This window comes from Saccopteryx bilineata, chromosome 4 (assembly GCF_036850765.1).
Source record: "Saccopteryx bilineata isolate mSacBil1 chromosome 4, mSacBil1_pri_phased_curated, whole genome shotgun sequence".
NCBI classification, from domain to species: domain Eukaryota; kingdom Metazoa; phylum Chordata; class Mammalia; order Chiroptera; family Emballonuridae; genus Saccopteryx; species Saccopteryx bilineata.
In genome coordinates, this window is record NC_089493.1 from 129246917 (window position 1) to 129303343 (window position 56427).

The following is a 56427-nucleotide window of genomic DNA, read 5'->3' on the forward strand; positions in this document are numbered from 1 at the left end:
TGCTGTTTTAACTTTCCAGGCTAAATGATAACACTCCCCATGCCCGGTATTATTTTGAGCTTTTTCTGCCTGTACACCTGCTTCCTCCGCTTGAGATGACCTCACCCTTCTATTTGCCCCTGCCCTGTTTAGGCCTTATTTACCTTCATAAAAATCCCAGGGCCTGAAGTTTAACCTAATTGCTAGTTAGAATCTGAATTCTACAAGGAAGTCATTATGTATTAATTCATAAGACGAATCCTCAGAAGCATTTTCATGCAGCAAACGTTTACTGACTACCTGCTGTGTACCAGGTTTTCATACCTGCTGTGAACCCCAGATGAAAACAGGGTCCCCACTCACAATCTAGTCCATCAGAAGAGCGAGGAAGAGGATAAATGACCTACAAAGTAAGACAGACACCAGCACAGTGCTCCAGCAATGTCATTGCTACTGTTTGCAAGGAACTTTGGGAAATGCTCTTTTTTTTTTTTTTTTTTCCAGAGACAGAGAGAGAGTCAGAGAGAGGGATAGATAGAGACAGACAGACAGGAACGGAGAGAAATGAGAAGCATCAATCATCAGTTTTTCGTTGGGACATCTTAGTTGTTCATTGATTGTTTTCTCATATGTGCCTTGACCTTGGGCCTTCAGCAAACCAAGTAACCCCTTGCTCAAGCCAGTGACCTTAGGCCCAACCTGGTGAGCTTTTGCTCAAACTATCAATAGATGAGCCTGCACTCAAGCTGGTGACCTCGGGGTCTTGAACCTGGGTCTTTCGCATCCCAGTCCGACACTCTATCCACTGCGCCACTGCCTGGTCAGGCGGGAAATGTTCTTTTTATGGGTATTTTTTTTGTCCTACCCATAGCACTGTTATTCTATAGTTGGCAAAGGAGTTCCTGTGGCTTAGCTTATCCCTGACTCAAAGCGCACATCCTGGGGTGAGTTTGTGGAGTGAAACTGAGAGGAGCAGTTAAAAGTCCTGATGATCTGAGAGCTGGAGAATCTAGAGGTAGGAACAGTCACCACCATCCTCACAGAGAATCTAGAGGAAGGGACAGTCACCACCACCCTCACAGAGAATGTAGAGGAAGAAGCATTCACCAGGACCCTTGCAGAGAAGCTAGAGGAAGGAGCAGTCACCACCACCCTCATAGAGAATCTGGAAGAAAGGGCCTGACCTGTGGTGGCGCAGTGGATAAAGCGTCGACCTGGAAACGCTGAGGTCGCCGGTTCGAAACCCTGGGCTTGCCTGGTCAAGGCACATATGGGAGTTGATGCTTCCAGCTCCTCCCCCCTTCTCTCTATCTCTCTCTCCTCTCTCTCCTCCCTCTCTCTCTCTCTCTCTCTCTCTTTCCTCTCTAAAAATGAATAAATAAAAAAAAATAATTTAAAAAAATAAAAAAATAAAAAGAAAGCATTCACCATGACCCTCACATGCTCAAGTCAAAGTAGTAACAAGTTTGCTACATGAACTTGGACTGCTGGTGGTTCCAGAGTCCAAGTTCTAGCCAGCACCAGGACTACAACAATGGCATGTTGTTAATGGAAATGAAAACTATATTCTTCACGACCTCGGGTGTATGAGTGACAAGAACCTTCTCATGGGAAAAGGTTGGACAAAAGCCATTCTGCAGACAGCCCTCTTTATAGAAGACTCCAGAGCCACTTGTGATGAAAGTGAGATTTTCAGCTGATGGAAATTTTTGGTTGGATGCAACCATTCTGCCTCATAACAGTAGCTAACATCCCTATTTGATCCTTACAACAAGGGAGCCTTACAAAATGGTTATGCTCATTTTGTAAGTAGGGAAACTGAGGCTAAGTGAGGTATGACTTGCCCAGGATTTGAGTATTTGTGCTCATCATTAATACTAAGCAGTGTGATTTGCGGCCTTCTAGGCTCATGACAGGAATGCATTTCCACTTGAAAATTGGGAATGGCTTGTTACTTGTTTTGGCCAGTGAAGTGTGAAAAGTGGTATGTATTATCTCTGAGCAAACACATTTCATTTTCGTTACGGACACTATCATACTCTTGCCTGCATTGTAATCAGTGATCACGAAGGTGAAAGCATGTGTCTAAATGAAACTATGTCAGCCTAGGCCTTTGAGTTAACATGATAAGCCCAGGCCTCTGCCAACTCACACAGACCTAGTCATGTCTGTTGTGTTAAGCTACTGATGAAGGTGTTTTCTCCTGCTGGATCATCTGGACTATTCTGGTTAGGAGAGAGAGGAAATTTAAGTTCATCCCACCACCTCTACCACTGCCATCTACTAAGTGGTGTGGTCTTGGGAAAATGACCCAATCTTTCTGGGTCCTATTTTTCTGTCAAATGGGACTGATGATATTATTACATTGTAAGATTATAAAAGAGATAAGTGAGTACATTTATGTACACTGTTAAAACCAGTTATGTTTCTGGTGTATGGTAAACATCCAAATGTTGAAGATAGGAAAATAAATACAGTACTATTGGAGTTGCTGCTGCTACAATGTGACTCCAACTCTGTGTTCTCCATAACTATGCTATGCTTCTTACAAAAAGTGATTTGGGAAGACAAATTTTGAGTACAGTATTACCAGCTAACTCTTATAACCTGCAATTATGAAGAATCCTTTTGCCCTGGAGAAAACGTAACCAAATCTTACATGACAGTAACAATACTTTTTTTTTTTTTTTTTCATTTTTTAGAAAGGAGAGAGAGAGAGAGAGAAGGGGGGAGGAGCAGGAAGCATCAACTCCCATATGTGCCTTGACCAGGCAAGCCCAGGGTTTTGAACCGGCGACCTCAGCATTTCTAGGTCGACGCTTTATCCACTGCGCCACCACAGGTCAGGCCAGTAACAATACTTTTATTGAGAAAATACATGATAACTAAAATCTTTCAATAATGCAATAACTCATTTGAATAAATTTAGGAATTTGGCTTTTATTTCCCCTACCTTTTTTTTTTAATTTTATTTTTTTTATTTTATTTATTCATTTTAGAAAAGAGAGAGAGAGAGAGATAGAGAGAGAAGGGGGGGGGGGAGCAGGAAGCATCAACTCCCATATGTGCCTTGACCAGGCAAGCCCAGGGTTTCCCCTACCTTTTTTTGAGAGAGAGGAAGGGAAGGGGAAAGGAGAGAAAGAGAGGGAAGCATCAACTCATTGTTTCATTTAGTTGTGCACCCACTGATTTATCATACATACTCTGACCAGGGCATGAACCAGTGATCTCTGGGTCAAGCTAGCGACCCTGGGATCAAACTGGTGACCCTGGGATTAAACTGGCAACCCCAGGATTGAACCAGCGACCTCAGCACTGTGAGATAATGCTGTATACACTGCACCACTGGCCAGGGTCTTCCCCCACCCCCACTTTATGAAGATTTACATACACTTAAAAATCTCTGTGCGGTTAAATGCAGCTGAACAGAATGACTGAATTCCTTGCTATGTCTCCCAAGACCCCTAGGGGTCCTCAGTGCTCAGGCTGAGATACTCCTGGCCTTGAGGGACTGCTTGGAGATCAACTTTCTAGTCTTTCCAGTACTGACAGCACCTCCTGGTGGCAAGACCTATATTAAGGCACTCCAAACTGAACTGTTTCCTGCACAGAGTCCCAGTCAAGATGAACACAAAGAGGCCCACACCTAGATACATCTTAGTTAAAATGTCAAATATTAATGGCAGAGAATCTTAAAAGTCTCAAAAGAAAAGCAATTAGTTACCTATAAAGGAGCCTGCATAAGGCTGTGAGCTGATTTCTCAACAGAAACACTTCAGGCTAGAAGGGATTGGCATGAAATATTCTAAGTTATGAAAAGCAGGGATCTACAACCAAGACTACTCTATCTAGCAAGGCTATCATTTAAAATTGAAGGTGAAATAAAGATCTTCCCAGAACAAAGGGGAAAAAAGCGCTAAAGGCGGAGTTTATTGCCACCAAACCAGTATTGTAAGAAAACTTTAAAAAGAGGAAAGGAAAAAAGAAATCAATAGAGAAGGGAACATAGGTATAAAGAATAAAATGGCCACAAATAAGTCATATTAATAATAACCTTAAATATAAACAAATTAAATGATCCATTCAAAAGAAATGCGGTGGTTGAATGAGTAAGAAAACATGACATTTATATGCTGTCTACAAGGGACCCACTTTAGAACAAAAGATACAAACAAAGTGAAGGGATGGAAAAAAATATTTCATGCAAATGGAAAGGAAAAAGAAGCTGGATAGCAATACTTATATCTGACAAAACAGAGTTCAAAACAAAGGCTATAATAAGAGAAAAAGAAGGATATTAAATTATACTAAAGGGATCAATCTAAAAAGAGGATATAATCCCTGTAAACATATATGACCCAAGATAGGATCACCTAAATATATATAAAGAAAATCTTGGTGGACATTAAGGGAGAAATAACAATAATCCAGAGTAAGGGATTTTATCACCCCACTGAAATAAATGACTAGATCTTCCAGACAGAAAATCAACAAAGCAACAGCGACCTTAAACGACACACTGGATTAGATGGATTAAATTCCTATTTACAGAACACTTCATCCCAAAGCAGCAGAATATACATTCTACTCAGGTGCACACAGAAACTTCTCAAGGATAGACCACATGTTAGGACACAAAGTAAGTCTCAACAAATTCAAGAATATTGAAATCAGATCAAGTATCTTCTCTGACCACATGGTATAAAACTAGAAACCAACTACAATAAAAAAAATAAAACCTGAAATACATTCAAACACATGGAGGCTACATAGCATGCTATTAAACAATGAATGGGTTAACAATGAGATCAAGGAAGAACTCAAAAACTACCTGGCAGCAAATGAAAATGGACACATAACAACCCAAAATCTATGGGATGCAGTGAAAGCAATTCTGAGAGGGAAGTTCACAGCATTACAAGCCTACCTCAAGAAACAAGAAAAATCTCAAATCATCTAACACTGCACCTAAAAAGCAAAATAAGCCTAGCCTGTGGTGGCGCAGTGGATAGAGCGTTGACCTGAAACCCTGAAGTTGCCGTTTCAAAACCCTGGGCTTGCCCGGTCAAGGCACATAAGACAAGCAAGCAATGAAGCATAGTTGCAGCTAAAGTGAAGCAACTATGATTTGGTACTTCTCATTCCTCCCCTTCTCTCTCCTGTCTCTGTGAAATCAATAAATAAAATCTTTAAAAAACAAAACAAAACAAAACAAAAAAATCCCAGAAGAACTAGAAGGAAGGAAATAATACATATTAGAACAAAAATAAATAATATAGAGATTTTAAAAAACCCACAAAAACACAAAATATCAATGAAACCAAGACCTAGTTCTTTGAAGAGATACACACAAACTTTTAACCAGACTCATGAGAGAGAGAGAGAGAGAGAGAGATCGAGATCCTACATAAATAAAATCAGAAATGAAACAGGAGAAGTAACAACTGATATTGTAGAAATACAAAGATCTATAAGAAAATTCTATGAACAACAAATTGGACAGCCTGGGAAAAATGGATAAATTCCTAGAAACATACAATCTTTAAACACTGAATCTGGAAGAATCAGAAAACCTGAAAAGACTGATTACAACAAACAAAATTGAAGTACAGGTAGTTATAAAAAAAGTCCAAGCAAACAAAAGTCCTGGACTGTATGGCTTCACAGTTGAATTTTACCATTCAAAGAACTAACTCCTATCCTTCTTAAACTATTCCAAAAAAATGCAAGAGGAGGAAAGACTTCCAAGCTCATTTTACAAGGGCAGCATTGTCCTGGCTGATTAGCTCAGTCAGTTAAGAGCGCATAGACCTGGAACAACAATGTTGCAGGTTCAATCCCCAATCAGGGCACACAGGGGAAGCAACCAATGAATGCATGACTGAGTAGAACAACAAATAAATGTTTCCCTTCCCCTTCCCCTCTCTCTCTTTCTTTCTCTGTCTCTCTACAACTTAATCAATCAATTAAATAAAAGCACTGGCCAAATGGTAGAGCTTGTCCCAGAGCACAGAGGTTGCCAATTCGATTTTCTGGTCAGGACACATACAGGAGCAGCTTAATGTTCCTGTATCTCCTTGCCTCTCTCTCAAAATAAATAAATAAATAAATAAATAAAATAAAAACAAGTCCAGGATTATCCTAATTTCTTTTTTCAATTTTTTAGTGAGAGGAGGGGAGGCAGAGAGACAGACTCTCGCATACACCCCGACCAGGATCCATCCAGCAAGTCCGCTAGGGGATGATGCTCTGCCCATCTGGGGCCATAGCTCCTTTGCTTAACAACCAAGCCATTTTTTAGCGCCTGACATGGAGGCTACGGAGCCATCCTCAGTGCCAGAGGACAACTTGCTTGCTTGAACCAATCAAGCCATGGCTGTGAAAGGGGTAGAGAGACACAGAGGGAGAGAAAGAGAGAGAGAAGGAGGAGGGCCAGGGGTGGAGAAGCAGATGGTCGTTTCTCCTGTGTACTGTGACTGGGAATCAAACCTGGGACATCCAGACACTGGGCCAGTGCTCTACCACTGAGCCAACCAGTCAGGGCTGGATTATCAGAATTTCAAAACCAGATAAAGACATTACAAAGAAAGAAAATTGTAGGCCAATATCCCTGATGAACATAGATGCTAAGATCCTCAACAAAATCTTAGCAAACTAAATCCAGCAATACATTAAGAAGATCATATACCATGACCACATGAGATTTATTCTGGGAATGCAAGATTGGTACAATATTTAGAAATCAATAAATGTAATATATTACATAAACAAAACAAAAGATAAAAATCATATGACCATATCAATAGAGTCAGAAAAAGCATTTGATAAATCCAGCACCTGTTTGTGATAAAATCTCTCAGCAAAGTGGGAATAAAGGGATCATACCTGAGCATAATATAGACCATATATGACAAACCTACAGCCAACATCATATTTCATGGGCAAAAACTAAAAGCATTTCCCTTAAAATCAGGAACAAGACAGGGATGTCTGCTTTCACCACCCATATTCAACATAGTACTGGAAGTCCTAGTCCACAGCAATCAGACAAGAAAAAGAAATAAAGGCATCTAAATTGGAAAGGAGGAAGTAAAACTATTATTATTTGCAGATGACAAAATATTGTATATAGAAAATCCTAAAGACTTCACACACTTAAAACTACTAGATCTACTAAACAAATTCATCAAACTAGCAGGATACGAAGTTAACATTCAGAAATCAGTGGTATTTTTATACACCACTAATGAACTCTCAGAAAGAAACTAAAAAATAATTATAATTCCATTCATTATTGCAACAAAAAATAATAATAAAGTACAAAGGAATAAATTTAACCAAGGAGGTAAAAGACCTGTCAGAAATTTATAGGACATTGAATAAAGAAATCGAGGCAGATACAAATAAGTAACTTATACCATGTTCATGGTTTGAAAGAATTAACATCATTAAAATGTCCATACTCCCCAAAGCAATCTATAGATTTAATGCAATTCCTATTAAAATACCAATGGCATATTTGTAGGTCTAGGAAAAATATTCCAAATATATATATATGCAACCAAAAAAGACCCCAAATAGCCTGAGCAATCTTGAGAAAGGAGAACAAGATTAAAGGTATTACAATACCTGGTATCAGACTATACTACCAACCCTTTATAATCAAAACAGCCTGGTACTAGCATAAAACAGGCAGAACAAAATACACACAGTGTGAATGTAATCAGATGGAAAGATATTTTATGAAAATGGAAACAATAACAACAAAAAAGCTGGGGTAGCAATACTTCCACCAGAGAAAATAGACTTTAAAACAAAGGCTATAACAAGAGACCAAAAAGACCCTCACTTCTGGGTATTTATTCAAAGAAACCCAAAACACTAAATCAAAAACACATGCATATATGTGTTCATTGCAGCATCATTTACATAACTAGGACATGAAAGCAATCTAAGTTCCCATCAATAGATGAAGGGATAAAGAAGTGGTACATATACAGAATAGAATATGACTCAGCCATAAAAAGGAATGAAATCTTGCCATATACAAACACATGGATGAACCTAGAGGGTATTGTGCTGAGTGAAATAAGTCAGACATAGACGAATGCCAGATGATTTCACTTATATTTGGAATCTAAAAAACAAAATAAACAAACAAGCAGAACACAGACTCATGGATACAGAGAACATATTGATGGTTGCCAGCTGGAAGGGAGCTTGAGGAGATGGGTGAAAAAGATAAAGGGATTAAACTTGTAGTTGCAGAATAGTCATGGGGATGTAAAGTACAGAATAGGGAACAGTCAATAATATGCTAATATCTGTGTGGGGTCAGATGGGTACTAGATTTATCAGGGTGATCACTTTGTAAATCACATAAATATCTAATCCCTGGGTTGTACACTTGAAACTAATATACTATTTTAAATTGACTTGTAAGTCAAATTGAAAAATAAAAAATTCATCTAATTTAAAAAGAAAATATTTTACTTTCCATCTACCATCTCCTATCCTATCAATTCTGTGAGCTAGGACTTCATTTGCTCTAATCCTTTAACCTTATTGAGACCTCTAATCCATTAATCCCAGCAGTTCTAAGTGTCCATTCTTCATTTCCTTCTGGCCCAGCACTGATCATTGGTATACTCATTTTCTTACCCACCTCAATCTCCAACATACTTTCCTGGGAAAACCACAACCTGGCTAAACACTACTGTCTGAGATGAGATTTTGTTCTTGCACCTGAGCAGCTGAATGTTGCCTGGAAAAATAAATAAATAATATATATATCTCACTGCCTGACCTGTGGTGGTGCAGTGGATAAAGCGTCGACCTGGAATGCTGAGGTCGCTGGTTCAAAACCCTGGGCTTGCCTGGTCAAGGCACATTTGGGAATTGATACTTTCTGCTCCTCCTCCCCCTTCTCTCTCTCTTTCTCTCTCTCTCACTCTCCTCTCTAAAAATTAATTTAAAAAAGTAAAAAAATAAAAAAATAAAAAAAATCACATGAACAGGCTGAATGACTACATCTTAAATCTCTAGTCTCAGACCTACAATGGGTACTAAGCACCACCCAGCAATTCTACTCTTCCATATGCAATAAGCAGGTAATCATGAATTTGCAACTACAGTGGTCACATGCAAAAAAAACAAAAAAACTGCCTGACATGTGATGGCGCAGTGGATAAAGCGTTGACCAGGAAATGCTGAGGTCGCCGGTTCGAAACCCTGGGCTTGCCTGGTCAAGGCACATATGGGAGTTGATGCTTCCTGCTCCTCCCCCTTCTCTCTCTGTTTCTCTCTCTCTCTCCTCTCTAAAAATGAATAAATAAAATTTAAAAAAACAAACAAAACAAAACCAAAAAACTCACACTCATTTCTTTTATTCCCCCTAAACCAAATTTAAGCCATTCTGAGTATTGTTGGAATCCATGGGAGTCCAAAAGACCAGAGTCACAGGCTTTATTGAAAGGAAGAAAGGAACCCTGCCAGGCACTTCTCCCAGGGAGAAGAGCACCAGTTACAGACTAGGGGCAAGTTATATAGTGTTTGGGAGAGCCTGAGGGGATACTGAGGCAAAAGTCCTGGTATGTCCGGAATGCTCCTCCTTGGGGGGCTTTGAGCATGTGGGTGTTGAATCAAAAATCCTGGTATGGTCTGACCTGTGGTGGCGCTGTGGATAAAGCGTCGACCTGGAAATGCTGAGGTCGCCGGTTCGAAACTCTGGGCTTGCCTGGTCAAGGCACATATGGGAGTTGATGCTTCCAGCTCCTCCCCCCCATTCTCTCTCTCTCCCTCTGTCTCTCCCTCTCCTCTCTAAAATGAATAATAAAAAAAAAAATTAAAAAAAAAAAATCCTGGTATGTCCCGAGCCCCTCCTTGGGGCGGCTTGTCAGCTTTTGGAATTCCTCTGTCTCAGGGTCAATAGTCCAGTAAGGGTGAGGTCTGACAGATAAGCGGAACATCAAGAGGGCAGTTTGGAATTTACGTATCTATCATTTCTCGACTCTGTGGTTACATATAAAAGAAAGGCAGTTATTAATTTTATAATATATGGTGAGGGGTGATGAGGAGAAAGAGGAGAAAAAATTGGAAAATTATTGCTTCTTCTGGAGAGAACTCAAGAAGGGAATCTTGCCAAGCCAAGTTCCTATCCAGTTAAGGAGGTCGTCAATTTCCATGCTGTGAGGTCTGAACCAGGTGATGTCTCTGAAAACCTGAGTGAGGAAGTAAAAAAAATTTTGCGGGGTAATAATTATCAGTTGCTTGCTGTGAGTGCCAAGTGGACAGAGTGACATGGTGATGCATGGTCTCCTGGATGAGCCTCATAAGACATGCTGGTCTGGTTCCTCTCAAATGAGAGGACATGTGGAGATTTTAAGATACAGGAAACCTGTTGGTGTAAGTTTTTTTTAGAAGGATTGAATATGTGTGGTAAAGAGAAAGAGGGTTTGGAGAACATTCAGGAGGGAACTTCTCGGGCTGAGGGGCAGCTTCTTCCTGCTGTCATCCCTACCTATTTGATATTTCCCTCATGAAGTTCTCCTTGGGGTACTGGGGAATAGGAGTGTAGGAGCATTTGATTGTAGGTAATCCTAGAGATTTCTCTCATCCCAGCCTGTAGGAACTTAATAAAGAAAGAGGCAAGTATTTGGAGATTAGGAATGCAGAGATAAGGAGGGTTGAATAGGGGGTGTGTGTGTGAAAGTTCTTCCATGGTAAAGTCAGAGATATTTTTTCCTGGCAGCCCTGGAGAGAGTAGTTAGCTTGAGCTAAAATAAATGTTTCATGCCTGTTTGTAGGCTCTTCTTCAGCCAAGAAGATCTTGTCCTCTTACTATGTGAAGGGTAAAAAGACTGAAAAGCATTAAGAGGTGAATGCTATTCATTCTCCTAGTTCTTCAGGGATACGGGAGAGCTTTAGGGTTAGGGGACCTGTAAGAGTTGAAAGATAGGATTTAGGAGGTTTGCTGATATAGGGTTTCAGATTTTTCTGTTTCGCGAGGGCAGGTTTCAGGGTTGGTGTGTAGGGTTAGGTAGATTTTCCAGTTTTCTGATTGGCGAAGGTCTGCATGCGGTTCTGTAAGAAACTAGTGAACAAACGTAAGAGGCAGGGTCTAAAAGTTAGAAAAATAAATAGGAGAGTGAGTGGAGCAATGAAATGTAATAGTCAAGACGCCCAGTTTGTGTAAAACCACTGATTCCATGTTTACGAATTCACTGGGCTTGAGAGAGAGAGAGAGAGAGAGAGAGAGAATAGGAATAAGACAGGGTAGTGTGGCTAGTCCCCCGTCCCTAGATCTACTTTTGTAGAGAGTACTAAAGCAATAAGAGGAGAGATTACCTGTATAGCTCATTTGGTCCTTACATTGATGGTGTATTAGGAACTGGAAGAGGCTCATGGGGTGGGATTAGGTTGATATGTAGGGTGAGATAGATTAGGGTACAGGTTTTTGTCTAATTAGTATGGAGACACAGATAGGTGTTGGTCCCACACGAGTAGAAAGTTCCTGATTTGGTGAGGTAGGTTGAAAGGTGCAGTGGGAATGAGTTGTCAGGATCATGGTGTGTGGACTTGTCCATGTGAAAGTCAGTCCTTGGATGATGTAATGCTGGAAGTGCCTCTTGGACAGTGTTTGAACAGTTTACTGAGTAAACTATAAAACCTGCAAGTACTTAGGGAAAGGGTGCTACATTTCTACACTTTGTAGTTAGAGTTTAAGTCCTAGTGACCACTGCTTCTAGCTGGAATTACCAGCAGGTCCCAGCCTATAATAGGCATGGGGCATTGAGATAAGAGGGACAAAGGAGATACTAAACATTAAATAAAGCAATAAAATCAGACTGTCAATACACACAGTAGAGATCTTTGAGGGATAAATAAAACTTAATGGCCCTTGTGTTTACAAGAAATGAGATCAGTTTATCTACTTGGAAGAAATACCTTAGGCTCGTGAACGATGTCCTTGGGCCTTCAGTGGCAATTCCCAGCACGCTGGGCAAGGTCAGGTCACAGGTAGCTGGAGCAGGGCTAGAAGAGACTGAACCCTCCCTCCATGGAGAAAGGGGCAGCTTACCTTCTCGTGTCCCTATTTCCATGGCACAGGTGTGTCAACCGGTGGGGCCAGGAAGCCTGGCAGGCTTCATTCAGTTCAATGACCTTTCTTTCCACTCTGGAGCAGGGCACTGATGGAATGCTATGAAACCCCTTAGGGTGCTGGAGCCAAAAGTTGGTATTTCCTGACTTCTTTTGGGCCTTATTTGCCTTTTCTGTTACTTCTTTGGTCATTATAGACCTTAAAAGCCATGCTCAGAAGATCTCACTGAGGGGCTTGACTAAGAGCAAAATTGGGAATTCAGTGTTTAAAGAAGCCTATTAGACTGAGGAAAGAAAATATTTGATCTGTTGTGGTAGGTGGTTGGAGACTGTGGAGGGTCTGAGTTTGATCTAGGGTGAGACTTCAGGTGGTGGGGGTTAAAGTAATGCCTAGATAGACTAGGGACTGAGAATAAAGTTGAGCCTTAGCAGAGAAGACAGGATAACACTTCATAGCGAGGAAGTTAAGAAGGGTGGTGGTGTGTCTCCTTGAGGCAGGCAGGGAGAGGCTGCAGAGGAGTAGGTTATCTACATATTGTAAGAGAGTAGTAGTTTTGAGATTGCATGCTGCTAAATCCTGAGCTAGTGCCTGCCGAAACAGGTGTGGGCTGTTTTTGATCCCCTGGGGTAAAATAGTCCATGTAAGTTGCTGGGCTGCATTAGTGTCTGGGTAAAGGCAAACAGAAAGCAAGAGTCAGGGTGTAGAGCAAGGGTCCCCAAACTTTTTACACAGGGGGTCAGTTCACTGTCCCTCAGACTGTTGGAGGGCTGGACTATAAAAAAACTATGAGCAAACCCCTATGCACACTGCACATATCTTAAAGTAAAAAAACAAAACGGAAACAAATACAATATTTAAAATAAAGAACAAGTAAATTTAAATCAACAAACTGACCAGTATTTCAATGGGAACTATGCTCCTCTCACTGACCACCAATGAAAGAGGTGTCCCTTCCAGAAGTGTGGCGGGGGCCAGATAAATGGCCTCAGGGGGCCGCATATGGCCCGCGGGCCGTAGTTTGGGGACCCCTGGTGTAGAGGAATGGTAAAAAAGGCATTCTTGAGGTCTAGGACCATGAAGTCAGTGGTGTTTGAGAAAATGTGTGACAGTAACTTATAGAGATTAGGGACTACTGGATGGAGGTGAACTACTGCCTCATTGATTAGGTATAAGGCTTGTACGAGGTGATAAGCTCCTGAAGGTTTTCGAACAGGAAAGATGGGGGTATTGCAGGGAGATTCCATGGGGATGAGTAAACCTGGTTTATGAGGTGGGTAGTTACTGGTTTAAAGCCTTAGAAACAGACACAGTTACACATTAAACAAAGACTTCACATATTATGAATAAAGGAATTTAAATGAGAGTGCTTTTTTTTTTTTTTTTAAATATTTTTTATTTATTCATTTTAAAGAGGAGAGAGACAGACAGACAGAAAGGAGGAGCAGGAAGCATCAACTCCCACATGTGGCCTGACCAGGCAAGCCCAGGGTTTTGAACCGGTGACCTCAGTGTTTCCAGGTCGACACTTTATCCACTGTTCCACCACAGGTCAGGCGAGAGTGCTTTACTTGTTTCAATTCACTAGAAATATTTTCTGACAAACAATGAGACAAGACAGATTACTTACTCACATAGCCTAATATACAATTCTGTTTTTTAAGTTTTTTCGAGATGGCAGGGAGTTGCCAGCAAAGAGGGAAGGAAGAGAGAAAGCAGATGGATGGACAGTGTGAGCAGCTGGATGGAAAGAAGGAGGGTCAGAATCTACAGGAGGAGAGAAGGAGGTTAAAGTATTGGTGTGGCGCCACATGGTCAGAGGAGTCAAAGGGATTTAGAGCTCTGAGGAGAGAGGAGAGGGCAAGGAGGAAAGAGGCACAGTCACAGTTTGTAAGGAAGGAGGAGGGGTCGGAGAGGAGACAGAACTGCAGTTTGTAAGGAGGGAAGAGAGGTCAGAGATGAGACAGGCACCGCAGCCAGAGCTACAGCTTCTAAGGAGGGGGGAGGTGACGAAGAACACAGTGGAGAAGGGAGAGGCCCCTGGCCAGCAGGGGAGGAGAAAGAGAGGCTGGTGAAATGAGAAAACAGGATTTAGTGAAGGGAAGAGGCTTTCTGGAGGGAAGAGACTCCAGCAAAAAAGATTTGCTGAGAGACTAGAGAGGGATCCCGGGGGTCAGGCAGGAGAAGGAGAGAGTTTGGGAGTCCGCGGAGAAGGAAAGATTAGGAGCAGAGGTTTTAGGTGAGGTTTCTTTGGCTAAAAACGGCCTGCATGTGGAACAGAAGGTACAGAAATTAAGGACAGGAGAGAAGGGAGAAGAAAGCCTGCACATAAGGAATTTCTGATGCCCTCCTCGTCCGGTGGCAGAAATTGTCAAGATGTCTTAGGATATTGTAATTGAATGTCCCGTTTTCAGGCCAATGGGAGTCATTGTCTAGTGCAGGGGTCCCCAAACTTTTTACACAGGGGGCCAGTTCACTGGCCCTCAGACCGTTGGAGGGCCGGACTAAAAAAACTATGAAAATCTCTATGCACACCACACACATCTTATTTTAAAGTAAAAAAAAAAACAGGAACAAATAAAATATTTAAAATAAAGAACAAGTAAATTTTAATCAACAAACTTACCAACATTTCAATGGGAACTATGGGCTTACTTTTGGCTAATCAGATAGTCAATGTCTGGTTCCATATTTGTCACTGCTAGCCGCAACAAATGATGCAAGTGTTCATCAGTTAGTCTAGATCGGGTTGGACATTTTAAGTTTTTCATCCTAGAAAATGTCTGTTCGCAGACATAAGTGCTGCCAAAAATTGTTGACATTTTAAGAGCATGGTTCCTGCCTGACCTGTGGTGGCGCAGTGGATAAAGCGTCGACCTGGAAATGCTGAGGTCGCCGGTTCGAAACCCTGGGCTTGCCTGGTCACGGCACATATGGGAGTTGATGCTTCTAGCTCCTCCCCGCTTCTCTCTCTCTGTCTCTCTCTCCTCTCCCTCTCTCTCCTTTCTATAAATGAATAAATAAAATAATAAAATAAGTTAAAAAATATTAGGACATTTAAAAAAAAAAAAGACTGTGATTTAAAAAAAAAGAAAAAAGAGCATGGTTCCTGATATTAGGATATGTCTCTGATGAAAGAGAGGCATAGAAATTAGGCAAGTTGGCCTGACCTGTGGTGGCGCAGTGGGATAAAGCGTCGACCTGGAACACTGAGGTCGCCGGTTTGAAACCTTGGGCTTGCCCGGTCAAGGCACATATGGGAGTCGAAGCTTCCTGCTCCTCCCCCTTCTCTCTCTCTCTGTGTCTCTCTCTCACTCCTCTCTCTCTAAAAAAATCAATAAATAAAATATTAAAAAAAAAAGAATTTAGAAAAAAAAAAGAAATTAGGCAAGTTGTTTGACTTGAATGCATCTTTCAGAGAGTCACAATTCTGCAGTTCAGCCAGTTCCATTTGGTAAATTGAATCCACATTTTCAATGTCAATAGAAAATGGGTTACGGAAAAGCTGAATGTCCTGTTCATGGAGATGAAGCTCTTTAAATCTAAATTGGAACTCCTTTTGCAACTTTTCCAGTGAATCCACACATACTTCTTTTGGGAATGCAATCAAGGGTTTTTCCACTAACAGATTTTGAGTTAAGGGGAGATGGCAGAATTTTTCCTCCTTCACTTGTTTAATAAGGAGGCCTAATTTTACTTCAAATGCTTTTACATGTGATTGCATATCACAGATGAGCTTCCCTTTTCCTTGAAGTTGCACATTGAAACTGTTGAGTAGCTCTGTTACATCTGTCAGAAAGGCGAGGTGCCATTTCTATTCTGCATCATTGAGCTCTGGTACTTCTTTGTTTTTTGAAAGCATAAAAGCTGTAATCTGTGGGCCCTGGCCGGTTGGCTCAGCGGTAGAGCATCGGCCTAGCGTGCGGAGGACCCGGGTTCGATTCCCGGCTAGGGCACACAGGAGAAGCGCCCATTTGCTTCTCCACCCCTCCGCCGCGCCTTCCTCTCTGTCTCTCTCTTCCCCTCCTGCAGCCAAGGCTCCATTGGAGCAAAGATGGCCCGGGCGCTGGGGATGGCTCTGTGGCCTCTGTCTCAGGCGCTAGAGTAGCTCTGGTTGCAACATGGCGATGCCCAGGATGGGCAGAGCATCGCCCCCTGGTGGGCAGAGCGTCGCCCCATGGTGGGCGTGCCGGGTGGATCCCGGTTGGGCGCATGCGGGAGTCTGTCTGACTGTCTCTCCCTGTTTCCAGCTTCAGAAAAATGAAAAAAAAAAAAAGCTGTAATCTGTGAAAGTAAGTCATAGAAATGTCTCAAAACTCTTCCTCGACTCAGCCAACGGACTTTGGTGTAGTACAGAACATCTTTATAGGCCACATTTAGCTCAGACAGAAATTCCTGAAATTGCCTGTGGTTTAGTGCATTAGTTCTAATGAAGTTAACACAACGTACCACAATTTTCATAACAGAGTCCCACTTCAGTGATTTACTACATAACGCTTGTTGGTGGATGAGGCAGTGTATGGCTATTGGATGAGAATGGTTAAGTTTGTCCATCTCTAGGTTAATGCAAGCAATTACTCCTTTCTTAGGCCCCACCATACTAGGTGCACCATCAGTTGTCACACTGGATAGTTTAGCCCAGTCCAGCTCCAAATCCTTCACAGTTTGGGAAACGTTTTCATAGATATCCTCTCCCGTAGTTGTTCCTTTGATGCTTTGCAGTGCAGCAAGCTCTTCTGTGACTTCGAAATTGTCATTCATCCCATGAATAAAAATTAGAAGATGTGCAGAATCACGAACATCATTGCTCTCGTCAAGTGCCAAGGAAAAATAAGAAAGTTTTCTCGCAGAGTTTTGCAAATGCTGATGCAAATTGTCCCTCATTTCTTCAATCCTTCGTGTTATTGTAGATCCTAAAAGACTAACTGTACTAAATAAGTCTGCCTTTTCTGGACACATCTCTTTGGCAACAGAAAGAAGGCACTCTTTAACAAATTCTCCCTCCACGGATGGTCTGCCAGCGCATGCTATTAGCTTGGCAACTTGAAAACTTGCTCGCAGTGATGAAATATTTAGCCTCTTCTGCTTCACAAAAGTATTTTGCTGAGTTGACAATGAATTTTTCAGTTTTTCAGTTTTTTGTTTTTGTTTTTGTTTTTTTTTTTTAATTTTATTTATTCATTTTAGAAAGGAGAGAGAGAAGGAGAGAGAGAGAGAGAGACGGGGGGAGGAGCAGGAAGCATCAACTCCCATATGTGCCTTGACCAGGCAAACCCAGGGTTTCGAACTGGCGACCTCAGCATTTCCAGGTCAACGCTTTATCCACTGCGCCACCACAGGTCAGGCCGAATTTTTCAGTTTTAATATTTTATCTTTTCTCACATCTCCAACCAAACAATCATATTTATCTTTATGTTGAGTTTGATAGTGTCGACGCAAATTATACTCTTTGAACACTGTCGGGAGCCGATCAACAACTGCTGGCTGACAAGGTCACAGCAGGAGAAGACCCACAACTGCTGGCTGACAAGGTCACAGCAGGAGAAGATAAAAAACTGCTGATTGACAAAGTCACAGCAGAGAATACCAATGGCTGCGGGTTGACAAAGTCACCGCAAAGGAAAGGCACGATACTTCCCCCTTTGACTTTTTGAATTAATCTGGCCTTATATCCCCCCTTTTTCTGGGTGTGTGCTATTATTTGTGGCACAGGGATAATAGTACTGTGCTTTCCCTGTAGATTTGTAGTAATTTCTTTGGAAATAAGACAGAAGGTGTAAGTTCCACAGAAAAGCCTGTAAGCCCCTTGAACTGGGCTCATAAATATAAGAGGCTGGCTATGATATCCCTGGTAAAGGGTTAAGTTTGTAGGAGAATTTCTTCTTAATCATGTTAGAAAGAATAAAGTTAGAACTTAACTAGTGTATGAATATAGTAAATAAATAAAGTTTAAATAGACAATAGAATCTTAGAAAAGGAGTAATGGAATGGCTCGTTGCGTGGCCTGGAATGGAAACTCAGCTAGCAAGAAAAGAATGTTTTGCTAAGAGAATTGTTTTATGACTGAAGGCAGTTGCTGGGCTTTCTCAGTGAGACATTCTCATGAGATTTATATACTTTCCAGGGTTTTTCGTTCAGATAATAAAGAGAAATATGGGGGAATCCATAGAAGCAATAGCAATTAATGCCTTCTGATATTATGTTGCTACTAAGCTATCTTGCAGGTGCACTCTATATATCTTTAAGCAAAAGTTACTCTTGATGTTATGACAATTTCTTAATAAGCAAGTCTTTTGAAGTCTTGTGAGAAAAATTAGGACACTGCATGAATTCAAGGCCATTTGCCTGAGCAAGCGGTGGTCCTTTGCTAGTCCTTAATGATTTCATCTGTTAATCTCTCTCTGCCCCTTGACTCACAACAACAGTAAAGTTGAGTTATTACTTAATACTAAACCTTTAAAAGCTTTTACCAATGTTGTTATCGCTATTCAAGTTATTTTTTAATTGTACTTTGAATGATTTGCCACCTGATTTGTAGTTTATAGATATAAATTAACTGTTATCTGGAAACATGTAAACATAGTGAAACAGAAGCAATGATTAATACCATGTAATTGTAACTTGGTGTGTGTGTATAAAAAAGGAGCTGTACTAGCATTTGGCAGAGATGCCTGGCAGTAAATGCTAACAAGAGAATAAAGAGAAAGAAAAGAATTCAGCTCTCTCACTCAATTTTCGCCGACGCCGTCTCCTCCTGTGGGACCCCTGGATCCCCCCCGGGGCTGGACCCCGGCAGAACACAGACACTATATTCTGACATATCAAACACACAGCTCTTTCCTTGTACTGCATGAAAAAGTAATCTTAAGTCCACTGTTCTTTGAATATACACTCTGAGTCAATTTTTCTCTTTCTTGACATCATTATTTTCTAGGGATTCCAAATTGATAATAGTTAAATATCAATATATATATGCTCTCTGCCCCTCCATATAGGTCCCATGCTCTCTGCCCTTCATGTAGGTCCAGGCCTCTGCCTCCCATGTAGGTCCAGGTTTCTGCTCACAATGTAGGTCCATGCCCTCTGCCCCTCATGTAGATCCAGGTCTCTACCTCCCATGTAGGTCCATGCCCTCTGCCCCTCATGTAGGTCCATGCCCTCTGCCCCCTATTTAGGTCCATGCCCTCTGTCCCCATATAGGTCCAGGTCTCTTCCCCCCCATGTAGGTCCAGGTCTCTGCCCCCCATGTAGATCCAGGTCTCTGCCTCCTATGTAGGTCCAGGTCTCTGCCTCCCATGTAGGTTCAGGTCTCTGCCCACAATGTAGGTCCATTTTTAAAATCCAATTAAAAAATAAATAAAAAATATACTTACCTAGTGCTGCAGCCGCTGCCGCGCTGTGGACCCGGCACCTCGGTCTTCAGTCTGTCAGGCCTAGATACGCACGTCGCGTGCTACAACGTCGCGACGTGATCATCTAGGTAGGACAGTGAGCACCGAGCGCAATACAGGAAAGACAGTTCCTGTATAGCGGCGGGCGCATTATTTCAATTGTAAGCGCCAGAGCGCTTACAATTGAAATGAATCAGGGAACCAGTTGAATCCCCATAAGTGCGACGGGGGCCGGGTAAAAGGCCATCGTGGGCCGCATACGGCCCGCGGGCCATAGTTTGGGGACCCCTGGTCTAGTGACTAGTCTGTACTGAGGCCATGCCGTGTTAGAGAAGAAGATTAATTTCTTCAGTTTGAGGTCTGAGAGACCGAGTTTGGTGAAGATTTTTATGAGACATCCTAGAGGTGTCTGGTCGGAAGGCTTAGACTCTGAAGAGCTCATAGTGAAGACAGGTGAGCAAGAGGGGGCGTCCCCGCCTTTTGTCACTGTCCCAAGAGGAGAGAATCTCCGTGTGGGGGAGTCCTCCCTGATAGAGGTCGTCACCACCTGTCAGGGAGCTCCGAGGACGAGAAGTCCGAGAGAGTGGAGAGGTTTGGCTAGGCGCCTAGTCTTCCGTGCAGTCCACTGAGACTGAAAGTCAAACCCCTCAAAAAGTGAGGCGTGTCAGAGAAAACCGTCCGACCAGAAAGGGGTGTTTTTAGAGAGAAATTTAGAGGCCAACCGGGGAAGGGGAAGGGAGAAACTCCTTACCTTCTGGTCCAGCAGGGGTTCAGGACAGGATTAGACTGCCGGCCAATCAACCCACAATTTCACGTCCAAACAGGATCAAGGAGTAAGCCCGGGTCGAGCTGCCGCTGCCCATTGCTTCCCTGGTTGTAAGATTGAATGGCAAAGAGGGATCGTCCAGGCAGTTAGTACCCCGTCCCGGGTTTCGGCACCAAATGTTGGAATCCATGGGAGTCCGAAAGACCAGAGTAACAGGCTTTATTGAAAGGAAGAAAGGAACCCTGCCAGGCACTTCTCTCAGGGGAGAAAAGCACCAGTTACAGACTAGGGGCGAGTTATATAGTGTTTGGGAGAGCCTGAGGGGATACTGAGGCAAAAGTCCTGGTATGTCCGGAATGCTCCTCCTTGGGGGGCTTTGAGCATGTGGGTGTTGAATCAAAAATCCTGGTATGTCCGGAGCCCCTCCTTGGGGCGGCTTGTCAACTTTTGGAATTCCTCTGTCTCAGGGTCAATAGTCCAGTAAGGGTGAGGTCTGACAGATAAGCGGAACATCAAGAGGGCAGTTTGGAATTTACATATCTATCAAGTATGTGTCTTCTGAGATGACAAGAAATTCAAATTTGGTCGTTATGAGCCTCTCACTCTCTACTTCCCAGGGAAATAAATGTCTAAGGGTTTTGTTTTTTTTTAAGATTTTTTATTTATTCATTTTAGAGAGGAGAGAGAGAGAGAGAGAGAGAAGGGGGGAGGAGCAGGAAGCATAAACTCCCATATGTGCCTTGACCAGGCAAGCCCAGCGTTTTGAACCGGCATCCTCAGTGTTTCCAGGTTGACACTTTATCTACTGCGCCACCACAGTTCAGGCTGTCTAAGGGTTTTATGCAGCTCTAGCTCTCTATCTTTGAACTGGCGTTTTTATTTACATTCACTCTGGTCACTGCTGGTGTGTGCATTATCCAGCAACGCATGATCCTTGGAAGGTGAATAGTTTGGTGCCTTCCATCATTCCCTTTGCCAGCGTCACCCTACACCACACTCTCTCTGTGTCATTTGTAATCACCCTGGTCCTTCTCACCTTGGGGCATCTGCACTCTGTAATCTTTTCTTAAAATGCTCAACACCCAATCCTCTTCACCTGGTCTACTTCTCATCCTTTGGATCTTAGTTTCAAATTATCCCTTCTGAACATGAAAATTAAAACTGATAGATACGTGAATTCCAAACTGCCCTTTTGCTGTTCCGCTTGACTGCCTGACCCCACCCTTAATTACCGGACAATTGCCCATGGGATAAAGGAATTCCAGGAAGCTGGTCAATCACCCCAAAGAGGAGTATTCCAGAAAGCCGAACATACCAGCACACCCTTGCTCGAGGCTATCCCCAACCCTATAAAGTTTTACCTCAGTCTGTTTTCGGTGCTCTTCTCCCCGGGAGAAGTGCCTGGCAGGGTTCCTTTCTTCCTTTCAATAAAGCCTGTGACTCTGGTCTTTGGAATTCCCATGGATTCCAACAAAAACTACAATGAAATACTACTTCACATATATACACTTAATTTAATAATAATAAGAATAAGAAGAAGAAGAAGAATAAAACTGACAAGACCAAATATTGGTGGGGATGTGAAGGGACTGGAACACCCATACACTGCTGTTATGCCTATCAAAATGGCAGAAACGACTTTGGAGAACTGTTTGGCAGTTTTTTTCCTTTTTTCTTTTTTATTGAGAGGCAGGAAAGCAGACAAACAGACTCCTACATGCACCCTGACTGGGATCCACCCAGCAAGCCCCCTACCTGGCAATCCTCTGCCCATTTGGGGCCCAATACTTCGTTGCTTGGCAACCAAGCTATTTTAGTGCCTGAGATGAGGCCATGGAGGCATCCTCAGTGCCTGAGGCCAACTTGCTTGAACCATTCCAATCATGGCTGCAGGAGGAGAAGATGTGTGTGTGTGGGGGGGGAGTGGTGGAGAAGATGATGATCACTTCTCTTGTGTACCTTGAACGGGAATTCAACTGGGGACTTCTACACACCGGTGATACTCTGCCGCTAAGCCAACCAGCCAGGACTGTTTGGTAGTTTCTAATGAAGTTTATTATAGATATATAATCTATGACCAATAATTCTATCTTGTATCCACAATGCCCAAGAGAAATGAAAACATGTGTCCAAAGAACAGTTTGTACAAAAATGTGCATAGCAACTTTATTGTAATACCCCAAACAGGAAACAACCCAAATATTTATCAACAGGTGAATGGATAAAACAAACTATGGCACTGTCATACAAAAAAAAAAAATACAATATGGCCCAGTGCAATAACATGAATAAATCTCAAAAGCATCATGTTGAGTGAAAGAAGGGAGTATATATACTATATGCTTCTATTTCTACAAAATTCTAGAATAGGCAAAAGTAATATATTGTTGATAGAAGTAAGATCTCTTTCAGAGACTTTTCTGGACATTGACTGGAAAGGGGGCATGTGGGAGTTTTCTAGTGTGATAGAAATTTTCCAAATATTGATCGGGGTGATATATCTGTCAAAATTTATTGAATTTGACCTTAGTAAAAAATGCAGAACAAAACTATTTCTTTTTCAGGGAATGCCTTTTCTGGGCTCCATAACTCAACTTATCTTCACTATCACATACACTTATTGCTCTATGTACCTCTTTTCCATACCAGTTATCACCATTGGAATTTTACCTTTATTGATGTGGTTATTGGACATGCATCTGGCCCCTTCTCTTGACCTCCAGGAGCAGGAAACTATGACCAATTTGTCCACTGCTGTATCTCCAGTGCTTAACACAGTACCTGGTATGCAGTGGGTATTTAGTGACTACATCTTGAGTGAGTAGATGAGTCACACAGCTGAACCCAGAAACTGGAATTCCTGACTTTCAGTCTAGTGCTCTTCCTTCTTTGCCACTCTAATGTTGGAGTCCTGTTAAGCCTAATCCAGAGGAACTCGAAACATTGAAGACACGAACAAAATCTGTCGATTACACACCAAAGCTTTATTGTCTAGCTTGGCCAAGCGGCGGCAACTCCGACAGAAATCTGAGGGAGAGCGCGCCGGCCCTTTGTTTTACCTAGTTTTTATAGTTTTGCAAGCGGGAAGTACAGAAGCAAAAATTGTAATTAGGTGTCCTTTACCACTATTGGTTATAGTCATATGCCCTTTAACCTGATAGGACCATGTTCAATTTGCAAGCCATACATCATTTTGGAGAAAACAAAATTTACAAGTCAACCCAATGGTAGAAAGATGTCTCTTTACATATTAAAAGGCATTCCTATATTTTCTAATGTTCTTTAAGCCTTTTAAAATATTAATATCAATTCTGTAGCTTTTGGTACTTTATAACACCTGCGGGTGAGGTGGCGCAGTGGCTCCTCAGGGCTCCTCATTCCCCCTGCTGAATGGGAGGATAAGATGCGGTATCTACCGAGGGGAGAGGCTGGTAGGTAGGCTGAAATGTAGGTCAAAGAACCAGGAGGTTGGTGGCCCCTAGCTGGCGATCAGGAGCACGGCAAGGAGCACCAGAATGGGACCTGCAAGGGAGGAGAGCAATGTAGTGGCCCATGAGGGCCAGGTAAACCCAAGGACTCAAAGTCCATGTGTTTCTCTGTCTGAATGGCATTTCTCCAGTCTCTTCGGAGGCATGGGTAGGATAAGCAATAATCAGGTATTGCTCTTTGTTAACTGGGCAGGTAAGATGGGTGGTTAGGCTCAGCACCTGTCCCCTGGATATAACAACATCCTGTTTATATTTCGGTCCCCAACAGATCCCCCTTTTGTATTTATTAAAACTTCAAATTTGGGCCTGACCAGGCGGTGGCGCAGTGGATAGAGCGTCGGACTGGGATGCGGAAGGACCCAGGTTCGAGACCCCGAGGTCGCCAGCTTGAGTGCGGGCTCATCTGGCTTGAGCAAAGAGCTCACCAGCTTAGACCCAAGGTCCCTGGCTCCAGCAGGGGGTTACTCGGTCTGCTGAAGGCCCGCGGTCAAGGCACATGTGAGAAAGCAATCAATGAACAACTAAGAAGTCGCAATGCGCAACGAGAAACTGATGATTGATGCTTCTCATCTCTCTCCATTCCTGTCTGTCTGTCCCTGTCTATCTCTGCCTCTGTAAAAAAAAAAAAAAAAAAAAAAAAAAAACTTCAAATTTGGCCTGACCAGGTGGTGGCGCAGTGGATAGAGCATCGGACTGGGATGCAGAAGGACCCAGGTTCGAGACCCCGAGGTCGCCAGCCTGAGTGCGGGCTCATCTGGCATGAGCAAAGAGCTCACCAGCTTGGACCCAAGGTCGCTGGCTCCAGCAGGGGGTTACTTGGTCTGCTGAAGGCCCACGGTCAAGGCACATGTGAGAAAGCAATCAATGAACAACTAAGAAGTCGCAACGCGCAAAGAGAAACTGATGATTGATGCTTCTCATCTCTCTCCATTCCTGTCTGTCCCTGTCTATCTCTGCCTCTGTAAAAAAAAAAAAAAAAAAAAAAAAAAACTTCAAATTTGTGTGTTATGATTCATACTCATCCGAATTCCCATGTTTGGATTTGGAGGCAGACTGGAAAAATATAAAATAAACAACAATATTAAAACAGACAATGCTAACAGATACTATAACAAGTGTCCTAATACAATGAAGTAATTAAAGCCTATTAGATTATCAAGCAAAGTCTTAACTAATACAACAGGATCTAAAATAAAATTCTTAGTCTTAAATGTCCTTAACATGTTAATGTAATTGCACCAAGTCCATGTTGACACCATCACCGCTTCATATTATTTGTAAATGTAACCCAACCCCACTTCAGTCTGAGAAGTGTCCCAAGGAGCAGGAGTCACACACATTCAGGAAAAGTCTACAAGGCACTGGAGTTGTGGTCACATTTCCATGCTTTGCAGCTAGAGTCCAAGTCCCAATTGTAAGGTCGGTGGATAGAGGGCTGGTCACGTGGGAACTTAGGCTCGGGGAACTTTGGCTAGGACCGCCCACAGTCAAGTGCGCCAAAAAGAAACTTCCTAGGACTCCTTGGAAACAAAGGCGATTGACTGTCAGCCAGTAAGATTTCTCTACGTCATATTAGCCCGACTGCCCTAGAGGGACCCCTTTTTAAATATACCCGCGTGGTCTCTCCATGTGCGATTTTTTTCCTGACCTCCATCTTGCACGCCAGTGAGTCTCGTCCGGGAACGCTTTGTACTGAATAAAGCCTTTTGAACTTACCACACTTGGTGGCTCCGAGACCTGTTCCTTCCTTCTCGGAGGGGAAAAATACCTTACACCAATGACCACTGCTTCTAGCTGGTAACAATTCAAGTAGACTGGAAAAGCCGTCTGCAGCACATCTGGAGATGGAGCTTCTGTTTTCTTTAAACTGGAGAAGTGAACCCAGGGTGCCTTTCCCTGGAGCTCTGCAATCATGGCGTGGTGAAGAGAACCTGGGGATACACTATCCTAGGTAGCAGAGGTAAATTTGTCTAAATTAGGAGCAAGTCCCAACCTAAAATAGGCATGGGACATTGAGGCAAGAGGAATAAAGGAAACACTATATATTAAATAAAGCAGCAGAAAATAAGACTATCAACACCCACAACAGAGATCTTTGAGGGATGAATAAAAACCTGAATATTCAGGTAAGGCATAGTAAGGGCCCTTGTGTCCATAAGAAAGGAGATCAGTTTAGCTGCTACTTGGAAGAAATACCCTTGGCTGGACCACAGCAATGTGAGATGGGGCCGATGGCCCTGGGCACCTTTAGTCTTCAGTGGCAAGCCCCAGTAGGCTGGCAAGGTCAGGTGACAGGTAGCTGGAGCAGGGCTAGAAGAGACTGAACTCTCCCTTGGAGGAATGAGGGGGCAGCGTACCTACCAGTGTCCCTTTTTCCCACAGCAAAGGCATGTCTCTGGTGTGGTTTGAGAAGCCTGGCAGGCTTTAGCTCAATGACCTTCCTTTCCACTCTTGAAGCAGGGCCCTGATGGAGTCCTATGAAGCCCCTTTGGGGCATTGGAGCCTTTATGGGCTTATGCCAAGGGCTAGTATTTTGCCTGATCTCTTTTTGAACATATATTTATTTATTTATTTATTTATTTATTTATTTATTTATTTTTACAGAGGCAGAGATAGACAGGGACAGACAGACGGGAACGGAGAGAGAGATGAGAAGCATCAATCATTAGGTTTTCGTTGCACGTTGCGACTTCTTAGTTGTTCATTGATTGCTTTCTCATATGTGCCTTGACCGCGGGCCTTCAGCAGACCGAGCAACCCCTTGCTGGAGCCAGCGACCTTGGGTCCAAGCTGGTGAGCTTTTTTGCTCAAGCCAGATGAGCCCACGCTCAAGCTGGCAACCTCGGGGTCTCGAACCTGGGTCCTTCCGCATCCCAGTCCGACTCTCTATCCACTGCGCCACCACCTGGTCAGGCGCCTGATCTCTTTTTGGGCTGTCTGCCTTTTCTGTTCCTCTCTTGGTCATTATAGACCATACTCAGAAGATCTCGTTGAGAGGTTTGAGGGTCCCCATCTGCCTATATAAACTTTTTCCATATATCTAGAGCTGTTTGGAAAAAGACAAAACAGCATTATCAGCTGGATCAAATAAAAGAGGGTAGAAGTTTGCAGGAGAAAGAAAAGAAGTTTGGCATCTCCTGTAGGATTCCAGAGTCTCTCAGCTGCTGAATAAACCTGTATATCAGCATTCAGAAGAAAAAAAAATTAAAGTAAAAAACATGATAAAATAGATTTGCAGGAGTTCCAGGATATGACTCCTTCCCCCCTTTTTAAGATTATTTATAATTGACCTTTAAGCATTTGTTGAGCACACTTTATAATACCTTTACTTCAAAATTGTAAGAAATACTTGTCTTTATGTTAACTTAATAAAACATAGTAAATGCATTTTCAAGTAATATTCCCATACTTATTAAAACATTTCTACCCCATTAATTAACAGGCAAATTAAAGAGCACAATAAGGCTGGAAAATTCCAGTGTGGCTTTCATTATTTTCCTATATTATTAATGAAAATCTACACCTTTGTTAGGTAAATCTACTCTGCTTCAAGCTTTGTAGCTGTAGCAGCCTGAAGTTTGAAGCAGTTTAGCCAAAATTAGCAAGTCTTTAGGATCCACATTCCATTCTATTTAAATTTAAATGAGCATGCTATACTTGTTGCAATTAAAATTAAAAATTTGTAGGGATATCATTTTATTTTTTCAATATTAAAGCTGGCATTTCCAATTTTTTTGCATGCAAGAACTTAAAACATCACATTTAGACAATATTAAACAAAGACCAAACACAAACAAGGATCAGACAAGGTAGACAAATTAGAGAGAAACCCGGGATTTTAGTAAATTTATTTATTTATTTTTAATTCATTTTTAGAGAGGAGAGAGAGGGAGAGAGAGGAGAGAGAGACAGAGAGAGAGAAGGGGGGAGGAGCTGGAAGCATCAACTCCCATATGTGCCTTGACCAGGCAAGCCCAGGGTTTCGAACCGGCGACCTCAGCATTTCCAGGTCGACGCTTTATCCACTGCACCACCACAGGTCAGGCCAGAAACCCGGGATTTTAGAGATTAGAATGTGGCCTGCTTGATCTTTATGCAGGGCTACTATGATAGGAACAAAAGGATAGAAAATAAACAGAACTCTCTCGAAAAGGTTCAAGAATGACCGTTTATGAGATTCTGTTTAGTCACATCCAAACAGGCATTCCCTTTGCTCTCGTTTCAGGCATAGAACAGTAAAGAAATAAAATGAGTTTAGAGAAAGAGAATAACTGGAAAAATCTGTATTTTTCGCAAACTCTTAAGTATTTCTGTTGGAATCCATGGGAGTCCGAAAGACCAGAGTCACAGGCTTTATTGAAAGGAAGAAAGGAACCCTGCCAGGCACTCCTCCTGGGGGAGAAGAGCACCGATTACAGACTAGGGGCGAGTTATATAGTGTTTGGGAGAGCCTGAGGGGATACTGAGGCAAAAGTCCTGGTATGTCCGGAATGCTCCTCCTTGGGGGGCTTCGAGCATGTGGGTGTTGAACCAAAAGTCCTGGTATGTCCGGAGCCCCTCCTTGGGGCGGGTTGTCAATTTTTTGGAATTCCTCTGTCTCAGGGTCAATAGTCCAGTAAGGGTGAGGTCTGACAGATAAGCGGAACATCAAGAGGGCAGTTTGGAATTCACGTATCTATCAATTTCTACTTATTAAGAAAATCAGATAATAACACAACGTTAAAAAGCATCTCAGTCTTCTAATCATTCATAAATTCTAATAGCTGCTACAACCAGCAGCTGAAATCCCTCCATTTCAACCCCCGCTGAAAGGCAGGTTTAGCTTATCTGGGAGGGGAATATTTTCCCACTCCTCTCCTGGGGCTGGGGCTCCCTGGCAGAGCCAAACCTGGCTCGCACAAAGGTCAGCCTGCCGTAGAGTCGCCACCCCCGCGGCCACAGGGATTTGGGGCCCCGGGCCTTGGAGGTGCTTCCTCTACCGCTGCGCCTCCAGCTCGTAGGAGCTGCACATTCCAGCAAAGGATGCTGCGCTGTGCACCTGGCCTGTGCCACCCGTGAGGCACGTCCCGTCTGCTGCCTGTGTGTCCCCACAGACCATGCTTTCTTCGCTGCTCACGCAAGTGGCGCCTGTGCATCCAAAAGGGGACCATGGCCAGGCCGCACTGGCGGCCGCTGGGCCTCAAGGCAGTGGCTGCCATGGCTTCTCACGCTTGTGCTACCGGAAACTTGGGGAAACTTGGTGGCATCCGTAACGTTGTATTTGGGGCACGCCTTCCCCACCACACACCTGGGAAGCCACCGCTCTGCCTCCGCTGTCACCTGCTCACTTCACCTCGGCGGCACAGGGCAGGGCAAGCTGCGAGGCCAGCATGAACCCTAGTCCTGGGCGACCTTGTCCCTGCTGCTTTACCGGCTCTCGGCTCATCACCCCTGCCTGGGGAGGCCAGCCTTCTGCTCTTTGGAGCCGAGATTTTCAAGGGCCTGAGACAAAGGCTTTGGGAGCAGAGGGCTGCAGAGCCGCAAAGTTTAAAATGGCCACAGCCATGATATTCCCATCTTCCAAGTTACTCTCAGACTCCAAGCTCTTACATTTACATTCCTCTGTTTCTACCTCATTCTGATCAAACAACTTATTCTCAAATAAAAAACATTTGTACAAAAAGAAAAAGGTTCCTCACTTTTGAACCTAGTACTCCCGTAATTATTTACTCCCAAATTATTACTATACTCTCCCCCCACACTGTGCTTCACTCTCTAATAGCTTTAACTCACTTCATGTGCTCACTTCTGGGGGAGTTCCATTTCCTCTCCACTTTCTCTTCTGCCACCCATGTCTGGCTGTGGGGAGAATAGGACCAAGACAAATGCAGTGACAAAAACAGATAGACAAACAGCAAAAATAGATAAACAAACAGGTGCCACTCTTCCCTTAGCTCAGAATAGCTAACCTCGAAGGGGGTTCCCTAAGAGCAGGATGCCCTCCCAAATCTCCCAACCTCGTGTCCGAGGGGCAACAGTACCCAGCCCCTTCCTGGCTCATCAGCCAGGGCTCGTGTGGCAATCAAACGGTCACGACCTTGTTCTACTTACCTGGGGTTGAACAAGAAAGCTCCGGTGTACAGACCAACGGCAGTCCCTCGATCCCTTGATCCTGGACGAGCCCCCAAAATGTTAAGCCTAATCTGGAGGGGACTCAAAACATTGAAGACACGAACAAAATCCATCGATTACACACCAAAGCTTTATTGTCTAACTTGGCCAAGCAGCGGCAACTCCAACAGAAATCTGAGGGAGAGCGCACTAGCCCTTTGTTTTACCTAGTTTTTATAGTTTTGCAAGCAGGAAGTATAGAAGCAAAAATTGCAATTAGGTGTCCTTTACCACTATTGGTTATAGTCATATGCCCTTTAACATGATAGGACCATGTTCAATTTGCAAGCCATACATCATTTTGGAGAAAACAAAATTTACAAGTCAACCCAATGGTAGAAAGATGTCTCTTTACATATTAAAAGGCATTCCTATATTTTCTAATGTTCTTCAAACCTTTTAAAATATTAATATCAATTCTGTAGCTTTTGGTACTTTATAACACCTGCGGGTGAGGTGGCGCAGTGGCTCCTCAGGGCTCCTCAGTCCAAGTCTGCCTCAAGCCCAACTCTGATTCCACTTTTTCTGGGAAGCCATCTCTGTTTACCATTCACTCCTTTCTTGTTCATTCATTCAACAAACATTGAGTGCCTACTCTGTGCAATGATATACAATGGTGAATATCTTACCTTGTAGTGAGGAACATAGACATTGAACAACAATGATGCAGTTCCTTAATTATAATTTTGATTGGTGCTAAAAGTAGATATATCAGGTGCTATGAAAGTGCATTATAGGAAAACAGGAGTCTGCAGCAGGAGGAGTGGTCACAAGAATGCCTGCTGGAGGAAGGGACAGGGATGCTGTGCTTTGATAGAGACATAAGAGTTGACCAGGCAAAGGTGAGACAGACACGGGCAGAAGGAGGTTGGTTTCAGGCAAGTGGAACTGCAAGTGTGAAGGATTCTTCTGGAAAGGAGCTTGTCAAGGTCAGCAGAGAAGCCCAATGTGCCAGGGACAGGGATGCAAAAGGAGGCTGAGACCAAAGAGGGGGTGTTGTGGTCAGATTGGCAGTGCCTTGAAAACCATGGTCTCCTACGAGGAAACCTGTAGGTTTGTTCCTTCAACAAAATGTAGTCCAGAACTTTCTTGATTGGCAATAAAGAAGATCTCTCCACAGAGTCCATATGTGGAAGCAAGGTGAATAATTAAGCTGTGTGCTGCCTGGTGTACGCTTGCTAGCTGGACAGGTGCAGTGATCATTGTTGGGCAGATAAAATATATTATGCTCACTTTGTTAAAGACGGCGCTGCCCACGAGGAGGCTGTCGCCCAGGTGATATTAATGTGTGTTGGGGGCAGGCAGGATCATTGTAGCCTGGGGCTTGGTTTTGGGATTAAGCCTTCCCACCCTTTTTGATGTGAGGCAGTACAATCCAATCATGCCTCAGAGAAGTGACTTTGTAGTAGAGACTTCCCTGTTTTGTATATTGGATTAAAGGTTTGGATTTCTACACTATAAAATGGGGGCAGAACGAGAGCTTGCTCTCTTGGTTCCTGGGATGATTAGCATGAGAGAGCAGAGGGAGCAGAGCAGAGAGCAAAAAGAAGCCATGTGGGGGGAGGAGCCCGAGCCGCCGCCGTCGCCCACCCGGCACGGGAGGAGGACTGGACCCCGAGCGGCTGGAGCGCACAGCGGCTGGCAGCGGCCGCGCGGGCAGCGCCCTGAGCCCGTCCCGCGCCCGCGGGCCCAGCCGAGCAGGGGGCGCCCGGGGACACCCCAGCGGCAGCCGCGCGCTGAGGGCGGCAGCGCCCCCGGACCCGCGACTGTCAGGAGCTGCTGCCGCTACCGCCGCTAAAGCCCATGGCCTACACACCAGGTGGGGGTGCCCCAGCAGCAGGGGCCGCCCCCACGAGCTCCCAGTACTGCGTGTGCAAGGTGGAGCTGTCCGTGAGTGACCAGAACCTGCTGGACAGGGATGTCACCTCCAAGTCTGACCCCTTCTGTGTCCTCTTTATGGAGAACAATGGCAGGTGGATTGAGTACGACAGGACAGAAACTGCCGTCAACAACCTCAACCCCGCGTTCTCCAAGAAGTTCATCCTCCACTACCACTTTAAGGAGGTGCAGAAGCTCAAGTTCGCCCTGTTCAACCAGGACAAGTCCAGCGCGCAGCTCCACGAGCATGATTTCCTGGGCCAGTTCTCCTGCAGCCTGGGCGTGATCGTCTCCAGCAAGAAGATCACTTGGCCTCTGCTGCTGGTGAATGACAAGCCTGCAGGGAAGGGCTTGATTACCATCGCTGCCCAGGAGCTGTCAGACAACCGGGTCATCACACTGAGTCTGGCGGGCAGGAAGCTGGACAAGAAGGACCTCTTCGGGAAGTCAGACACATTTCTTGAGTTCTATAAACCAGGAGATAATGGCAAGTGGATGCCGGTCCACAGGACTGAGGAGATCAAGTACACGCTGGACCCTGTGTGGAAACTGTTCACTGTGCCATTGGTGTCCCTGTGTGATGGGGACATGGAGAAGCCCATCCAGGTCATGTGCTACAACTATGACAATGATGGGGGCCATGACTTCATCGGCGAGTTCCAGACCTCGGTGTCACAGATGTGTGAGGCTCGTGATGGTGTCCCGCTGGAGTTTGAGTGCATTAATCCCAAGAAGCAAAGGAAAAAGAAGAACTATAAAAACTCGGGCATTATCATCCTACGATCCTGCAAGATAAACCGGGACTACGCCTACCTGGACTACATCCTGGGAGGCTGCCAGCTCATGTTTACCGTTGGGATAGACTTCACAGCCTCTAACGGGAACCCCCTCGACCCCTCCTCTTTGCACTGTATCAACCCCATGGGCACCAACGAATACCTGTCGGCCATCGGGGCTGTAGGGCAGATCATTCAGGACTACGACAGTGACAAGATGTTTCCCGCTCTTGGGTTCGGGGCCCACTTACCCCCAGACTGGAAGGTCTCCCATGAGTTCGCCATCAACTTCAACCCCACCAATCCCTTCTGCTCAGGCGTGGACGGCATCGCCCAGGCGTACTCAGCTTGTCTGCCCCACATCCGCTTCTACGGCCCCACCAATTTCTCTCCCATCGTCAACCACGTGGCCCGGTTTGCAGCCCAGGCCACACAACAACAGACGGCCACGCAATACTTCATCCTCCTCATCATCACGGACGGTGTCATCAGTGACATGGAGGAGACACGGCACGCCGTGGTGCAGGCTTCCAAGCTGCCCATGTCTATCATCATTGTGGGCGTGGGCAACGCCGACTTCGCAGCCATGTAGTTCCTGGACGGGGACAGCCACACGCTGCGCTCCCACACTGGGGAGGAGGCAGCCCGAGATATAGTGCAGTTCGTGCCCTTGCGAGAGTTCCGCAACGCAGCAAAAGAGACCTTGGCCAAAGCTGTGCTGGCGGAGTTGCCCCAACAAGTCGTGCAGTATTTCAAGCATAAAAACCTGCCCCCCACCCACTCCGAGCCTGCCTGAGCGCCAGCTCGCCCCACTGCAGCACGCCGGCTGGGCCCCCCACCCCCAACACGCACGCTCGCCCTGCTTCCTTATGGGTGGCCTTTCTTTTTTTTTTAAACCAATCAACATGTTTATTTTTTACAATCGGACCTCTACCCCCAACCTCCCCCAGCCCAGCTGGGCTTCATTTGTTGGAGTCGACTGAGGATGCTTCCTGGCCAAACTGGCTTCCTGCCCTCTCTCTCCACCCCTCTTAAGTATTGAATGTACTTTGTATAATTTTTGTGGAATTATTACTGTTATTAAAGAGAATAAAATTTTTACAATCAGAAAAAAAAAAAAGAAAAAAAAAGAGGCCATGTGGCCAGGAGAAGCAGCCAAGATGGCAGAGTGCTGAGTGAGATGCCAGTTTGTGCAGAGTTTGTATCTGGGATAAGGAAGGAGATGGGGAACTGAGGAGAATAAGGCTGGTGAGCTAGAAACCTTTGATTCTAGGAAACTCGGATAAGTCAGTGGCTTTGTGAGCACTGAATGTGAGTGGGTTTTGGAGCCCAGTGTGTGTTTTTACTTGCCCGCCGAGTGCAAGCTAGAATTAAAGACTATGGCCCACCAGTTTGTGGCTCCGTTGTTTCTTTACCGACTGTCCAAATCCAATGTGAACCTGCATGGGCTGGGCTGCTCTGATGATGGTGGCCCTAGCCCTGGCTTTACAATCAACATGGATTTCTCTCTGTACTCTTGGTCTCAGATCATTGGGTCTATCCTCTTCATTCAACATCAGGGTGTAGAACTCTTTCACAGACCGGCATGGAATTTCTGGTGAACAGTCACCGGTCTGAGGACTGGCAGTTGAAAACCATTGGTACAGGGGAACTCACTAGAGAGAGGCAATATGGCTCCAGTAGCAGAGGCATCTGGGAAGTGTAGTGCTCTCTGTCAATCATTCTCTGCAACATCAGGCTGGGCTGACTGCTCAGAACTCAGGAATGCTGCCACCCAAAGACAAACATCATTTCCCAGGAGGGAATTTAATGAATGTGTGTCCAGTGTAACAACTGACTGGTGTTACCTTTTGACTTAAAAATGCGTTGTTCTTTCTAGTGGTCTATGTGACTACCTACTGTTGTAAGGTACCAAAAAGCTGAAAATTGGTATTAATATTCTGAGAGGAAAGGTCAGGCTTTCCTGTTCCATCCCTCCTTTAGGGAGGGGAGGGAGAAGAATGTAGAAGTTTCTGGCTTGCAAGAAGAATGGGTCATTCAGTTTTAAATCTAAAATAAAGGTTAACCTAGAAACTTCTTCTCTTTCAATAGGAGGCAGAATTTACATACCACCTTGCATTGACTGTAGTTCCTCCCCCTTCTTGGAATCTTGAGAGTAAAATACCTCTAGGCTAGTGAGGGAAGAGAAACCCTGAAAGATTTGTAAACATCTTTGATTGTGTTACCTTAAAAGTCTTAATGTTTCTGTATATCCCCCAACAAATGTTACCAGCTTGTACCATAATGTCATGCTCTCCCCCACCTGTGTGTGATCAAGGGTATATAAGCAGCCCCTGAACTACTTTTGGGATGGCACAATTTGGGCCTGCAGGTGCTCCATGTCAGCCATATGCAGTTGGCATATTTAAAATTTCCTCCTCTAATAAAACTCTTCAAAATTTATCTGAACTGGGTGTCTCTATGTGAACTCTCTGAAGTGAGGTACAGTGCCTTTCAGAATCTGAGGTGTGCGGTACTTTATAACAATACCATATCGTTTTGCTATTAATCCCCTACCAAAAGGTACCTGTTTTGGAAGGGGAGTAAATTTTGCCTGGCCTGCTCCCACTGTAGCAGCTACTGTGCCCTGTATGCAAGTTTCTCCTATTCTATCTATACGGATTTGGATGAGGCTATGAGTCAGTTCTTCAGAGTCAATCCTGAAAATAGACTTTTGGGACTTTCCCCCAACACATGGGTATGTATGTATAGGAAAACAGAGTATTATGGGGGCTATTACAATAGTATCACTAGTTTCAGGAATGCACTTGGGTCTTAGAATGTGTCCCTGAGGCTCAGAGGGAACTACTGTATAGCTTATTTTCATTCTCTTAACAAGTGAAGGCACATTTCCATGACTGGCCTCTCTCCTAATTGCAGTATTGTGGAATAGTCAGATAAACTCTCACAGTTGCTAGAAAAGGCTTTATCCTAGAGCTGGGTACTTTCAATTATGGGATGGGCTGCATTTTTATTTTTTATTTTCTTTCTCCTTCCTTCCTTCCTTCCTTCCTTCCTTCCTTCCTTCCTTCCTTCCTTCCTTCCTTCCTTCCTCTCTTCTTCCCTTCCTCCCTTCCTTCTTTTCTTTCCTCCATTTATATCACAAATGTACCTCATTGTCTTGAACTTAATCTGATTCTTGGGCCTAAGAGTCCCCACCCACCCCAGGCGATTCTCCAATTTGATTAGAGAGTGGTAATCATGGCTTTATCCTGGGGACAAACATGGAGCCAGCCGCTCTATTTATAGAAAGGGGACAGGAGGCTGGCACAGCTGTTCCAGGGCAGACCTTTAATTAGTCACTGCACGGCTGCTCTGCTCCCTGCCCTGGTTGACTCCTTGAAGCTCTTGGAGGAAAAGCATTTCTAACTTCTGTTTCCAAATCTCTGCTGGATCTGTTTAGGATGTGACTTTCTCTGCTGTGTTTTCTGCCTTGGTTGAATGCTATCTTCATTCACTGATTTTTGCTTTGGTGGACCTCAGGCACATTAGATTGAATTAATCCTCAATTCACAGTGTTCCATTATTACAATGATTATTATTTGTTTTGGTTTTCATGCACCATCTCAACTCCTATTCTTCTTTCTAGGATGAATGTATTTTTGCATTTTAATTTAGAGAAATGGCACAAAAATATTTATTTTGTTTCTTTTTTTCCCCAGCCAACATTGTGTTTTAAATATTTATCCATGGTGTTCTATGATATTTAATTAATGCTTTAAAATGCAGCCTGGTATTCTATTAATGATACTCCACTACATTATTCTCTGGTGTTGGATACTTAGATTACTCCCAACTCTCTGTAAACTCCCTGTAAGGCTGCAGTTGTGGCCATGCAGGTTCACACTGGATTCAGGCAGACAGTAAAGGAACTGTGGAGCCAGAAAATGATGGGCCATTCTGTTTATTAAAGTCTTCTAACGGCGGATGAGCAAAGAAGCAGGGAAGATAGCTTCCCTTTCTCTCAGGGCTTCCAAGCCCCTCAGCACTCTTCCCTCTGCACTCTCCAGGAAAACAGGGTGGGGAAAAAAACCCTTCTCCAGCAAACAGTAGCAAACAATCGCCCCTCCCAAGTAGGAAGGCAATCTGCAATTTGCAATCTGCCACCCTGAGGGCAAGCACCCCCAGCCTTCCACAGATTATACACAAAAGGTGCTGCCCCATGCTCAAGCACCAATGAGGCAAATACTTGCAAGCCTAACACACTTGTTTGCCCAACACTCCCCCAAATACTTCATAAGGGTTCCTATTTTCCCATGTATTTCATATATCTGCTTTCTAATTTTTCCCATCTGATGGACATGGAGTAATAGATGAGGAACCCTGAGGAGCCACTGCGCCACCGCACCCGCAGGTGTTGTAAAGTACCAAAAGCTACAGAATCGATGTTAATATTTTAAGATGCTTAAAGAACAATTTATTAATTTGGGATAAGGTGTGCAGAGAAATTTTGTGAATAATCTCTGTACTGTGTGATTGGCATAAAACCAGGATGGCCCTTGGCATTGTATTGTAAATGCAAAGGGAAGGAAAACGTGGATTCCTTGACATTCCACCAACCCTGTGGGGAAAGGGGTGAATGGCTAGCCAGGTGCAGGAAGAGAAAAGCCAAAATAAATCTTTTCTTATAGTAATGAGCCATTTGTGGGCATTTGTCCCCAGGAAACTACCTCTCCCATATAAATGCATATAGTTAATGTGTGTGACTCTGGACAAAAAGATGGCGGATAAACATTAGAAAATATAGGAATGTCTCTTAATATGTAAAAAGACGCCTGACCAGGCGGTGGCGCAGTGGATAGAGCGTCGGACTGGGATGCGGAAGTACCCAGGTTCGAGACTCCGAGGTCGCGCGCGGGCTCATCTGGCTTGAGCAAAGAGCTCGCCAGCTTGGACCCAAGGTCGCTGGCTCCAGCAAGGGGTTACTCGGTCTGCTGAAGGCCCACGGTCAAGGCACATGTGAGAAAGCAATCAATGAACAACTAAGAAGTCACAACGCGCAACGAGAAACTGATGATTGATGCTTCTCATCTCTCTCTGTTCCTGTCTGTCTGTCCCTGTCTATCTCTGCCTCTGTAAAAAAAAAAAAAAAAAAAAAGTAAAAAGACATCTTTCTATCATTGTGTTGACTTATAAATTTTGTTTTCTCCAAAATGATGTATGGCTTGCAAATTGAACATGGTCCTATCATGATAAAGGGCATATGACTATAACCAATAGTGGTAAAGGGCACCTAATTGCAATTTTTGCTTCTATACTTCCTGCTTGCAAAACTATAAAAACCAAGTAGAACAAAGGGCCAGCGTGCTCTCCCTCAGATTTCTGTCGGAGTTGCCGCTGCTTGGCCAAGCTAGACAATAAAGCTTTGGTGTGTAATCGATGGATTTTGTTCCTGTCTTCAATGTTTCGAGTCCCTCCGGATTAGGTTTAACAATAGATTATTACTGTTTTAATTTGTACTTCTTGAGAATCTCTTTCTTCTTCTTTTTTTTTTTAAGAGGGAGAGAAAGGGGGGGCGGTAAACAGGGACAGACAGATAGGAAAGGAGAGAAATGAGAAGCATCAACTCATAGTTATGCACTTTAGTCATTCATTGATTGCTTTCTCCTATGTGCCTTGACTGAAGGGCTCCATTCTAGCCATTGACTGCTTGCTCAAGCCAGTGACCTCTGTGCTCAAACCAGCGACCATGGGGTCATATATTGATCCCATGCTCAAGCTGGATGAGCCCATGCTCACTCTGGCAACCTTGGGGTTTTGAACCTGGGTCCTCAGACTATCGGGTCGTCTCTTTATCCACTGCACAACTGCCTGGTCAGGCTTGAGTATCTCTTTCTACTTACATGTTAAGAACTTGGATATCCTCTTGGCAAACTGTTTCTTAATCAGAATATACTGTTATGCTGCTATAACAAAGTCACAACATCTTGTTGGCTTAACGAAAGAAATGTTCATTTCCTGTTCTCGCTGTGTCCACAGCAAGTTACCAGAAGAGGTCTGGTTGTTAGCCACTCAGAGACCCAGGCTGGTGGAGCAGTCATGATCTTAGATGCTGCCCATCATGATCCCAGAGGCAAGGAGAACCTGGTAAACCTTGCATTGATTCCAGAGCTGCCACACAGGAATAATAAATTATTTCCACCCACGTGTCATTGCTTTAGTTAGTTACGTGGTGTAAAGCCAGTAGCCAGGGCCACCATCACAGCAGCCTGGCCCATGCAGGTTCGCATTGGATTCGAACAGTTGGTAAAGAAACAACGAAACAACGGAGCCAAAAACTGGTGGGCCATCATCTTTAATCCTAGCTTGCACCCTGCAGGCAAGTAAAAAACACACACTGGGCTCCAAAACCTACTCACATTCAGTGCTCACAAAGCTACTGACTTATCCGAGTTTCCTAGAATCAAAGGTTTCTACCTCACCAGACTTTATTCACCTCTGTTCCCCATCTCCTTCCTTCTCCCTGCACAAACTCTGCACAAACTGGCTTCTCACTCAACACTCCGCCATCTTGGCTGCTTCTCCTGGCCTCCTCCATGGGGCCTTTCTCTGCTCTCCTCTCTGCTCTCTCCTCTAATGATAATCTCAGGAATCAAGAGAGCAAGCTCCTGTTCTGCCCCCATTTTATAGTGTAGAAATCAAAACCTTTAATCCAATATATAAAATAGGGAAGTCTCTGATACAAAGTCACTTATCTGAGGCATAATGGGATTCCTCATAAGAGTGCACCACCCCACATCAAAAAGGGTGGGAAAGGCTTAGTCCTGAAACCAAGCCCCAGACTACAAGGATCCTGCCTGCCCACAGCCCACCCCCAACACACATTAATATCACCTGGGTGACAGGCTTCCATGTGGGCAGCGCCACCTTTAACAAAGTGAGCATAATATATATATATATATTTTTTTATTTTATTTATTTATTTTAGAGAGGAGAGAGAGAGGGAGAGAGAGAGACAGAGAGAGAGGAGAGATGGGGGGAGGAGCTGGAAGCATCAACTCCCATATGTGCCTTGACCAGGCAAGCCCAGGGTTTCAAACCGGCAACCTCAGCATTTTCAGGTTGATGCTTTATCCACTGCGCCACCACAGGTCAGGCATGAGCATAATATATTTTATCTGCCCAACATGTGGCCACACGGAAGTTCAACAGTGTGAGAAAGTACAATCCTACTGTGCATCCAGAAAGAGGAGGACTGGGAATAGCTGGTGAACAGCACTAATGACAATCATTATCTGTCCTTCTGATTGACAACTATTCCCATTTTGGTTTTTTTTTCTCCCTCATAAAAGAAATACACGCCCTTCCTGCCCAAGGGAGCTGTCTAAACATTTATAGGGGAGAAAATTTTTTCTTTCTACCTTTCTAGGTTCTCTGCTGTGGCCCTTGTGACAAAAGACAGATTAACAAGAGAAAACCAACAGAAAGTTATTAGCATGTGTATTCAGATATCCACTAAGAAACTCAGGGGAGAGTGATTCTAAAAGGTAGCTCAGAACTTTGGCACAGAGCATCTTTAACAAAAAACAATAATTTTGTAGAGAAAGGACAGACAGAAGAACGCATTTTTTCAGGCTTCCACAGGTGGCAAACTGTGGGGAGGTAAATACACGGGAACCCAACAGTAGATAGTGGCTAGTTTGTGAAGTTTGTTGTGTAGATTTCTCTGGTTATTTCAGGCTGATAGGGTCTAATGTTGTGTCTGGTAATTAACTTTTGTCACCTGACCTGTGGTGGCGCTATGGATAAAGCGTCGACCTGGAATGCTGAGGTCGCCGGTTCAAAACCCTGAGGCTGCCTGGTCAAGGCACATATGGGAGTTGATGCTTCCTGCTCCTCCCCCCTTTCTCTCTCTCTCTCTCTCTCTCTCTCTCTCTCTCTCTCTCTCTCCTCTAAAATGAATAAATAAAAATTAAAAAAAAAACTTTTGTCCTTCCTGATAGAGAAGGAAGAGTGACACCTTTGAAAATTTATGTCCTGCTTTTAGGCAAACAGGAGGAGGGCTGGGAGGTCTTCTCATATTTACTTTTTCTCAAGTGCCTTCAGCTCAAAATAATTCTTATGCCAACATGGCAAATCTCGGGGAGACATTTTTTGGTTTCCTGAATGTTCCACACAATCTTTTCCACCTTTTACCCCTGGCATGAGTATGTTCCTTGTTTTGGCTCTGACTCTGTGCTATCTTTTTTCTTTTGTTCTTTATAATACCTAGCTACACCTTCTGGAAGATTCTCTTCTCTTCGGCCTTATCTGGCATAGACATCTGCACGTTTCTTGCCATAGATCAGGGGTTGGGAACCTATGGCTCATGAGCCAGATGTGGCTCTTTTGATGGCTGCATCTGGCTCGCAGACAAATCTTTAATAAAAAAAAATAATAACGTTAAAAATATAAAACATTCTCATGTATTACAATCCATTCATTTCCTATCATTCATGTTTATGGTTGCTGGTGGCTGAAGCCAATCACAGCTGTCCTCCGGGACAACACCAAATTTTTATTGGATAATGCCTAACGTACATGGGTCATTGTATGCTGTCACGGAATTACATTTTAAAATATGTGGCATTCATGGCTCTCTCAGCCAAAAAGGTTCTCAAACCCTGCCATACATAGATGGTTGGAGTCCCTAGAGTCATTTTAATAAGCTCAAAGTGTTACCGCCTTTTTTTTTTTTTTTTGCATTTTTCTGAAGCTGGAAACGGGGAGAGACAGTCAGACAGACTCCCGCATGCGCCCGACCGGGATCCACCCGGCACGCCCACCAGGGGCGACGCTCTGCCCACCAGGGGGCGATGCTCTGCCCATCCTGGGCGTCGCCATGTTGCGACCAGAGCCACTCTAGCGCCTGAGGCAGAGGCCACAGAGCCATGCCCAGCGCCCGGGCCATCTTTGCTCCAATGGAGCCTTGGCTGCGGGAGGGGAAGAGAGAGACAGAGAGGAAGGCGCGGCGGAGGGGTGGAGAAGCAAATGGGCACTTCTCCTTTGTGCCCTGGCCGGGAATCGAACCGGGATCCTCCGCATGCTAGGCCGACGCTCTACCGCTGAGCCAACCGGCCAGGGCTTGTGTTACCGCTTTTTAAGGTTCATACTCCTATTTCCTTTGGAAATATAATGTTCTTTTAAACTTAGTTACCTTCCTATTCATTTGATCCCACTCAGTCCTATGTGGCAGAGCTCATCCAAAGTTATTTCCTAGAGTTCTTCTTGGATTTGCTGCATTTCTTTCTCATCCTATTTCCTGTTCCTTCTCTTTCACCTAATTGCAGGTAGAGTGTTGAGCTTAACAGGCCCTTTTGGAAGAGCTGCACATTTCACCTCTTTTCCCAAAGCTATTTTGTCAAACTAAAAGGAGTTACTGAATAACTCACCTTTAATTGGGCCCTTGCTTGGAGAAATCTTCATCTAGTCAAAGTTTGTTGTTGTTGTTGTTGTTGTTTTTTCAGAGACAGAGAGAAAGTTAGAGAGAGGGATAGATTGGGACAGACAGACGGGAACGGAGAGAAATGAGAAGCATCAATCATCAGTTTTTCGTTGTGACATCCTAGTTGTTCATTGATTGCTTTCTCCTATGTGCCTTGACCGTGGGCCTTCAGCAGACCGAGTAACCCCTTGCTCAAGTCAGTGACCTTGGGTCCAACCTGGTGAGCTTTTGCTCAAACTATCAATAGATGAGCCCGCGCTCAAGCTGGTGACCTCGTGGTGTCAAACCTGGGTCTTCCGCATCCCAGTCCAACGCTCTATCCACTGCGCCACCGCCTGGTCAGGCAAAGTTTTTTTTGTTTTGTTTTGTTTTTATCAATAGATAAAATGGCAATATGTTTGACTTGGTCCTGTCCAAAGGCTGAAATTTAAATTGGCTTTTGTCCTTCTTAGTCCTTCCCATTTTTCTTTTACTTCCAACTCTTCAAAATCCCAATATTCTGGTCCCTCTCAATTTTCTTTCATTCCTGCTTGGAAATGTGCCAATTATTTTCCGAGCTTATTTCAAATGCAATAAACAGAAACTAATGTTTACTACTGTAAGGTATTTTCCCGCTGAGGAAGAAGAATAGGCATAGCCACGAAGTGTAGAATAGCAAAAGCTTTATTTAGTAGAGTGCTTCCCAGATGATGTTCTCTGATCCGGAGGACAGGGGCCAGAGAAGTCGCTTGGGTGGAGGGGAATCCACGTGGGGTTAATTTATAGCGTCTGTAGTCTGTAGGGTGGTCGAGTTGATATGAGCTGGTGAAATTTCACTGGCTGACAGACGGTTGCTCTTTTCCAAAGGACTCCTGGGAAGTTTCTTTGGCGCGCATGGGTGTGGGCGGTTCCAGCCAAAGTTCCCAGGTCTGGTTCCTCACGTGACCTTCTCCCATTGCCAACTGACCTCACATTCTGACCTTTTATGTTAGATAGGGATGCCACTGTTCATCTGACTACTTCCTGCTGGTTAAGGGCGTCATGGGGAGGGGAGGTCGGAAGGTGGTGGCTTTGAGGGGAGTCACGTATATGGGTGTAGGAACATCTGTTTGACCGTGACTCAAGAAACTTTGCGGATGCAATCCTGTAAGAATTTTTTTTTAAAAGGAGCAAATATGAGTAATATGTTGATAATTAGAAAAGGACCTAAGATAGGGGCAACCCAGGTGAGGATGGGTGGCTGACACCAGGAGTGAATTAGGTTGTAGAAGGAGAGGTCCTTGTGCAGTTTCTCTTGCAGATGGTGGAGGACCCCAATGCTTTCTTCCATCGGGTCAGTCTCATTGAACAGCACTGCTCCCTGCTTCAGCTCACTCTGGCGGCAGGTTCCTGGTAGGAGGGACAGGAGCAATAGGGGGATCTGCAGGGCCCAACCTTTTGGTGAGCGGAGACAGGTGGGGCCCAGTGGTTCTGGCTGCCAGCAGTCCTGCATGGGGGCAAGCTTGAGGTGAGAGACATGGTTAGAAATGAGGGTAGTATTGATTATGGGGGAGCCCTTGGTAGTGAGGAAGATGTTGTCAGCTGGATAGTGGCTCCTAGACTTTGTAGAATGTCCTGACCCAGGAGGGGTACAGGGCATGATAGCATAACTAAGAAGGAGTGCAAAAAGGGGATTCCGTCCAAACTGCATGTCAGGGGTGGCGTGCAAAGAGGAAAAGAAGGGGTCCTATCCACTCCCATAACCGAGACCTGTGAGGGAACTAGAGGTCCAGAGTGTGATGCCAAAACAGAGAAGGTAGCCCCCATGTGTCAGGAGCCGATCAACAACTGCTGGCTGACAAGGTCACAGCAGGAGAAGACCCACAACTGCTGGCTGACAAGGTCACAGCAGAAGAAGACCAAAAACTGCTGATTGACAAAGTCACAGCAGAGAAGACCAATGGCTGCGGGGTGACAAAGTCACTGCAGTGAAGACCAATGGCTGCGGGGTGACAAAGTCACCACAAAGGATAGGCACAACGATACTCCCCCCTTTGACTTTTTGAATTAATCTGGCCTTATATCCCCCCTTTTCTGGGTGTGTGCTATTATTTGTGGCACAGGGATAATAGTACCGTGCTTTCCCTGTAGATTCATAGTGATTTCTTTGGAAATGAGACAGAGGGTGTGAGTTCCACAGAAAAGCCTGTAAGCCCCTTGAACTGGGCTCATAGACATAAGAGGCTGGCTATGATATCCCTCGTAAAGGGTTAAGTCTGTAGGAGAATTCCTTCTTAATTATGTTAAAAAGAATAAATTGTGACTTAGGAGGCAGTGGCTGTGCACAGAGCACCCTTCGGCCTTCACTTAACATTTTTTCCTCCCTAGCCTTTTCATGTGATAAGTAGAGAAACATTCCTTTCTTCCTGCTTATTTGATCTGCAAATAGTGGTATATTCTGAGAAAAATAGAGTCAGAACTTAACTAGTGTTTAAATATAATAATATTTGACTAGACAATAGTATCTTAGGTAAGGTATAGTAGAATGGCCCATTGTGTGGCCTAGGATGAGAGCGTAGTCAGCAAGAAAAGAATGTTTTACTAAGAGAATTGTCTTTTGACTAAAGGCAATTGCTAGGCTTTCTCAATGAGATGTTCTCATGAGATTTAAAAATGTAGGAAAATCCATGGAATGTCTTGTGTTGCTGCTGGGCTATCTTGCAAGTGCACTCTGCATATCTTTGGGTGAAAGCTATTCTTAATGTTATGTTAATTTCTTTAGAGGCAAGCTTTTTAGAATCTTGTGAGAAAAAGTAGGACACTGCATAATCTCAAGGCCATTTACCTGAGCAAGCAAGCAGTGGTCCATTGTTAGTCGTCTGCTAAATCTCTCTCTGCTTCTTAACTCACAACAGCAGTAAAGTTAGTTAACTTTTAGAACTAATACTCTAAAAGCTTTTACTGATGTTGTTATCGCTATTCAAGTTATTTTGTATTTTGTATGATTTGCTACCTGGTTTGTGACTCATAGATGTAAATTAACTATTATCCGGACACATGCAAACATAGTGAAAACAAAAATAATAATTAACACCAAGTGATTGTAACTCGGTGTGTGTGTATAAAAAGGGAGCTATACTAGCATTTGGCAGAGATGCCTGGCAGTAAATGCTAACCGGAGAATAAAGAGAAAGAAAAGAATTCGGCTCTCTCACTCCATTTTCGCCGACGCCATCTCCTCCTGTGGGACCCCTGGATCCCCCCCGGGGCTGGACCCCGGCACCCATGTCCACAAGAAATGAGATGGACTTACCCGCTACCTGCAGTATTACTCTGGGCTTGGTGAGGGGGATGGGGGTCTTCAAGTCCAGGCTGCATCAGTCATCCATGAGGCCTAGGAGTTCTAGCGATGGGCCCACCTGGTTGGCTTGGCCTCCCATTTGGGTGGTTTGTCCTCCATGTAGAGACGCGAGGAAAAGCCTGTTGCCCAAAAGGGGTGATCGCTCTGCCAGTGACCGGGCTGCTTGCAGTTAGGGCAGGGCTTAGTGGGTGGCCTCGGCAGGGGCACTGCTGGGACCAGTGACCATCCTTACCACATTTTGGCCCAGACTTGGGTCAGGCACCTCCTGTGCCTTGCCCCTGTTGCTCTGTCGGCCTCAGGGCTGCCACAGAGCCTGGGTTTGGAGCATCACCTTCTGCTGCATGCCGGCCTGGCGAACAGCCTTGGCCTTTTTCTACTAGTCGTGACCATTAAAAACTTTAAATGCCATGTTCATCAGGTCTTGGATAGGGGTTTGGGGGTTGAGAATAAGAGGAGGTGGGCTCCTAGAGAGCCTGGCACCCAGATTTGGCCAGAAATGCTGGAGCCAGAGGCAGGACAGGGCCAGGCCTTACTGCAAGAAGATCGAGGCTGGACCATGGGGTCAGGAGCCCTGCAAACCAGCGTGAGGGTCAATGGCCGGCAGAGGGTGGCCTGATATAGGAGGGGCTTAAGAACATAGTGGAGAAGGGAGGGGTTTCTGGCCAGCAGGGGAGGAGAAAGAGGGACTGGTATTTGCAGGTGAATGAGAAACAGGATCCTGCAAAGGGAGGGGAGGAGTCCTATAGGATGGAGGGGGTCAGACAGGAGGGGAAGAGAGTTGGGTGTTGGCAAAGAAGAAAAGATCAGGGATGGAGAGTTTAGCTGAGGTTTCTCTGGCCAAAAAGGGCCTGTGCGTAGAGCAAGCGGCACAAAGATTAGGAGGGGAGTGCAAATACTAGAAGCCCTCAATGTAAGAGATTTCCAACCAGTTCCCAGTTCTTTTGGCGATAGTTAAATTGGTGAGGATGTTAAAATCAAAAGTCCCTTCAGGAGACCACCTAGTCCGATTATTCAGTAGGTTTTGTGGCCACAGAGGAGAAGAACAGTTTCTTCTTCTTTAGGGAGGGAGAGATTTTGGATAAGGCAATTCCAGGAGTGTTTTTGGATCAGGTTGAGATTCCTGTGCCTCTATGGCCATCCTCAGTCCTCGGAGTGATCAGAGATGAGAATTGGCATCCCGCAACTCAAACTCTGGTCACCGGATGGTTAGGTAGAGTGGGTGTGTCCAGGACATCTCCATGGGCACATATGTACTTGGAACAGATAAGAGGTCCCTGACATAGCTGCGATTATGGACAGGGAGTCTCAGAGGAAAGAACTGAGGGGAAGCTGGAGGCAGGGGACTTACCGCACTGTGTGCTGAAGTGGGTGGAAAGTTGGAGATCCTGGTTCTTCCTCAGAAGGGAAGGGCTCTGAGAGGAGCGGCCTCAGCAGGCTTCAAACTCTTCTCGGGTTTTGGTGCCAAATGTAAGGTATTTTTCCCCACTGAGGAAGAAGGAAGGGCATAGCCACGACATGCGGAATAGCAAAAGCTTTATTTAGTAGAGTGCATCCTGGACAATGTTTTCTGGTCCGGGGGACAGGGACCAGAGAAGTTGTGCAGGGGGATCCATGTGGGGGTAATTTATAACGTCTGTAGGGTGGTTGGGTTAATATGACGTGGTAAAATGTCATTGGCTGACATACTGTCGCTCTTTTCCAAAGGGCTCCTGGGAAGTTTCTTTTGGCGTGCATGGGTGTGGGCGGTTCCAGCCAAAGTTTCTGGGTCTGATTTCTCACGTGACCTTCCCCCATTGCCCACCAACCTCACAACTACTATCTTCCTTCCCCCTAGGGGTAAAAGTTTATTTGGCATAAGATCAACCTTCCAAGTTATTGTAGGCGACAGTTTTATCCAATATTTTGCCACAAAATAACATGAATCACTCTCCTTCCAACATGGGCTCACAGTGTTCTTGCCATCTGGTGACTGATTCCTAAGCCATTGTCCCATATTTTAGGTGTAGGACCCTCACTTCTATATCAGTCAATATAAACTAAATTATGGTAATGGATAACCATAAAATCTTCATGGCTTAAAACCACAAAGGAGTAGTTCCAGGTCACTGCAAGTCATTAGGGTCTCCAGTTTATCATACCCACTCCAAGAGCCAGTCTGATGGAGCAGCCACAATCTCTATAACATTGCTGTCACCACACCAAAAGGAATAAAAATGTGGTAAACTGCATGCTGACTTTTAAACTTCTCAGAGGAGTCACTTTCCCTGAAATACCATTGATTTAGCAAGTTATATGGCTCTACCTAACTCCAAGGAGATAAGAAAGTATAATCCTATTATGTGTCAAGGAAGAGAACCAGAGATATTTGGTGAATGGAACTAGTAGTTCTCTCACATAATCTGTCCATTTTTAAATGATTTTATTTATTTATTTATTTATTTATTTATTTATTTATTTATTTATTTATTTTAGAGAGGAGAGGGAGAGACAGAGAGAGAGAGAAGGGGGGGAGGAGCTGGAAGCATCAACTCCCATATGTGCCTTGACCAGGCAAGCCCAGGGTTTTGAACCGGCAACTTCAGCATTTCCAGGTCGATGCTTTATCCACTGCGCCACCACAGGTCAGGCTAATCTGTCCATTTTTATTGTGGTTCCTCTTGCTTGTTAGAGTTCCTGGTAGGGTCAAGAAAAGACTGTTCCTTCATTACTTTGAAAAGCTGAAAATATGATATCTTCTCTCCACCACTCATCTGTTAATTTTGTCTGTGGTGTCCTTCACCAAATAGAAATCCTTTATGTTGATGTAGATCAAGTCACTATTTTTTCTAGATTAAAATTTTTTCTGCATTGGGGGTCTTGTTTAAAAAATCATTTCCCATTCTAAGGTCACAAAATGTGGCCATATACTCTCTTCTGTTACCTTTCACATTATACTTTCTACATTTAGGTTTTTTAATAAACCTGGAGTTCATTTTTTTTTTTTTTATTTTTTTTATATTTCTGAAGCTGGAAACAGGGAGAGACAGACAGACAGACTCCCGCATGCGCCCGACCGGGATCCACCCGGCACGCCCACCATGGGGCGACGCTCTGCCCACCAGGGGGCGATGCTCTGCCCATCCTGGGCGTCGCCATGTTGTGACCAGAGCCACTCTAGCGCCTGGGGCGGAGGCCACAGAGCCATCCCCAGCGCCCGGGCCATCTTTGCTCCAATGGAGCCTTGGCTGCGGGAGGGGAAGAGAGAGACAGAGAGGAAGGCGCGGCGGAGGGGTGGAGAAGCAAATGGGCACTTCTCCTGTGTGCCCTGGCCGGGAATCGAACCCGGGTCCTCCGCACGCTAGGCCGACGCTCTACCGCTGAGCCAACCGACCAGGGCTCATTTATTTTTTTAAAGATGTGAAGTAGAGATCTTTTCTTTTAATCCTTAAAAATAAGCCAATGTTCTCAGTATCAACTACAAATTTCATTTCTCTACTGATTTATGATTCCATCTTTGTCATATTTTAAATTCATGACATTTGTTTGTTTTATTGTTGACCTATTTGTATCTGTTCCAGTTCCAGTTCTGCTGTTTTTAGTATGATAGGGTTTGTTTTGTTTTTGTATTTTTCTGAAGCTGGAAACGGGGAGAGACAGTCAGACAGACTCCCGCATGCGCCCCACCGGGATCCACCCGGCACGCCCACCAGGGGGCGATGCTCTGTCCCTCCGGAGTGTCGCTCTGTTGCGACCAGAGCCACTCTAGCGCCTGTGGCAGAGGCCAAGGAGTCATCCCCAGCGCCCGGGCCATCTTTGCTCCAATGGAACCTTGGCTGCTGGAGGGGAAGAGAGAGACAGAGAGGAAGGAGAGGGGGAGGGGTGGAGAAGCAGATGGGTGCTTCTCCTGTGTGCCCTGGCCGGGAATCGAACCCGGGACTTCTGCACGCCAGGCCAATGCTCTACCACTGAGCCAACCGGCCAGGGCCTGATAGTGTTTTTTTTTAAATTACAGTTTACATTTAATATTATTTTATATTAGTTTCAGATGTACAACATAGTCGCTAGACAATCATATACTTTACAAAGTGGTCCCCCCAATGTTTAAGTATTCACCTGGCACTCACATAGTTACTACAGTATTATTGACTATTCTGTAAGCTGTATTTTACATTTCCTGTGGTGACTATAAATAGACCTGTGGTGGCACAGAAGATAAAGCATCGACCTGGAAATGCTGAGATCGCCGGTTCGAAACCCTGGGCTTGCGCAAGACCACATGACTATTTTGTGACTATAAATATAGAGCTATGGTTTGTAGAATGCATTAATATGTACTAGAAAGAATCTTTGTTCCTCAAAATTGTCTAAATCATCTGTGGACTTCTAGTCTTTCCTGGAAATTTCAAAATAGATTTAAGTTTCTAAATTTTCTGATATAAGTTCTAAATAGAATTGATTATTATCAATTAATTTGAAAAATAAATTTTATCTTTATGATGTTAAAATTTTTCATCTTTCCTATGATATCTCTCTCCATTTATTCTGGTCTTCATTTTTTTCTTTTACTAGAGTTTTTCTTGAACATTCTTTTTTTTTTTTTTTTTTCAGAGACAGAGAGAGAGTCAGAGAGAGGATAGACCAGGACAGACAGGAACAGAGAGATGAGAAGCATCAATCATTAATTTTTCGTTGCGCTTTGCAACATCTTAGTTGTTCATTGATTGCTTTCTCATATGTGCCTTGACCGCGGGCCTTCAGCAGACTGAGTAACCCCTTGCTGGAGCCAGTGACCTTGGGTTCAAGCTGGTGAGCTTTTGCTCAAACCAGATGAGCCCGCGCTCAAACTGGCGACCTCAGGGTCTCGAACCTGGGTTTTTCCGCATCCCAGTCCGATGCTCTATCCCAGGGGTCCCCAAACTTTTTACACAGGGGGCCAGTTCACTGTCCCTCAGACCATTGGAGGGCCGGACTATAAACAAAACTATGAACAAATCCCTATGCACACTGCACATATCTTTTTTTTTAATATTTATTTTTTTTTATTTATTCATTTTAGATAGGAGAGAGAGAGGGATAGAGAGAGAAACAGAGAGAGAGAAGGGGGAGGAGCAGGAAGCATCAACTCCCATATGTGCCTTGACCAGGCAAGCCCAGGGTTTCGAACCGGCGATCTCAGCATTTCCAGGTCGATGCTTTATCTTCTGCGCCACCACAGGTCAGGCTGCACATATCTTATTTTAAAGTAAAAAAACAAAACGGGAACAAATATAACATTTAAAATAAAGAACAAGTAAATTTAAATCAACAAACTGACCAGTATTTCAATGGGAACTATGCTCCTCTCACTGACCACCAATGAAAGAGGTGCCCTTTCCGGAAGTGCAGTGGGGGCCGGATAAATGGCCTCAGGGGGCCGCATGTGGCCTGCGGGCCGTAGTTTGGGGACCCCTGCTCTATCCACTGCACCACCGCCCAGTCAGGCTTGAACATTCTTTAATAGGTTAATTTCTATGTGTTAATAGGTTTTTTTTTGTTGCTATCAAGAATAGTATCTGAGTTTATATTAAAATTTTTTAGTTAATATAAGCCCATGTAGAAGAACGTTATTGTTTTAAAATTTTGTTAATATTGCAACAGGTTTTACTAATTCTAAAAAATTGTCTGGTCATCTGTTGAGTTTTCTATGCACATGATCACTTCTGTCATTTGAGGATAATGACATCTTTCTCTTCTTTTCCAAGGCTTAATCTCATTTTTCATGTTTTATTTGATATTATTGTTGCCTGAGTTGAAGAATGGTGGGGATATAGCTTCCTCTCCAGCTTGTCTGTGATTCTAATGGGAGTGCCCCTTCAGCGAGCAGGGCTTTTATTTTATTGAGATGTACATTACACTCAGTGAAAATCAAAGGTGAGTTTTGCTGGATATTCCTGTTACCTCAGAAAGTCCTGCTGTACTCCTTCACAGCCTGTCTCCCCGCCCCCAACTCCAGAAGCAACTACTATATTATTTTAATTTTTCTCACTATACATTAATCTTGCCCATTCTAGAATTTCATGTAAATGAAATTACAACAAGAGGATACTTTTATGTGACTGGTTTCTTCCCATTGCAAACTGTTTTTGAGATTTCTTTTTTCCACATGGTCACTGATACCTGTAGTTAGGTCTTTTTGATTGCTCTGCCTGTTGATGGGCATCTGGGTTACTTTCAGTTTGGAACTATGAATGAATAAGACTGCAGTGAGCCCTGGCCAGTTGGCTCAGTGGTAGAGTGTCGGCCTGGCATGCAGGAGTCCCGGGTTTGATTCCTGGCCAGGGCACACACGAGAAGTGCCCATCTGCTTCTCCACCCCTCCTCTCCTTCCTCTCTGTCTCTCTCTTCCCCTCCCACAGACAAGGCTCCTTTGGAGCAAAGTTGGCCCGGGCACTGAGGATGGCTCTGTGGCCTCTGCCCTCAGGTGCTAGAATGGCTCTGGTTGCAATAGAGCAAGGCCCCAGATGGGCAGAGCATCGCCCCCTGGTGGGCATGCTGGGTGGATCCCAGTCGGGTGCATGCGGGAGTCTGTCTGACTGCCTCCCCGTTTCTAACTTCAGAAAAAAAAAAAAAAAAAGACTGCAGTAGAGCAGTCTTACCTAAGGCATTGGTGGACATGTTTTTATTTCTCTAGGAGTGGAATTATTGGGGCAGAGGGTAGATGTATGTTTAACTTTTAAATAAACTACCAGTTTTCCAAAATAATTATCCCATTTTGCAATTCCAGCAGCAACAGTGAGAAGAAAAGGAAGAGAGGGGAATTCTAGAAGCAGAAAGTGTTTCAAGAAAGAGATTAAATGGATCGGGGAGAGAGTGAAAAGGTGTATGACGCAGGAGAGGGGGAGAATGGCTGGAATGATGCCCTTGAGTGGGTGAAAAGAGGGCCAGCCTCAACAGGGGACCATCCTTCATGCACTGCACCAGGGGACCCCGCAGAGCCCACGGGCCCCGACATTCTACCTCCCTCCCATCTCTGGCCTTCTCAAGGGTGGCTTTCTCCTTCTGTCTCTGCCATACGACCCCTTTCCTGGTCTCAGTTCCACAAGGTGCACTTACCAGAGCAATCAGATCAAGGTCTTTTCAAGTGTGTACTATCTTAGAGGAGTGCAAGACCTCGGCCTGACCCTGAGGCTATTCATTTGTCAAATTCTTACTATCTTTCAAGCTCAGCTACAAGCTCATCTCCTTTGGGCACCCTTCCCTGACCTCCACAGCCCCAGCCTACACTGCGTCCCCTGCTACCTCTTACCCCACCCCCACTTTCTCCTCCAACTCCAAGACTGGCATTGAGGAGCATCATCATAGACCCAGAGTAGAATGAGTGTGGAAGCCCTCCTCAGCTGCATTTCCAGTTACCACCAGTGGGGGGCGAAGGGTAACAAGTACCTATGCTAAACTTGGGGAGAACTTGAAAAGAAGCGGGGGGAAAGTGTCTATTCAGTTCTCTGCCCATCAACATTTTTTAAAATTTATTGACTTCAGTGAAATAGAAAGGGAGAAGGAAAGAGAGAGACAGGACTATTGACCTGTTCCTGTATGTGTTCTGACCGGGGATCCAACTGGCAATAACCTTGTGCTTTGTGACGATGCTCTAACCAACCAAGCTATCCATCCAGGGTGCTCTGCCCATTTTTTTAACTGAATTATTTTCATTTTTTGTTTTTGTTTTGGTGTTAAGTTGTATGAGTTTCTGCTATAGTTTGAATTTTACCCCCTCATAGGCTGTATCATTGCTGAATAGCTTCTCCCATTTGGTAGGTTGTTGATGGTTTTCTTAGCTGTGTAAAAATTTTTTAGTTTGATGCAATCTTGTTTGTTTATTTTTTCTTTTGTTTCTCCTGCTTGAGGATACATATAAAAAATGTGTGTGTGTGTGTGTGTGTGTGTGTATGAGCAATGTTTCAGAGTTTGCTGCCTATGTTTTCTTCTAGGACTTTTATGGTTTCAAGTGTTACATTTAAGTCTTTAACCCATTTTGAGTTTACTCTTGTGTATGGTCTAAGAAGGTGGTCCAGTTTCATTCTTTAGCATATATCTGTATAGTTTTTCTGATATCATTTATTGAAGAGACTGTCTTTACCCCATTATATAGTCTTGCCTTCTTTGTCATAAATTAATTGACCATTATTACACAGCCATAAAAAGGAATGAAATCTTGCCATTTTTGACTACATGAATGGACTTAGAGGGTATTATGCTAAGTGAAATAAGTTAGACAGAGGAAAACAAATACCATATAATTTAACCTACATGTGAAATCTAAAGAATAAAATAAATGAACAAATAAAACAGAAATAGACTCATAGATACAAAAAACAAATTGACAGTTGCCAGATGGGATGGGGCTGAAGAAAGTGAAGGGACTGAGAAGTACAAATTGCCAGTCATAAAAACAGTCATGGGGTGTAAAGTCCAGCATAGGGAATGTAGTCAGTAGGATTGTAGTAACTTAACTGTGTGTGGTGTCTGATGGGTACTAACTTTGTAAGTTATATAAATGTCGATTCACTGTGCTGTACACCAGAAACTAATATAATATTGTATAACAGCTGTAATTTACATTTTTTAAAATTAAAAAAGAAGGAGCAGGGAATTTGGAGGCTACTTGTTAGTCCCTTCCTATCTTTGCAGGCTTCTTGTCCATGGCATCAACTGCTCCACTAGTCCTGCTTGCTACGGGGTAGAGGGGGAAGTCCTTCCACTGCGCTCAGTGAGAAAGAGCTGATGGCTCAGCTGGCTACAGAGGAGACAGGGGAGAGAGTTGGGGGGATGACTCTTAGAGTAAGAGGAGGCAGAGGCCCAGAACAGCTGACCCATTTCCCCTGGGCATATGGCCACTTGGCAGGCTGGGACATCCTGGTTTCTAGCCTACTGTACTGACTGCACCTTGCTCCTGCCAGACAGGGTTAAGGCATTCACTCCTGAGTTCAAGTTTTCTCAACACGGGAGGGATGAGGGACATGGGGTGGTGGTGGTGGTGAGAGAGTGGGAGTGGGGAACCCGGAGGAGAATAAGCCAGGGTTTCTCCCCTGAGGGAGCTCTCAAAATACCTGGGGAGACATGACACGGGACAGGCAGAGAACACTGGGCAGCACAAGTCAGGACAGTGCCAGGGTTGAGGCTGGCACGTGTGCCCAAAGACTTGGGGACATAAGTGGACTGGTCCAGTTTTAGAGCACCCCTTTCCCCTGAGAGGAGAGGAGCTGGCCTGTGTGAATGTTTACAGAGGGATGGAGAGGGGTCATGTTTCAACAGCAATGCTAACCCCCAGACAGGATGAAGGGCTGATTGGAGAATTGCTTGGTGACTGAGGTCATTTCTCAAAAGTGGCCACACGTTTTCCTGAGTGGGTGAAGTCATTGCTGCTCCTAAAGTCCTGTTTTGAAATGCAAAGGTTTCCTGGGAGAGTCTGTTGTTTTCTTTTTTTTTTTTTTTTAATATTTTGTTTTTTTGTATTTTTCTGAAGTTGGAAACGGGGAGGCAGTCAGACAGAATCCCGCATGCACCCAACCGGGATCCACCCAGCACACCCACCAGGGGGTGATGCTCTGCCCATCTGGGGCATTGCTCTGTTGCAACCAGAGCCATTCTAGCGCCTGAGGCAGAGGCCACAGAGCCATCTTCAGCGCCTGGGCCAACTTTACTTCAATGGAGCCTTGGCTGCGGGAGGGGAAGAGAGAGACAGAGAGGAAGGAGAGGGGGAGGGGTGGAGAAGCAGGTGGGCGCTTCTCCTGTGTGCCCTGGCCGGGAATCGAACCCGGGACTCCTGCACGCCAGGCCAACGCTCTACCACTGAGCAAACTGGTCAGGGCCTGTTGTTTTCTTTTTAACTCCATCCCAACTGTCCTGTTGGGAGCACCATCCTTACCCTCCAGCAGCAGGATGCAGACTCAGAGATGGTGAGTTGTTCCCCAGTGAGCCTCTGTGGAGGCCTCTCCCTTATAGAAGGCTGCTCCTGTTATATTGCCAGCCAGAGGCTTCCAGCTACACATGTACTTGGATCTGGACACCTGAAGTCTATTCCACACTCAAGCGCTGGGAATAAGAAACTAGAAAACAGGAACCTTCAGCCGTCCCTATGTACCCAGTCAACCTTATACTAGGTCTGGTCATTGGAAAGAATCGCGATTGCCTGAGACAGTACAGGATAGATGGATGACTCCAGATGGCAGCCTGGTGAGCCCCAAGTGAGCGGGAAGGGTGGGGGAGGGCTCTGCCAAGATGTCAAGGACTTGAGACCTGAAAATGCAAACATCTCAAAAGGTAGTGTGCAGCAACCAGCCTGAGCTAGGGAGGCCAATGCCAAGATATTGATGTTACAGGAATCCTTGGAAAAAAAAAAAAAAGGCCACATAGGGCCTTCATCCCCCCACCAATGTCAAGAATCCATTTTTTTTTTCTTGTGGAAACATAGATTTTGAGTGTCATCAGCAGGCTAGGCATGCTGATCCTGGGAGCTGCATTCTGAAAGATGGGCTGCCTAGCTGCCCCAGACAGCACACACATCTTCAGAGCCCCACTCCAATGCTGGGCTCTGGAGCCCCGTTTGCTTGATTGAAGTGTTTTCACTCAATGAGGGGGGACACTTGTCCTTTGATATGTCAGAGCCAGCAAAAGGAAGTTGAATCTCACCATGAATTCACACTTTTTGTGCTGGGGAAAGTAATAAGGGTCAGACCCCCACATCTGCCATTCCTTTGCCAGAATAATGGTCTGACATTTCTTACAGGTAGCCCGGTAAGGACAAGACTGTCAAAGGTCATCATTCCATCCTTGTCAGTCTTGAGTGAGCAACAGTAACTGGGGGTCCAGGCCAAGGGTTGGGTTGGCAGCTCCACATGCCAGCTAAACCTGCTCCTTTTTTAAAAAAGAAAATTAATTTTGTTAAAGTATACATTAAAAAGCTCGACCTGTGATGGTGCAGTGGATGCAGCATAGAACTGGAATGCTGAGGTCGCAGGTTTAAGGCCTGGGTCTTGCCCAGTCAGGGCACATATGAGAAGCAACTACTATGAAGTAATGCTTTCTGCTTCCCCTCTTCTCTCTTTCTTTCTCCTCTCTCTAAAATCAATCAATAAAAAAATATATAAATACATAAAAATTTA

General features: G+C 44.5%; 1 pseudogene; it reads left to right on the top strand.

The window, feature by feature from the left end:
* The first annotated feature begins 31624 nt into the window (after window positions 1-31624).
* LOC136335186 (copine-2 pseudogene) lies at window positions 31625-33361 on the top strand (annotated as a pseudogene).
* Window positions 33362-56427: the final 23066 nt, after the last annotated feature.